The sequence below is a fragment of the Ptychodera flava genome, chromosome 13, assembly GCF_041260155.1.
Source record: "Ptychodera flava strain L36383 chromosome 13, AS_Pfla_20210202, whole genome shotgun sequence".
In the NCBI taxonomy this organism is placed as follows: domain Eukaryota; kingdom Metazoa; phylum Hemichordata; class Enteropneusta; family Ptychoderidae; genus Ptychodera; species Ptychodera flava.
In genome coordinates, this window is record NC_091940.1 from 20,649,327 (window position 1) to 20,705,015 (window position 55,689).

Below are 55,689 nucleotides of genomic sequence, written 5' to 3' on the forward strand. Positions count from 1 at the left end.
CGTCCCGCAAACATTTAATTAAGATCCTTCTGCAGCATCTTCCTATGGCAAACTATTCAAAATAAAGCAAGACAAAATTAAGCAGAAGCTGATGCATTTTTTACAACTTGCAAACTTATCGTTCATCAAGCTTCTTTAATGTTGTGAGTGCAGTCACTGCAATACATTTTTATGAGACATAGTTTATGTCACCTTATGCCTACGTCAGAGAAAAGTGGTTACAAAAGTTATTCTCTAATTTTTTGTATCCCTAATACCTTTTCAAAACAAGTTTTGAAACGCCAAAAACTATATATGTACTGTTTATACGGTATGTCATTGTTGGCAGATATACCTTCAACGAGTCCTCCGTTGACTGTATCACGTGCACGGTCACGTCGTTGGAGGCTAATAGATGGACCGGGTCATGGTCCATTGATTATTCTAGGACAATGAGACCAGCCACTTGTCCTGGTATGCTGACTAAACAAGCTGAGTCATTGACCGTCAGCATTGAGACGTGACTCAATCACAGGCCTGACTCAAGCACATGATACACTCAAGCACATGATACACTCGGGAGCAGATGTTCCTTCGGACTCATTTTTTTAACTATGCTTTTCAAGGCTACCACTTTTTGGGGCTCATTTTGAAGCCCTTGGTGTGAGTGAAGTTTTCGCTGTCTTAGTTTTGTGAAAATCGAAAATTTATATTTTCCCCACAGAGTTAACGCGGGAATGGCGGCCATTTTTAATTCCGAATATCGAAAAATGTCGGGTAAGTTGTGTATCTACTAAAACTTTGCTCGGTCACCCTGATTTTTATTCTTGATTTGGAATGAGAAAGTTTGAAAGTTTCCTTGAGGTGGGTTTGAGCACTGAAGAGTTCAATGAATGTATTTCATTTTCGAGGGGCTTACTACCTTAAGCCATCGAAGCATTCGAAATTTAACAATATACCTTAAAGCGGAGCTTGAATGCGTCGCCATCCACAACCGACCACTACTCAAAGATTTTCGATCGACATTGTACGCTTATTGAGTTATCGAAAAAAAAAACCAAATAAATGATTGTGTGTCTATTGTTGTTGATTATTTTCTTTTTGACTTCAGAACAGATACCATGTTGAAGCACGGTCAGAAGACGCGTACCGGTGAAGAGTTGACCCCTTCCTCTCCTTGGGCCACTCTTATCTATATCAACGTACTTCAACGTAGGTCATTGTCCGCCGAACCGATCGGGGCACGATTTCAGTTTTCCGAATTAAGATTTGAGGGCTAACGATGGTCCGTACAGTGTCAGCCTTTGACCTTGGTCGTGGAAGCTTGTGAAATTTTGATTGCTGCTCGTAATATTTTGCATGTTATGGTTTTATTTTTAAGTAATACTCTGAAGGTGTTTGACGTCACCTTGCGAACGTCATCGAAAACAGGATTTGTTTCAACGCATGACCTTTGAGGACTGATTAGCCCATGATTTTCATGCTTATTCTTGCTTTGAACCAAAAGTTGTTTGTTACCTTTCCTGATGTTGTAGGAAATGGAAGCAGGGTTTGACCGCGTTTTTTTAAATATAACTTGCTACTCCTTGTAACGTAGGCAGTTCAGAACATTCTGCAGTGTTCACAAGTGTTCTCAATAAATGGTTACGTGTTTCTTGTCAACTATTTAGGAGTCAAGTATTCATCTAATGCCGGATCTCTAAGAACACTTCTACAACAACTTTCAAATGCAATAAAAGGCTCTTGAAATAATATTATCTCAATTTTTTTTAAACACTCACGAAAGAATCCTTGTCGACTCGAAGGCTTCATTCACAGAATTAGGTCAAGTAGGACGTGTCGAATTTGGAGATCAATTGCTTGCTGTACTTAGGAACTTGGAAACATGCCGGATCAGCACATTTACTTCATGCGTCTGATGATTTTATCAATTGAAATCGTTTGGATGAACGGTAGACAATTTTTCACCGGCGGAAACCACAATTTTCCGGCCATAAATCATCTCCCTACTCCTTTGAATGCTGTATCGTGTTTTAAAGCAATATGAACTGCATAAACTACAGCTGAAACTAGAAGGTATTTCTATGTGAGATGTATCTCAAAAAGTAAAACGGAAAGAGTGCATTTTCTCCCCACTTTTTTGCCCACTCTCGGCCACCACTGCCATATCACTGCCAGCGTATGTAATTGTTGAGCCTGTGAAAAGACTTTGTTCTTACTACTACGTAGTCCTCCGCCATTAATCCTTCAATCTAACGCGAAGACTTTGTTTTGATTTATCATCCATAGCAGAGTTCTCACAGATATAGCAATACGAACAAGGTCATTTATAAGTGCATACGTACCTCAAACTACATCAACGCCAAATCTCACCATCCATGTATCTGTACTTCCTTATTTTTTCATTTGTATCAGTTGTATTAATGATAAAGCAGGACGATGTGAGTTTCAAAACATTGATCATTTTTTTTATTTTGAGGTGCGTTTTCAAGCGGCCAACCATGTCAGTGTACACTGTTCGTTGTACTGTTGTCCCGGTAGGTCTTGGTGATAGTGAGCGATAAAAGACGGTCCTTCCGTCTGTAAGACAATCAAACATTTCTTCTGGGGTTGTTTTTTAAAGAGAAACGAATAGTTAAACAAATGTGCCCAAATATATGTTTTATTTCGATGAACGATTACCATTACAGACATTATTGTGGTGAGGTGTTCTCATGTTTTTGATTAAATGCAGCATAGTGCACCGAGTGTGATTACAGTATTTGGTCAATGCACAAAGATGATATACTGAATATCTCATCAACCCTTGACAATTGTTGTGATGCTCGAGCAGCATTTCTGATGACGTATATGAAGATTTGGGTTCAAAAATTCAGCCTCAAGAGGTATCACTACCTTACATTTCGTTAAATTTGCTCATAAATGTCATTGTAACGTTGATTCCAAGACTTCTTTGCTTGAAAACGTGGTTATATCTTCTAAGATCAAGCCAAAGAGTCTTACAACTGCCGTTTCATACAGTGGGCGGCGGACATTGGTCATTGCAGGACGAATTTTAAGAATAGCGCAGAAAAAGATTGTCGGCGGCAAACTTGACAGTTCGGATCGATTTATTGTCATCCACCAGATGAAAAATCGTCCCTGGAAATATTGATTGTAAGAAGAAAGTATTACGTAATAGCTTTGGATCATAATTGTTTTCCGACTGGTCCGTTTCCTTAAGTGACTGCGCCACTTCAAGACACGGTCCCTCAAGTGTTAACCGATTTTTTTGAGTTGACATCGAGATATCACGTTCAGTACATACTTAAAATCGGCGGAACTGACGGATTACTGACAACCACACAGCAGAACAAACGACCAGTCCAATGCGTACTGTCGCGACTTCTCGCCTTAGGATGACCTCAGTCAACCATTGATCACGTCATCGCACGTTCCTGTAGCTGGGGTCACAGGGCTCGAAGTAAACAAGTCTAAAGGTACGCCATAAATAACGAGTATTACCGGGGAAAAGGGCACTCATTCTTGCGCCTTCGGACCGACAGATGAGGTGTTCAACTCGGCATTTCTCAGACTGACACTCAAGACCAGAGCCTCCATTTTAAATAAGAAATATCAAACACTGTTTTTATCTCAGAGGTTAAAGGACAAGTTTCACACAGTTGCCGGAAAGTGAGCACCAACTAGTACGCTGTTGTGCCATTCACATAACAGGTCAGTTTGGTTGTTATTTTCCACGCGTGAATGTATAATGTAATCGAACTCATGGCAGGTGGATAGGTAATATGAATTTTTCGATGGCCCAATGATATTATTGATTTGCAGCACTTGTCTTATTCTGACATATAAATACAAATTTCGCTGTACTATAGCTTGAGAATTTGAATTGTGGCACGCACATACAGTCTCTCTCTCTCTCTCTCTCTCTCTCTCTCTCTCTCTCTCTCTCTCTCTCTCTCTCTCTCTCTCTCTCTCTCTTGGTCTACTCGGTGCCACTGTACGGACTTACAGTCAAAGCAAACTAGGTAACAAGAAACTTAAACGGGCGTATATAGCAGCAGATTGTGAACACCCACCGCTCTATTCAGGGTCAAACTTGCTTTTCAGGCCAATTGTGTGAGCTCTATGGTCTAGATTTAATGGCGCGACACAAAATACTTCTATGAGCGCGAGTGAGACGCCGTGTTTCCTCTCTTTCTCCGTCAGAACACCTCCCTGTAGAGTCAGAACAGAGATATAGTTGGTCGTCCGCTTGTACCCTGTCCAAGCACGTAGTCAAGATTTGTGTCGTCGCGATCTCTTTTTCAGTGCAACAATAATTCACAAAACAATACAAATCATACCAGGTAAATGACTGGTGCAGTGTGTCGTATGTTTTTATTAATTCCCTGACCCAATTTCGCTTTGTTCAGAGGCCGCACGATCGCAATTGGGTCTACCTGACACTCAGAGGCGATAAGGGGGTGGTCATGAGGTAAACGCCTTAACATCAAGCCTTGTAACTGACTTGAAAACATGTAAACACATCGATCAGACACGGGTATTTTTGGCACAAAAGGCAAATTGTCAGGCATGAATTCAATGTCAAATCGTTACATGACAATGGCGTGACCTCAATTGAGGACGGGGAAGGGGAGGGGAATTCTGTGGCTTTAGGTATGATATACATGTTCCTCTTTATCGCTGTATGGTGACGCCAGTAGTGGGTTTGTGTGCTGTTTTATGGCACGAAATGTGGTCTGCGTTATGGAATCGAATTTTACTAAAACAACAGGGGATGCTTCAGCAAAGCACGGGTGAAAACTTTCAATGACATACCAATATGTTTACCATTGATTTAGCGACTGCTTTTTTTTGCAGTTCTCTTTGAGACGGGCCGTTAAACCTTAGGAGGTCAGAACCTCACATTACAGTAAGTTTGATCCAATGACCATGATTTGAGGTCTGCACTGCAGTCAATACTGCTGATAGTGCGAGAATGTCCGGTTTCGTGTTGTTGCATGCCGTTCGAGTTTGAATTTGCATAATTCTATAAAAGTGTATTTCGATTTTTTTTTTGGCAAGCTTTACTGGCCTGGCAGTTTCCTGGGTGACATTTACAATGGAATCACCCTCGATAGGATCACTAAAATTAACTGGTGATGGTAAATATGTTATCTCCAAGGCCGTTTGTTATCATAGCATCATCATGGGATTTTTATCAGTCGATGCTAATTACCAGCACTCTTCGACTGTTTGTCATCAAGGTTATCATTTATAGTCAGTAAATCAAAATTTTGCGAATGCCCGGATCAAACGCATGCCAGGCTGTATGTTCGGTGAAAAATCTGACTAAAGCTGTATGGCGTTTCATTCGTACTGCAAAAATATTACATCTCTAGGCAATCCAAAAATGTTACCAGCTATCCTTCATTGAACACTTCTGTGTCCTTGTTCGTGTGAGTCGGGCCTACCTGTCACGGGTTTCTTTTTTGAGTGTTTGTTTATTGCTGCTGCTGCTGCTGTTGTTGTTGTTTTGTGTGATAGTCCGACCATGATTTGTCGTAAATACAGTGTAAAGTAATCAAGCCTGTACTATTGCAACAAACAACCTTCAAAGACTAAGGTGTGGATAGAACAGAAGGTCACTGATCGCGCGCGCGATCACACACAAACAAACAAATTTTCAACCCTGCTAAGTTACATATGTATTTTCAATATATGCATAGCCTTATAGTTATTCATACGTCGAAGCAACGTACCGTTTCATCAGGAATACAAATCATACATATTTTCTGAATATCTAGTTTTTACCACAGACAAGCAAACGTAACAGCTTCCCGCCTATCTTCAACCACTATGACGTCTACAGAAGATCTGAATGCTATTATTTTAGCAGTACAGCGAAAATGGACTTCCCTTTACAATGTCGGCAACATAAGGATGCTCGTGGAGCTGTACTGTCCAGACGGCAAGGCAATGATGCCTGGTCAGGCAGCAAAACAAGGACGAGAAGGTGAGTGACCAATGGAAAGCTCAGCATGAAGGTACCAGTAGCTGTAATTTTTGATGATTTTTTTCCTCATTTGTGTTTTTGATGTCGCCTGCAGTTTCTTGTTCTACTCCCCGCAGCAGGTTGATTTACATAGTTCCGAGCTTGTTGATTCGGCCTCTGCATGTGTAGACTGCATTGTTATTGTTGACAAGTGAATTCTTGTCCGCAACAGAATTCATACGTGCAAATGTATAGACGCAGTGTTGACGTCCAAGATAGTTGTTACTTAACTTACTTTGGAAGTAGAGTAAGGAATTGCAAAATAGTACAAAAACAGCAACAGCTACTGGCCTTTTTATATTTTATGATGACCAACCAATAACTTCCACATACCAAAGCCTTTTGGAAGAATACGAATATCACGTTCCGTTCGTCTGTTACATCTGCTCAACATTATCAACCGATACCTGCAGTGTAGCTGACAATATTTAACGACTTTTCTCGGCCTTATCAAGTTTCCATTTTGTCACTAAAGCCTGTCGAGATACCCGGTAATTTGGCTGGTGAGCACAGCCAGTATATGCAAGCAGGTCGCGTGATGTGTTTGCGGACAATTGAATTTAATTCTGGCATAAATTATATTGGTTCGCCTGTGTAATCAGGACACCCATGGGTAAGAGCTCTTGAGCTGAAAGATGTCTGGAGAAGAGTTTGTTATTTTGAAATCAGCACGTCATCTGTAAAGTTGTTGATTGATATTTTCATAGTTCACATTTACTTTTGATGTACATGTTATCTAAAAGGAGATCATGTTCCTATCTTTAAGTTTAATGTATCAAACTTTTTGTATAAGCTTATCATCATGTATATGGCGCATTTGTTGCATTAGGTATTTATTTCTTGAGTAATTTGAATGTTGGCCATGAGGGTAATAAACATTCCTATTAGTAAAAATGCTCAAAACGTTGTTAGAATGTAAATAAACTAATGCGCAGTGGAGCAAGTGAAAGAAATAAACTGCAGCTACGCATCTTCACCGCCACAGTTTTCAATGATACATTTGAATATTACAGAACAAACAGCTGGCATTGTTATCTGGACTGAAATCACTTTACACCGAAAATCTTGTGTGTTTACGGTAACTCAGCGAAACCTAGGTCAAACTCCTCCCGACCCTACACTTTTTTACGCTGAAAAGCAGATCCTACTCGATTAAACTTTGTTGATTGCCGCGCGCAATGACGCATGCAATCCAACAAAAACACATTCGTCCTCCCTACCTACCCTATCTCTAAGGGGCATGTTGAAGAGAACACTCGCCATTTGCCACAGAACCAGTCCATGGAAAACGTTAAGGTAGTATGCACCTCGAATATGAATGACTTCAACTTTCCTAAATGAAACTGTCAACGATTCTCTTACCAAATCAAGAATAAAAATCAGGGATTACAGTGCAAAGTTTGGTGTTTGAGAAACACATTACCCAAGATTAATCAATAATTTGGAATCCAAAATGGCCGCCATCCCTGTGTCAACACTATAGGAACTTAAACAAGGTTTTCAATTTTTGAATAACTAAGACGATGAAAATGTTTCTTATGCAATCACCATTAAAAACGAGTCCTCACAAGTGGTAGATCGGAAAATCATTGTTAAAGGAGGCACTCCCATTTGGTAACATTTTTAAAACACATTTTTTTAATGCCAACGGTCGATATTTGATGTGGCGACTGCGTGCGGATCGCGAGATATCGATAAAAACATGTCATTTCCCGAGCGTATTTTTCACATCCCGAAGTTTTACGATCGTTTCTGATTATGACGCGAAATCCCCCGAAGGTTTGTTGTTGTGCTGATTGACGATATTCTAGGGAGTCCATAATAAGTTCGAACGACGTCGACGCAATTTTACCTCCCACTGCGAAGACTTTATATACAGCATTATGCCTTTACCACAGGTCAGTTTTTGAAAACTTCTTCTTAGCTTTTGTCGTTTTCATTATTCTAAATCAGTTGTATTATATTTTTAACCAATACCACATAAACATCAGTTTTTACGTGTTAAATATTAGCCGCCTCCGATGACTACATTTTGTCGTCTGCCACACAGTACGTGTGGTTCGCCGCGCGCGTGGCATGCCTCTATGCATACCACGCGGTGGCTGCTATGTATCAACCGCACCTATCTGTGCTAGTCACCTATGCGAATTCTGGTGGAATCAGCAAAAATTGTTTTTCGTTTTATCACCAAGTCAGTAAGACTCAGCTTTCTCCCACGGGGCATGACCGATCACCGAGGCAAGTGGTACTGTGGCGTACAGCAGCGTCAGCGTAGACTCGTACTCCATAGCTTTGTTGTCGGAGAACAAATGACACATCATTGAACATTATTAATAGGACTAAGCAGAGCCTATGTGTTATCCTTCTACCAATCAGACTCTTCGGTAACTTTCATCCAATGACTGTGGACTATAATCTCCCGCCAAAAAATGTTTATCCTTTGGTGTTCTATTACATTCGGTGCATGCGCTTTGGCGCCTTTACATGTAATTGCTACAGTTGTGTTCCGGTTGGCGCCTTTTTATCTCACGGCGTGTTCAGTAATAAAGCTTGTGTTCTTAGCATGAACTGGTGTCGTTCGCAGTTCTGTATAAGTCAGACAAGAACCTTGATCATAAAACCCCATCACGACATTGTTGACAATGGCCCTAGTGCCGAACGTTCGATGTTCGGAAGCTGAATTTAGGTGGGCCACCGGAATTCAAACTTTTACTTTTTTGAAGACATGTTTTTATCGATATCTCGCGATCCGCGCGCAGTCGTCACGTCAAATATCGACCGTTGGCACTAAAAGATGTGTTTTTAAAATGTTACCAAGTGGGAGTGCCACTTTAAACTTTGAGAATCCAAGTATCTGTTCCCGATGCCCATCTGCGCTGCTTACCTCTGACCACATGTTAATACAAATAATCCTCTATATTTTATTTAATTCCCATGGTACAACCGAATCTTTATATTGGAAAATTCTTCAGTTCGGAATTGTTTCTGCAGAAACCTTAAATATTATTCAGTTTTGTAAAGCCAAGGAGATAGGAAAGGTTGTTCCTGGCTTTTTGACCACACAAATCATTTGCCCTGACTCATACCGAAACTTCTTTGAACCGGCGGACTCGATCTGATTAAAATCCGATGTAGAGATGGGTCGGTCTTTTACGCTATTGCATTACAGTCTTTTTGTTAGAGGTGAGGACCGCATAAAAAAAGACCGTAATACGATAGCGTAAAGACCGACCCATCTCTACATCGGATTTTAAGGTGAAGTACTACGAATTACGTCAAAATTAAGTTGTGGTGTCATTTTCTTGAAACTTTGCACAAATATTCTTGGAAGTTGTGCAAGTGCAAAAATGAAATAAAAAATGGGGGTCACCACGCTTGTTTCCATGGAAACGGACGTTAAAATGGCGTCGTTAGAAATAAATAAATGATATAATTCATTTAAACTAAAGAAAGCAATTATAAAACGCTTAGCAAATGAGTTAATTTTAATAAATACCAAGACTTAAGATCCATATCTATCGAATGTATAGTTTTCATGATGTTTGTGAAGAAATTTTAACATAAGTATCGATTACAAAATGACGATATCGAAATTATATCACTACATAATTTTCGAACTTTCTTCCTGTCGCTTTGAATGGTGTCATTTTGACCAAACTTGGCGAATAAACTCCTGACATAATACCATTTAGTTTACACTTTTAATAAAAGGGTGTCACCACGCTACTTTTTACAATATCTCCAGGTGAATGGGTAATTTGCGCCATATAAATGGGAGAGAAATGTTAATTTTTCGCTCATATTGAATAAAAACCAGCTTCCTAGGGGGTCAAAATATGTCAAGGTCATAGGTCACATGTATTTCTAAGACACTGGGTCAAAAAATTCGTAAAAGCGCAATTTCAACAATGACAGGTGATGTTAAATACATGCGCTACAAAATAACCCATTTGCGGCAGGCTGGAGTTAAATCTGCGCAGAAACGTTCTAAAGCGTGTGCGCGTCCGAATTCGTCGCCCTTTACCTTAATCAGATTGCGTCGGACCACACTCATATACGTCTTTGCCTGATTGAGAATGTTCTCACGCAAATTACAGTGATCACGACCCGGAGGGACCGTGTCATGATAAAGCTAAAAAACCCGATCGTCCCGATAACCAGTCTTTACTAATGATAACTTAATGTTCAAAGGTGTGAAACCGTGCATGTGCATGTAGATGACAGGGACAGACGCACGTTAGCGATGTTAAATCCCTTTCGCGTAAACATGTTGAACCTTCCCCTTATATCTGTGCTGAAAGTCAAGACGTGCGTTTTCTCTGATGTTTAACATGGTTGAGTAATCAAAGGAAACATCGATTTCTAGGGCCGTTGAAAAAAAAATCATTCATAATAGTGATCCTGGTATTCTATTATCTGAGAAATGGCGTGATTTAGTTTGGCGTATTGAAATAAGATATAGAAAGACTGATGATTCTAGGGTATGACCTTTGACAGTGTTTTGTCTACTATCGTCTTTACATGGGTATTTGTTTTTTATTCTGCCGCGTGATCGACCGTCACCACTATGGTACCACCACCTTGCTTGCAGACGTCAAAAATAAGCATCTAAATGTTATTACAGTCGCTGTTTTGGAAATCTGTATAGCCTGGAATACCCAAACGTGCACGATACACTAGAATAGTCTAGTGGTGAGCTTGTTACAAGTATAGGCCTCTTCTACTATTTGAAGTCACTGTGCTTTCCAACTGTTTTATAAAAAATGGTATATCGTAAATTCTGCCATATACACTAGGAATTACCACTCATCAAATTTACCACCACTCATCGAATTTCAGAGTCATGGCGTGATGTAAATATTCTATCGCGTGAAACAAAATAACGTTACATGTATTTGACAAAGCAAAAGTGGTTAATGGCAATTTCAAACTCTTCTACGCGAGCAAAGATAACCGATAAATTTGTGAATAGAAAGGTTGCTTAATGATTTGTGTATTGCTAACATTTTATTTTCATCAGCATTTAGTTCAAAGTGTAATAACTATGTAAAGAATTGGTATTGAAGTTAGGTATGTTCTCAAAGCCCGTTTAGTTACCTTCTTAGTATACAGAATTTGCAAAAACTGTAAGCAGTCTTTCTTGTAACCTGCAGGAAACTTCAGCAAGCGCCTTATTTTACAGAAAGACCCAGGTAAAACCTTGGTCTGTTAAACGTCTTTCTATCACGTCGTCTTTAGATATTCCGTAACGACCAGTTTCTTGTTTCTTTTGTTGCTAGGCATCTCCGTGGCATTGTCCGAGATGCGGAAGAAGATAGCGTCATACCATCCACACGCGCCGGACGAAATCGGACGGATCGACGAGAACATGGTGTTTTTCTCATCAGGCTTCACGTGCTACAACCCTGACGGGGAACCCTTGTACCCGGGGAAAGGGTTGTTCCTCTTGAAGAAAGTCGATGGGGAGTATCTGCTGTATGCTGACTGTATCAATTATAACGTGTAAAAAACGGCCGAAGGTACAGCTATCACCACGAATATATTGACTTTGCATTTCCACGTGCAATCGTCATGGTAACGGACATAAACAAGAAGTCACCTATTGACTGAAATATTAGAAATGTCGATTTAACGCTTTACAGCGGAAATTCAATGATTAAATGAGAAAATCCGATACTAAGTCAATGTAGTCTCTTTTACAGTGTGTTTTCATCGGAAACCCTATGCAACCTTGCTCAGTCTGGTGCAAGATGAGTCGAGGTACCTGTAGTTTGGTGTTCAGTTAGTTCAGAAACTGGAATATTTGTGTGTATTGCATCGTGGACCATTTTTTGTAGGGGTTTAAAATTGCACGAAGGTGGAATGCGTCTCGGGACACATATTCGGACTCTCAATATTTTAGTCATTTTTTTCTGATCTAACACTTGTGGTGGTTAATCATAAAGCTCTTGGAACAATAGAAATTTCCACATTAATTTTTCGAAAATTTTATTGTTCCCCATAAAAGTTTTGAATTTCAAATATAGCTAAATCTTAAGTAATTTCTTTCTCAATCTCTAAATTTTGCATGGTGACCCCTGATTTTTATTCTTGATTTGGTAAGAGAATGGTTGAAAGTTTCATTGAGGAAAGTTTGAGCAAACGTTTATCAAGTCTTTCACTTTCGAGGGGCATACTAGCTGAATGTTTCAAATGTACAAAACTCAATTTTTATCAGCTTTGGCATAACTTTCCGAGAGTTTGTATGTTTCGGTTGTAACATACTGGCAGTTTTGGGGAGTGTTTTAGATTTTGAAACAGTCTGTGAGCTCGATTAAAACGAAACGTTATCTGTAATGTTTGAGTGTTTTTATGATCGGGGTACAATGCATCGGTTATGATGTGTTTATGAGTCCATCGTGTCAACACAGCTTATGTACGTATAAAACGAATGAAATATTATTTGCAAATGAATTTCACCTGGGAATTTGTGTAAAATTCAAAAACTGGGAAATCCGACTAAAATCGGCACTCGTAAGTTGTTTACCGGTGAAGAAATGCTGGTTTGCTTTTTCATGGGAAATGGAAAACATACTTCAAGGAATAACGTGGAATTTGAAGACGGCCATTTGTGATCCCAGCTTGCCATTCTTGCCATGGTGCATATTACAAAAAATAACAACCTTTGATGGTAATAGCAGTTGCAGCAGACTGTTGCCTCGAAAGTGTTCGTACAAAATTTGCCGTATTGGTTTTAGTTCTCGTATCAGGACTTGCAGTGCTCACTGACATGACCTTTTTAACCTGACCTTTGACATATGGCGTCTCACTGTTTGTCTTTCATACAGCGTGTGTAGGCTAGTTTTATGGGAAAGCCCAGCTCTACTCAATGTTGCAACGAAAGTGCAAAATCTTCTTGAATCGGAGAATTCAAGCTTCCTGATAAATAAATATTGCTAGAATGTTGACTTTGTTGCAGTTTTTATGTCTTTAGCTCTACCATTTCTGAGTTATACTATATTTGAAAAACAGTGTTTGCTAAATAAGGGATTTTTAAAATGTAAGTTTTGTAATGTTTAATATATGAATTTATATCACCTCTACGTAGTTATTGCAGAACATGTAGTGCAGAATTTAGGGTATTCCGTTGTATTGGTAAATAAACATCAGCCCTTGCTAACACGTATAAATGTTAACTTGTTTTACTCCCTGCGTCGAGGTATTCGCTAAAATGGTCGCTAGCTCATCATATATTTGCGTGTCCGCGCTTGCTTGTACATGTATGTTCTCCTATCAAAGTAGGACTTGTAGAGTATATATTGATTGGCGCCATATTGACTTGTCACATGTAGTCTGACCTATGACCTATTAGTCAGCGTTTGAATATACCCCTGTAGATAAAGCAGTCGTGCGGAAATTATTATATAAAATTTACCCTTTGTTCACCCATTAAGGGGAAATTCATCAACATCGATGCTGGATAATTAATCACAGCCACGTTGGTCAAACTACTTCTTTCCACGGGCGAAAAATGGAGTTCCGACAACTACTCGCGCAGTCGCGCGAGAAACTGTCGTCGGCCTATCGAGATGGAAATTTTGATATTATTCGCGAACTTTATCTTCCGGATGTTGTGTTAATGGCGCCGGGACAAGAAACCAAGCAGGGTATAGAAGGTATGGAACGATAACAATCTTGTTAATTATGTTAAAATACGAACACTGCTTTACTCTTAATTGACCAATAAAATTTACACGATTAACTGGAAACATTATGTTCTTTACACGACATGCCTTTGTTACTTATTAATAAGGCAGATCATGCTTACAATCAGACGTAGTTAATTAAATGCGGCAGTCCTAGTTGACCATTTATTCATTTTCACCGACTTCCGTTATACCCTGTATGTCTCTTACTACCTGTCTGTCCGCTTTCTTTCATTTCAGCTTTCTGTATTCAGTGTATATCACATGTCGTCTTTTGCTAGACTCGCTAATCGATTGGATGGATGTCTGACCCTCGCCTTTGTATACTGTCAGAACGCCAGACTATTCCGTGTCATCCCTTCTGACCTTCTGTGACCTTACAGCATAATGACCCCTTCTTCTCACCACGTTTTGATGTTGTGTAGACCACAAGTACCCCGCATGGGCTACCTACCGTTGAGCAATCAGTTGAACTTACTTTTGTGACACCATAGAATTTTGATGACCCCCGAGTTTCGACGACGTGTATGCCGTTAGCTAGCCAGACATCTTGGCAAGCAACTGTGGAACGATTTTGAATCACGGTGCATGGAAATGCGCAAAGCAAACCTTGGGTAGTTATGCTTTTTCTGGATAGCAACTCCAAAACCTCTGACAATTTTAAAATTAGTAGTAAAATTAGTAGAAGACGTTATAAAATATTACTGCATTGTCCCTGACTTGGTAAAGTAGTGGCGCTGCTCGAGCTATTAGCCCTACCGATAGTCTGATTGCACCACTGATCATATGGCATTGAAACAACAATTGCCAGTGTTAGCACATCTAAACACCCAAGTTTCCGTGAATTTGGCATTTCGGGTCAAAGGTCATTACATGACCCCTGGTCACGAGGTTATGCCCAACCTGCTGTTTCAAAGCACCACGAAACGATAAATGCGAGTACGTTGAAGGCAAAACTATACGGTGTGGTGAGCACTGAATTGGTTAAATATTACAAATATGAACAATTAAGTATGAACAAGTATGAACGACATACTGGACTATGTGCCTATGTAGCCCCCGCTATCTCCGTGTAATATTTGAAAAGAAGCCGTATGTCCCTCTCTGCATGCCTTAATGTCCTCCATCGATGTCAATTACCGAAGCAGGTTATCACCCTGGATACAAACCTCTAAGCTACAGTAAAGTTAGGATGCGCCTCGTGTACATGTATTCGGACTCAGATCTTTACAATTCTATTCTGATCTACCACTCACGGGGGGGGGGGGGCTCATTTTAAAGCTCTTGGAGAAGAAAAATTTTCACTGTCTAAGTTTTTCTGAGATCGAAAATTTTATTTTCCCTCCATAGAGTTAACACTGGGACCCGGCCATTTTAAATGTCAAATATAGATTAATTTCTTTCTTTGGTACCACACTTTGCACTGTGACCCCTGATTTTTACTTCATCTTAATTTTGTGATAGAATGGTTGAAAATTCCATTGGGGAAAGTTTGAGCAAGGTTAAAATCTTTCACTTTTGGAGGCGCATACTACCTTAAAGGGACATTAGCTGTAACTTTTGACTAATTTTTCGCTACTAAGTTTCAATGTATCAACTACAGAATTTTACTATAGTATAATCCGATCATCATGACCAATGCCCGGTGTCCTGCTTGCCAACGCAGCCTGTATACGTGAAATGACCATTGTTATTGTTGATAAATGTATTCAGTCCGGACCTGAATACAAAATTTAAGTAATAACAATGCAGATTATACTCATATAGGGTATATTTTTGAGCTATATATTAGGAATTTCTCCATGGTTCAGGAATTCAAACCAGAAACTGCAGATGATACACAGAGCAAACAAAGTTACAGCTAATCGAAAATGAAAGACTTAAACTTTTGCTCAAACTTTTCTCTAGGAATCTTTCACCCATTCTCTTTCAAAAGTAAGAATAAAAATCGGGGGTGCAAAATTGATACTAGAGAAACAAGCTACCCAAAATTTACCGATATTTGAAATCCAAAATGGCCGCCATCCCTCTGTAAACTCCATGGAGAAAAATAAAAATTTTCGATTTTCGAAAAACTGAGACGGTGAAAAGTTTTCTCACGTCAAGAGCTTTAAAATAAATCCCCTCAAGTGCTAGATCAGAAAAGAATTGTAAAAGTTAGTGTTATGTAGGTCATTTCCCCCCACACTCATCATGACCTGAGTTCAATTAGTCTAGAACATTCTCAAGGTCACTACCCTCAATGACCTCACAACCTTGAATTCAATTAGTCATGTTTGGAATGTTCTGGAAAGTTGATTAGTTGTGTAAGGGAGATAATTTTAGAACAGTAATTAGCATGTCAATAAAAGTTCTAGATTGTTCTTATATGCCTTTATAAAAGGGACGTGCTCAGCTTCCAGTCAGACTTTTGGGATCGTGTCTCTTGTGTGTTACTAAACTCCAGCAGTAGTCATTCTCAAGACTTTCCAAGACCTTCACTGCCAACGCTGGATTTATACTGTGGACTTTGTGCAGCTTCAAGCCTGCAAGCCAAAGGACTGTTCATTCATTCGACAGACTGTTACAACTCTGAGACTGGAGCTTTGCCGTCCCAGCTGAGATAAGTAGTCTGTACACTTTTAAAGCTTGTACTCTATCCCTAACTTAGCAATTAGTTTTATTTTTTGTAATAAATTTTGTTTAAACGTTAACTGCTGAGTTCACCCTTTTGTTCGTTTTCTCTGCACGTAACAAATTGGGGGCTCGTCCGGGATACGAATATTTTGAGCCGTTTGACAACATTTTGCCTACCTTTTCAAAACTACTTTACACTGTGAACTCAGCGAAATTTAATCATGGCGGAATTCAAGCCAGACGAATTTATGGAGGACCTTGATCAGGACACATTTAATTCCCTCAGAAAAGACAACCTCATAGCACTGGCAAATTTCCTTAATGTAGAAGTCAAAAGATCTATGCGCAAGCGAGAGATACAGTTCAAGATTGCAAAACATTTAGTTAATTCAGGCCATTTTGAGGAGTCTGCCCTAAAAGATTATGAACCTGAGTCTTCCTTTGAACTCAGAAAATTAGAGTTAGAAATACAGGCAGATTTGGCACGTGAAAAGTTAGCAATGGAAGAAAGACAGAAAGAAAAAGAATTACAAATGAAAGAAAAAGAATTGCAAATGAAAGAAAAAGAAAGGCAGGAAAGATTAGAAATGGAAGAAAGACAGAGAGAAAAAGAATTGCGATTAGAAGAACAGCGATTGCAGGTAGAAATAAAACGTTTAGAGCTTGGACAGTCAGGAAAATTCTTCCCTTCAGACAAGTTTGACATCACTAAGCATTTCAGGTTAGTTCCCCCTTTCCAAGAAAAGGATGTTGATAAATTTCCTTCATTTTGAGAAAATTGCTCAGAGTCTGAACTGGCCTAAGGAGTCCTGGTCTATGCTTTTGCAGAGTGCTTTGGTGGGTAAAGCCAGAGAAATTTACATTCAGTTGTCAGTAGAGCAGGCTTCAGATTATGATTCTGTGAAGGAATTAATTCTCAAGGGTTATGAGTTGGTGCCTGAAGCTTACCGTCAGAAATTTAGGGATTGTGAGAAGGTGAAAGATCAAACTTACGTTGAATTTGCTCGAACAAAAGAACAACTGTTTGATCGTTGGTGTTCTTCGGAAAAGGTCAGTCAGAATTATGACAAATTACGACAACTTGTTTTGATTGAAGAATTTAAAAGGTGCATCCGGAGTGACATCAAGACATTTATCAATGAACAAAAGGCAGATACATTAGAGGTTGCTGCACGTTTGGCCGATGATTATTCATTGACCCACAAATCTTCCTTTCTCAGCAAACCATCCCAGTCCTTTTCATACAGAAACAATGCAGGTAAATTTAACTCCTCTTTTCGTCCAAGAATTTTTCAAAGGACAGTAGAAAATCAAATGACAACAGTTCACAGAGTTCAAGTAACACTCCCACATCATCAGATCCCAAGTCTCAATCTCCTTCTGACAAACAGTTTGGTACACTTTCTTGTAATTATTGTAAGAAAGACGGCCATTTAATGTCAGAGTGTTTCAAATTGAAAAGAAAACGTGAAGGTCAAAGTGGTCAAAGTGGATCTAAGCCCACCGGCTTTATTTCTTCATCAACTCAATTAGAGTCTTATAATGTGTGCAACACATTTTCTGAGGTTAAACCCCTCTTATCCCCAATTAATGAGGTCAAGGTCAATTCTTCTCAAGATAGCATTATGGGTATTTTCGAACCATTTATTCATGATGGTTTTATATCACTTTCTAGTGATTTCTCTTCCGCTACCCCTGTCAAAATTTTAAGAGATACCGGGGCTTCCCAGTCTCTTTTGTTGGCAGATACCCTGCCGTTTTCTGAAAAGTCATTTTCAGGTTTTAAAGTTCTTATTAAGGGGGTAGATTGTAATGACTACATTCCTGTTCCTCTCCATAATGTCTATTTGTCTTCGACTTTGTTTCTGGACCTGTGACTTTAGGTATTAGGCCTTTTTTGCCTTTTGAAGGGATTCACCTTCTTCTCGGAAACGACCTTGCTGGGGACAAGGTCATTACTAATCCACTTGTGACTGATAATCCTAGTTTAGATCAAAATCCAGAGCCAATAGAGGAAGACATTCCCGGCCTTTTCCCATCATGTGCCATTACTCGAGCCATGTCAAAGAAAACTTCCGAGAATCAAAATACTCTCAAAAATAATGTCACAGATGTTGACTTAAATGACACCTTTCTCAGTCAGGTGTTTGACACGGATCATTCCGTTATCCCTCGTGGATTTGAAACTTCCAGTAAAACTTCTGCTGACCAATGTCAGACATTTTCTAGATCAAATCTCATTGCAGAACAACACAAAGACCCAGATATTTTGTGTTTGTTTGACAGAGTAGATGATGAAGGTAAAACTTCAGATAGCTCTGTTTCCTATTATACAAAATCTGGTATTCTCATGCGTAAATGGAGACCTCCAGATGTTTTGGTTGATGACGACTGGGCTATAAAACATCAAATTGTGGTTCCAAAGCCCTATCGTGCTGAAATATTGCGCCTGGCCCATGAAACGCCCTGGGCTGGTCACTTAGGAGTCAGGAAAACTTATCATAAAATTCTCAGTCACTTTTATTGGCCTAATCTCAGGCAGGATGTAGCACATTTCTGTAAAACTTGTCACACATGTCAAATGGTAGGAAAGCCGAATCAAACCATTCCAAAGGCCCCTTTACAGCCAATTCCTGCATTTCAAGAACCATTTAGTAGGATACTAATAGACTGTGTTGGGCCCCTACCAAAAACAAGATCAGGAAATGAGTACATGTTGACAATTATGTGTACATCAACTCGGTTCCCAGAAGCCATACCACTGAGAAAATAAAGACAAAGACTATAGTGAGAGCTTTAGTCAAATTTTTCACTTTATTTGGCCTCCCTAAATGTGTCCAGTCCGATCAAGGCTCCAACTTTATGTCTGGAATTTTCCAACAAGTAATGGATCAGCTAGGCATTAAACAGTATAGGTCATCCGCCTATCATCCAGAAAGTCAGGTGCTCTCGAGCGATTTCATCAAACTTTGAAAAATATGATCAGGACCCACTGTTTTGACACAGAGAAGCAGTGGGATGAAGGAATTCATTTTCTGCTCTTTGCTGTTAGAGAGTCAATTCAAGAGTCTCTTGGTTTTAGCCCATTTGAGCTTGTATTTGGACATACAGTCCGTGGCCCACTTAAGCTCGTTAAAGAGAAATTCCTATCAGACGATGATGATTGTCTGAATATTTTGCAATATGTGTCAGATTTTCGTACAAAACTCTCTAAAGCATGTGAATTAGCCAGAGAAAATCTTGAGTCATCTCAGCAGTCAATGAAAACCAAATATGATAAAAACACCTCAAAACGGAAGTTTGAACCAGGTCAAAAAGTTCTTGTTCTACTTCCAATTCCTGGCAAACCACTCCATGCTCGTTACTTTGGGCCATACCTAATTGATAAGAAATTGAGTGATTTAAATTACATCATAATAACACCTGACAGGCGAAAACAAAAACAGCTATGTCACATAAATATGCTTAAGCCATATTTGGATAGGGATAATCCTACTAAACAAAGCCTGTCAGTACAGTCAGTTCTGGCCATTATGAAGATAGTGATACTGAAACTGACTTGAGTGAAAATACTCTAAACTCAAAGCTGGGCTCGGTCAAGCTTCAGAACTCAGAAATCCTGGAGAAGCTGGAGTCTACAAAGTTGGCACACCTCCAGCCAGAACAACAACAACAGGTGAAAGAACTGCTCCACGAATATAAACACCTGTTTCAAGATGTTCCAACGAGGACAAACGTCATCTATCACGACGTTGATGTTGGGGACAGTAAGCCTGTAAAACAACATCCATACAGACTGAATCCAACAAAAGCAAATATCTCCAGGAAGAAGTCAAATACCTGCTGGACAATGACTTTATTGAACCCAGTAAAAGTAACTGGAGTTCGCCGTGCATACTTGTTCCCAAATCAGACCACAGTTATCGTATGTGCACGGACTTTAGGAAGGTCAACACTTTAACAAAGACAGACACTTTCCAATCCCGAGGATTGATGACTGCATCGACCAGTGGGAAAAGCCAAGTATGTGACGAAATTTGACCTACTGAAGGGATTTTGGCAAGTCCCTCTGACGGATCGTGCTCGTGAAATATCCGCCTTTGTTACACCAGACGGATTGTTCCAGTACAAGGTGATGCCATTCGGAATGAAGAACTCTCCGGCAACGTTCCAACGGATGATCAACGACGTCATATCCGGGCTAGACGGGTGTGCAGCCTACGTTGACGACGTCGTCCTGTATAGTGACACCTGGGAGGAACACATCAAGCTCATGCGGAAGTTCTTTGAGAGACTGAGTAAAGCAATGTTGACTGTCAACCTTGCCAAATCTGAGTTTGGTTGGGCGAGGGTAACTTACCTCGGACATACTGTAGGACAGGGTGAGGTAAAACCTGTTGATGCTAAAATCAGTGCCATTTCAAGTTTTCCCATACCAAACTGCAAACGACAACTGATGCGCTTTCTCGGTATGGCTGGTTACTACAGAAAATTCTGTCCAAATTTCTCCACAATTACTGAGCCGTTGACTAACTTACTTAAAAAGAAAGTAAAGTTTGTTTGGTCAGAGCAATGCCAACATGCATTTGATACACTTAAAGCCATACTGCAAAGTGCTCCAGTGTTGTCTGCACCAGATTTCACTTTGCCATTCAAATTAGCTGTGGATGCTAGTGATACGGCTGCTGGTGCTGTTTTATTGCAAGAGGATAGTCATGGTGTAGATCATCCTGTTTGCTATTTTTCACGCAAATTTAACAAATCCCAGAGAAACTACTCTACAATTGAAAAAGAGTGTTTATCTTTGATATTAGCTTTACAGCATTTTGAAGTTTATGTTACTTCTTCAAATCAGCCAATAGTGGTTTATATTGATCACAACCCTCTTGTTTTTCTGCAGAAATTCAAAGGCAAAAATCAGAGATTGCTAAGATGGAGTTTAATGTTACAGGAGTTTAATCTTGACATTAGACATATCAAAGGCAGAGACAATTTAATTGCAGACTGTCTCTCTCGTATTTAGAGTTTATTGTTGTTCACTTTCAAGAAATTTTACTTTAGAGTACAACAAAATTTGAGTACTTAAATCCTTTTCAAGATTACATTTGTAAAAGAAAGATTTTTCTTTGAAAAATTTTCTTTTTTTGAAGAGGGGGTGTGTTATGTAGGTCATTTCCCCCCACACTCATCATGACCTGAGTTCAATTAGTCTAGAACATTCTCAAGGTCACTACCCTCAATGACCTCACAACCTTGAATTCAATTAGTCATGTTTGGAATGTTCTGGAAAGTTGATTAGTTGTGTAAGGGAGATAATTTTAGAACAGTAATTAGCATGTCAATAAAAGTTCTAGATTGTTCTTATATGCCTTTATAAAAGGGACGTGCTCAGCTTCCAGTCAGACTTTTGGGATCGTGTCTCTTGTGTGTTACTAAACTCCAGCAGTAGTCATTCTCAAGACTTTCCAAGACCTTCACTGCCAACGCTGGATTTATACTGTGGACTTTGTGCAGCTTCAAGCCTGCAAGCCAAAGGACTGTTCATTCATTCGACAGACTGTTACAACTCTGAGACTGGAGCTTTGCCGTCCCAGCTGAGATAAGTAGTCTGTACACTTTTAAAGCTTGTACTCTATCCCTAACTTAGCAATTAGTTTTATTTTCTGTAATAAATTTTGTTTAAACGTTAACTGCTGAGTTCACCCTTTTGTTCGTTTTCTCTGCACGTAACAGTTAGATAGTCAAAATATCTGTCCCCGAGGCGTATTCTACCTTAACAAAGCAGTAACGAGCCTTTCCGTTGTATTTGGCAAAACAAAATGAATGCCCAAGTCGTCGTCGAACGTTTAGACACTCAGAAACTCACATGCGCTACTTGTTTCGCACGTACCATCGTTTCTCATTCTTGTCAGGCAGTGTCTCTCCCAATTTCACTCTCCGAGACTCGGTAGCCAACAGATCAACCGCGAACTTCTCACAAATCTACAGCCATTTCCAATTGTTTAATTATTAATTTGACAAATTCATCTATGTCATTTTCCCCCATGATATATATATTGCAGCACGGCTGTTTAATTGGAGCAATGACTTCTGTGTTTCCCGAGGTACCGACTCCTGTTTCTATTAGACTAGTATCGGTAACCCGGCAGCAAACCTTACCAGTAATGGTTTTCAGCGCGTCTTCGTGGGGCAACTGATAGTTATATGGCCTTCGCTGCCGTGTTTACGGGTCAATATTTAAAATCTTGAAATCGCCTCGGAGACAGATATTCGAACTCGCGAAATTTTGCAACTCTCTTCTCGTCTACCACTACCGGGAACTCATTTTGAAGGTCATGGAGTAACTAAAGTTTGCACTTTTAGTTTTGTGAAAATCAAAAATGTTTTTCCTCCTAAAAGTTAACACAGGGATGGAGGCCATTTTGAATTTCAAATATCGGTAAAAGTTTGGTAGTTGTGCGTATAGTATCACAACTTTGCACGATGAAGATTCAAGTCGTCGAGAAAGATTGAGCAAATGTTTTGGTCGTCCAATTTCCAGGCACCTACTACTTTAGGGCTAGCATTTGCCTTTCACTTTCGTTTCCTTTCTTTCAGAAATACTCAAGGCGGGGAAGGAAATGTTGGATGATGGGATAACAGAAGTGCAATATCAGTCCGACGAGACAATCGGCCCTGTTGGGAGTGAGTTCATCGTCGACAGGGGGCGCTTCACGTTCAGGACGAATGATGGGACGGCAACTGACAGGGGCAAATATCTGATGGTGTGGCGATTGACGGAGGGCGAATATCGCGTTTACATAGATTCTTTCAGCAGCGATACACCGGACCAATAGACTTGGAGTGAATCAAACAAAAATTCGTCTTTATCGTGAAAGTATGGACAAAAACGTCGTGTGCGCTGAAAATGGGAAAACGTCTCATTTTACCTAGCACACTCTTATTTCTGACGGTATGCCACGGCGACATACCCAACATGTAACAAAGGTTCTATCGTTGGTGTACAGTTGTTTAAATTTTAGTACATGTTGGCTTATCTTGTCTTGAACGTTGTGAACGGACGTTTTCATTGCCTCGCTATGATGAAACGAATTTTCTTTTACCGACGTATAAAACTGGTATCTTTCGAGTTCACGTGTTAATTACTTTAATTTGTTCGACCGTAAATTTGATTATATCATTTAACCTTTATGTAATTACATTATCCTTTCGTGTAACATTATATTTTACCCAATATTTGACCAAAATTAATTGACTGCATTGATAATGTATGTCGTATTTGTTCAGACATGTTCCAGCATTCAGGTCACCTCGATTGTCTCTCTGTTATCATGACGCCAAACTGTTACAGAGGAAAGCAGGGCGATAATCGTGTCAGCTACGCCAATGCCTCATTTCGAACGGACGAGAACGTACTGAGCAGACTGCGTTGAAATAGTAATATGTGCTAAAACGAGCTCTTCGATTACCAGACGAACCACATCTTGGTCTTGCTCATTTCCACGGAAGTTGGTCCGCCGACAGGGAAGAAACCCTCTTACGTATTTTTCGCCCAGATGTAAGTTGTTAGGTAGTTTCAAAGGTTGTTGACAGCTCACGGTCCCGGTCACGGACCTCACACCTAATTACAATTTATTTCTCTATTATTTTTGGTCATAAAAAGAAAATGTTGAGTTGATGTCTAGTCACCGATTTGCTCCCATTACACCTCATAATATGTCACGTGAGTGATGCTGCATATCATCAAGCCGAAAGATATCAAAAGCTGTCATTCGAAGGCGTTACTTTGTGTTCAATAGTATAGTAATCACCTCATTAAACGGCGACTACCACGCCAGTATTGCCATAAGCCTGCACAACATCAGACGTGCCGAGGTTTCAAAATAGTTAATCGCGTTTAAGAAGACTCAAGGGATAACATCTGTATAGCGCCAACAACCTGCGTAGATGTGTGGACCAGACTCTCAGTCGTCCATTGTGTGTATGACGTGATATCCATGTCTCGCCATATCCCGCCTACACTCGATCGTGATAACACTGAAGGAGAATTATTGGAGGCTTAATTACGAAATTATTTGTCCATTCTGTGTGCATAACTAGGCGATCTCTTATACGTATCTCTTGTCTGTCGTTACTTTTCGTGCGTGACGATAAAATTCGCCGATGTTAAAAGGAATATATGCACTGACTGACTTTTTCAAACGATGGATGTCCTGACGCGCAGAACACGCATGCGCACAGGTTGGACGCAAATGGAAACTCAAACGTTACTGTGTGTTTCGAATGCGTCACGTTTTTGAGCGATATTATACATCCATTCAATTGGCATACCTTGTTGCGGAAAGTCTTTAATCGTTTGTAGTTTATCTCAGTAGCAAGGAAAGAACAAAGATTTCACAAAGGGAACTAGAATTTTCTCAGTTTTAGTAAAGAAAGTGATGTCTTCATTGACGCTAGAAAACAGAAAAGGGTATCATTTCTCCGTCAACCTTGCCGTTGTCGACTTACTTAAGACAGTACGCGACCCCGAAAGTAAAAGACTTAAACTTTCGCTAAAAATTTCCTCGATGAAACTTTCTACCATACTCTTACCAAATCACGCATAACACTCGGTGAACTTGCAAAGGTTGGAGTTAATCAGGGACTGACATTGACCGATATTTGAAATTCAAAATGGTTGGTATCGCTGAGTTAACTACTAGTATATAGGGAAAACAAAATTTTCGATTTTCGAAAACCTGAAAATTTCTCTTTCTCCAAGAGCATTAAAATGGACCCCCACGAGAGGTAGATAAGAGGTAAATTGTAAAAACTATAGAGTCCGAATATCGGCGGGGCGCATTCTACCTTCAAGCATGGATGTAAAAAATAGCACCAGCTCTCAACACTAAACTTTGGAATGCGACGATGTCTGAAGCTGTCGGACCATACACACGTACACTCACTGTACAGTTCTCGACACACAAACAAACCGTCGACATATTGCTGTGCCTCAAAATTAACGTTGCATTCAAATTGTGAAGAAATATGATTGTTGAATTTTTCAATTTATATTTGCATGCGTAGTTTATATGTATATGTCTGTTTTTAGACGCTTTTCATCGTTATTTTGGTATCATTTTCGATACAGGACGTCATGATAGAGCATAGATCACCATTGTGTGGGAAATGAATGACCTATCCTTAAAAGTACAATACGTAAATAAATAAAACAATAGTCAAGTTGTTTTCATGTCGGCAGTTGGATCTTGTGAACTGAAAGACCTAAGACCACAGATATCAAATAACTTGCAAGCAGTTCATAGGGTAACGAGTTATTTGATCAGCGCACAGTTCCTCCACCCACGTGGGTGGAGGGGACTGTGATCAGGGCGATAAGTTCCCGCGTTGGTGATCGGCACAACAAATTAATGAAGGGGGGAGGGCAATTAACAGATATGGACTGTTTTCTTTGAAATACTATACGGAGATAACGAGGGTAAAGTAATAGGCATACACACGACATAGGTAAGGCTTGTATATAATGAAAAAAGTTTAATACATGTCATTTATTGATCATATTCATAACTTCTAGACGAATAATGCTTGCAATACCCGGTGGTCAGACAAACTGATGTAGCTTTCGATCCCTTCTATCCACAGTCTATTTCCCTGCCCCCTTTCTACCGCTGTCTACGCTGTGCTAACGAATCCTAGCACAGCGCTGCCAGCGGTAGAAAGGGGGCAGGGGACAAGACTATTCTGTCCAATGTTGGAGTTCCAAGCGCTCACGCAAGCGCATTCACATGTACACGCTCAGTAAACATCGTTTGACTGTTCCTGGATATTCTGTATTGAAAACGACGGTGTTTTATTGAGTTGCTTTGTTCCAAAGAAAACATAGCGTTGTGCAGTCTTAGTCTTAGTCTTCAGGCGGTTTGTTGTTCAGGTCTTATTCTGTTATAATGTGCTATAATGCGTAATAATGTGCCTAGCAGACTACGTCCAATCTTCACAACGCGGGGAGGGTATTGTTGCAGCAGCTTACTTTAGTTAATTCATTGAATTTTTTTCGCGCATATAAATGAGTCGTGATGAAAACCCTTTGTTTTCCGTAACATTACATTTCGGTAGAATCGTAACATGGTATTGTGTATTCTATGTAACAAACATGTGGATAGCTGGACAGTTACCATAGGGACACACTTCATACCTCACAGTGCAGTGTTAGATTGAGTGTCCTAATGGTAGTTGCCCGGGGGGGGCGACTGCCTATTTATTGATTAATAACGAGATGTATAACAATAATTAATCAGAATAAACAATTAATAATTACTTTCCCCTGTAGCAAATATTGAATGCCGTCTGGTGCGTGCGCCTGTTCAATAAAAATAGCTGAAGAGACTGTGGCTATGGCAATTGTTAATCTATTGCCTTGGCGTCTGTGTGTCACTTCATCATATCAGTGCTTGAATACACAATGAAGAAGACACATGGTGATCTGTCGCTCTCCGTCCTTTTTTTGATGCATCTGATGCAACTGATGCGTGGGGAGTGAGACTTATTGAAAGAAGAAATTATCTGAGTCTTAGCGTGTTGTCCCATATCTGCCTCAAACAAACTCTTCAGAATCGTGGCAACGCACAAGTGGTTAGGTCGAACGAACGCGAGATTCGCCGAGATATTGCGAGAAATCTACAGGTGTCAGATGTTCCCCTTCGAAATTTAACAAATTCGAGGCATAGCAATAACATGTTCAAAATCATTATCTAATGTACTCTAGGGAGAGGGACTTGTCAGATGATGTATCACTTTAAATTTACCATGAAGGCAGGGTTTTCTCTCGACTGCGCGATTGCGCAAACTGCGCATTTCGAGCCATTTTCTGCCCTTTAAAAGTTACTGACTACGCGAAAATCGCGCTCAAAACACAGCAAGCAAATACGCCCATATGGTGGTGACTCATACGCATAGTGTAGTGAACTGTGAATTTGCTGTTATTTCTATTCAGAATATTCACCCGGAAAAGACAAAATATCGCCTGTCGTTCAATTTTGGTGACGTGCATAACATGGAGAGGACGCACCGATAAGAAAACACAGTAAAGGACATAGTTGTGCTTCAGTCTCCATGGATACAAGTGCCATTTTATGTTCATGTTTTGATAGGATATGTTGTTTAATGTCATTAGTAAGCATTAAATAATACTGCCCCCTCAAATGTCAAGTTTGCCCCTTAATTTTGATTAATGGGGCAGAAATTGCCCACTTCACTGAACATGCAGAGAAAACACTGATGAAGGTCAAACAGAAACTAACCCCGACGTCTGTCCATACAAGCAAGGTAACATCGAAAGATGATCGCTATTTTAGGTTCGTCACTTAATATAAAAGCGCGCTCACGATCTTTGCTGCTGCCGACAGAAAATTGTCATTTGGCGTCTGTTTTTTTATTGGTTGCTTTAGCTTGCGATCGGACACCTTGACATGCGATCATATTTAGTTTCAATCATGATGTCGATGGTTAAAAAATGCCGATTTCAATGTTACTTGAAAATTGATTTTCGAAAGCGTAAAAAAATTCGGACACATGTCGAAAATTGCTCAAGGTGATTGAAGCGTGACGTTCTCAACTACATTCGCTTAATCGACCCAACCATAGACCCTCGAGAAAAACTCGAGGGTTTATGACCCAACCGAGGCATATGACAATCACAAACGTGTGTATATATAGAAGCAACCAGCAATTCCAAGCGACACACTCTACAAATATTGTCTTTACTGTCACACAGTTCCACAGATAATGCGGCATTATCATATCACGTGTTTATGTTTCTAAGGAACAGATGCGTCACGTAGATAATGTATTTCATTTCATAAATAGGACGCAGTGATAAATGTTTGCATGCAGTAGCACTTACTCCGATGTCGCGTTGCGCGGTGGCCATACTTGGGAAGAATGCAAAGTCAGGGTTCGACCAAGGACAGCCTGTCGCTGAGCCAGTCCACGACGCTTACGGCGACAACGAGATCGGACGTTGACATGGGAACGGAAAGTCCATACAACGACGTTCAGACTATCGTTATAGGCACGGTGCTAGCAGTTATCATCGTAGTTACCGTGGCCGGAAACTTCATTGTGTTGATAACCTTCGCCATTGACAAATCGACACGATCGAAAGTGAGCAACCTCTACATTCTGAACCTCGCGACTGCAGACCTGTGCGTCGGCGCGATTTCGCTGCCCCTTAAGGTAGTACGCTACCATTCTATATAGGAGAGCGCCCTCTTTTGTCCAGAAGATGTACATGTTTCTTTTAGACTACCTAACCTTGTGAGCGTGAATAACAGGACAAAATGGCAAAAAATCATGCTAGTGACCTTATAATATTTCTTTCAGAAATTTTTATGAATCAAAACAACCGAAATTATATTTTTGCACTGAAAAATCGACAGTTATTTTTATTTTTAAAGATCAGTAGAGAATAATTAACAATTATAGCTCTGACATAATACCAGTAAGCTAGAGGGTCAGATCTCAGGTCTAACAAAATTCACCTTTTTTCGTCACTTTTTGCTGTTTACTAAGAAAATTTGCGCGGTGACCCCAACTTTTTTTGCTTCTAAATCAAAGAACACTGTCTGTTTGATAAATATTGCTGTACTTTTTAACATTTTGAAAATTATTTTGTGCATTTATATGAAGTTTATATTTTAAAAAAAGACTAATTTTACAGTTAAATGATAAATTTAGGGCTAATATTTTAATTTTTAAGACAAGACATCACAAATTTTAGTTGATTGTCCTAATTCAGCTGTCCTGGCAATGCAAAAATGTGGTATGCACACTAGCATCTGTTAATAGTTTGCGATAAAATAAAGATTCTGCTGGTAAGTGCAAATTTCGCAAAATGGGAGATTTAGTGGTTTTCTGTCAATTTTGGCATGCGTTTTTTCAAAAAATTTGCATGGGTACCCCATGTTTTTTTCATAGCTTTGCAATGTACACATAAAGATTATTTCAGAAAAGTCAACTTCAAGAATGTCCCAACATTTTTTGGAATGGTAGCGTACCTCCTTAACACGGTTTGGTTGTTGAAAGGCTACTGGCCGTTCGGGGAGGCCACCTGCAAGTTCTGGCTGTTGGTTGATTACGTCACCTGTCTTGCCTCGGTGATGGGTATAATTCTCATCACACTAGATCGCTACCTACTGATGGCCTTCGAGATGAAGTACGTCCTATTCCAGACGCCAAAACGGGCGTTGTTGGTCATCCTCTTCTCGTGGGTTCTGGCGTTCTTCTATGCTCCGGCCGTTCTCTTTGGGAAATACTTCGCCGGGGAGTCGACAATCGACCACAACGTAAATTGTGAGATAGAAGGTTTGGACAATTTCGTCTACGGCGTCGTCACGATGTGCGTTGAGTTCTTCATCCCGTTGCTGGTCATCTCCTACTTAAACTGCAGGGTGTACTTGTACATACGGAAGATGGCCAAGAGAAAAATAGGAACAGATATAACCATTGGTGGCGTTCAACAAGTGTCCAACGAAACTGAAGTCTCGGGGGACGTTTCTCTGTCCGTCAATCTTGGACAAGAAAGGAAGTCAGTCTCGACAGCGGATCCGGGTTCGGTGACGGCTGGGCCGAGCGGTCATACGAACCCCGCAAAGCACAGGAAGGCGGCAAAGACACTCTCTATACTTGTTGCGGTTTTCATATGCTGCTGGACTCCTTACAACATAACTGTTTTGGTGACAACACTGTGCGATGCGTGCTGGAATGAGGTACTCTGGGAAGTGACCAACTACCTGCTGTGGTGCAACTCCACCCTGAATCCTTTCCTGTACGCGCTCACCAACCAGCAGTTTCGGAGGAACTTCATTTTTATTCTTACGTTTGGGCGGGTAAAACGCAAAATCGTTCCGGCGTTCTGATTTGAAAATGAGCAATAGATATGGCCTCGGCCCCGTTAGCTGTAACTTTTGATATTGAAAGACTTAAGGTTGTATGCACCTCGAAAGTGACAGACTTTATCTTTTGCTCAGACTTTCCTTAAGGAATCTTTCAACCACTCTCTTTAAAAATCAGGGATAAAAATCGGGAGCCACCGTGCAAATTTTGGTACTAGAGAAACAAATAACCAAAAATTTACCGATATTTAAGTTTCAAATTGGCCCGAATCCCTGTGTTAACTTTAAAAGAAAAATTAAATTTTCGAATTTCGAAATACTAAGCCGGTGAACGGTTTTCTTACACCAAGAGCTTTACAGTGAACCCCCACGAGAGGTATATCAGAAAAGAATTGTAAAAGTTTGAGCGCCCAAATATCTGTCCCCGAGGCGCGTTCCACCTTAAACTTATGCTCAAACTTTCCTCAAGGAACTTTTAACTATTCCTTATCGAAATCAAGATTAAAAATCAGGGTTGTCTGTGCAAAATTGTGTACAAGAGAAAAAGAAGGTAACAAATGTTTACGGACACTTGAAGTTCAAATTGAGCTTTAATCCCTGTGTTAACGATATTGGGAAATTAAATTTTCGATTTTCACAAAAATAGGACGCTGAAAACCATAATGACTCCACGAGCTTCAAAATGAGCCGACACAAGCATTTGACCGGGAAAGTACATATCGTAAAAAAAATTTGAGAGTCCGAATTTGTGTCCCCGAGGTCCATTTTGTGGAGGGACCGTGGGTTTTTGCTCTGTCTGTAGATTACACTTTCTTGTGCAACTCAGAGAAATCATGTCACATTGCCATGTGTTGAAGTCGTCGACACACCTTGCCTGTGCACGATGTATTGTTAACAGCTGATTTCTATTCCTCACTAGAATTCATTTGTGAGCGATAATAAATTTTGCATTTTGTACACTACGCGTCGAGTTTGAAAATGCAATGCAGCTGTGTATTTTGACGAACATGTAGAAAGTGCACATGGTTTCTATTCAAGGAACAAAACTTATGATTCGGTATCAGCAAAACGTATAGCTTTTCCCCATTAACGGTGTCAGCTGTACACTTGTATATCATCCAGGGGCGAAACGGCTTTCGCGACGTTTAAGCATGACCGTCGTTTCAGAAACCTGACAGGAATGTTCACCCTCTGCCTGTATGGCTTTTTCAAAATTAAGTATGCTTCGCCATAGCATGCGAAAATTAAAACATTAAATATCAGGAAAAATATATCATTAGTCAAGTGTGACTAACGCTACGCTTGCATGCTGTTATGTTCAACCACTGATGTGTAACGAGGCTACTTGCATACATGGTAACATCTTCTTGTTTTCAAAACGAGAGTGAAATCCTGTGAACTATTGATGAACCTGGAGCAAGAGATGAAAATAAATGTTACCGGCGCGGTTGCATATTAGACCTACAGATGATAACTGCTTGCCTGTTGAAGCTGTCGATTAACAGTACGAGGAAGGTTCCCATGAGAAATATCATTCTAACAGTCTGCACATCATGTCTAACGAAAGATACCCGCGAGCAAATTAAGGTTTAATGAATAATATGACAACGTGTTCATATAGATAACGTGTACGATAGGACCCTTCTTACCATTTACTAAAACCAAGTATAGTGTCATATTTGACTGTTTCGATTTAAAAAGTCATTTTGCTTACACTAGCTATTGCGCCATTTTACACTAGGTTAAAGTTTCTTGTACTACTCCTGAAATCATGCTGGAATGCTTACTTTTCGGTTCGTCCTCACGGTCGGTGTACTGTAATGTCCAGCTTAATTCCGAATAACTGAATTTCACCTGGACCAGAATTCACTCGTCCGCAATAGCACTACACATTGCACACAATGAATACTTGTATTTCATAAAGCAGAATGCCCCTCAGGAACAGATATTTCTGACTCAAGCTCACGGATGTTTTCCGCTGGCTTAGTTTTTTTAAAAATCGAAACTCATATTTTCCCCCATAGAGTTAACACAAAGATGGCGGCCATTTTGGATTTCAAACCTCGGTAAATTTTAAGGCAATTTGTTTTTAATTTGCACGGTGATCCAAATTTTTATTCTTAATTTTGAAAGAGAATGATTGAAAGCTTCCATGCGGAAAGTTTGAGCATATGTTTATGTCTTTAGGAGAAGAACAATGGAGTTTGTTTCATAGCACAAAAAATATTGAAAATTTAAAATATTGTCCGCTTGCACTTTGGTTTACTTTCTGACACTCGAGTTAACGTTTGAACATCTCAGAATCTTTTTGTGGAACCCTTCACCGTAACATATGCATTCCACTTTCAAAGGTGTACGAACTTGCCGAGTGCGAGGTTTTCAGCCATTCGTTATTCGTGCATGTTATATTTAAACTTGTCAAAAATTTACACATCATACATATCAGTATGTACCAGATTTATGAACATTCATATCATGATTTTTATTTGCACATATTCATAACTATGTTTTTTGATGTTACGCAAGTCGCAAACCGGTTTTACCGATACAAGTGCATCTGCAATGTGGCCCAAAAAGGTTACATGAATGGCTTATCGGAAACGCAAATAAGTAAACGTTGCAATTATATAGTTGGCATATTCATTCATGTTACTACCGAGTGCACACATAAGAATAATTTTACATATAACCACAGAGAAACACAGACGGAGTGGCAACGCTTGCATGCCTTTTGTTCCATGGTCGTCTCGGTAGACTATTGGCTTTTCATATTAAAATGAGCTTCAAAGATGTTAAACTTTTTGGAGGCTTTGTTTGTGGTTGATAATTACACGAGATTGTGCGAAAAATACGACGAGATGGCATCGTACTGCCAGTCGCGTAGCAACCATAGTTACTTTGTGAGCTCTCAGGCCAGAAACACTGCTTCACGCCAATCAAAACATAACACGCCAGCAGTTTCATAAACATGTCCTTCCTTGATGCACGTGTAAAAGACGGTATGACTGACCGTAAACCATTGAGTAAAACCAGACAGTATCGATAAAAAGACTTTCAAATTTGGTTCAAACACACTCATTATATATTCATAAAAATATGAGAGGAATTTTTAAAACGGTAAAACTCACTTTCCTGAAGCTCAAAACACTCCCGTTTTCGCCAGCACGTCAATTCCGCTCAGCACCACACGACGACAACAACACAAACTTTGCCGAACATACTTTCGCTTATCAATTGGCGAAAATCCGAAAATTACCGAAGGATGCATGGTCGGCACTCTTCGGAAAAGAGAGGCGAGAGCAACCTGAGGCGAGGCGAACATGGATGGGTTACGTAACCGCTTCACGCCTTAAACAATACCCGTTGCCACTCTGCCTATGTTCCTCTGTGATACAACGTACAATAAACCTTTATCGTATACACCAAATGTCAGTGTCTATTGGACCCAGGGGGATGGGATACTCCCATGGAACTTGAAAGGTGCGTAGCCTAGTATATGCCGCTCGAATGGGTGACTTTTTCAGGAAAAAATACCTAAACTTGGGTCACTTTTCATCCAAAAGACCTAAATATGGGTCAGTAACTAAGGAAATGTCCCTATACTTCAGGAAAACCTTCACATTCAGTAGAATAACGTTAAAATTTTCCTTAATTTGTCAAGAAAACCCCCAAACGATGGCTCACATTTTTCGAATATTCACGGGTAGTTATTTTCAACTCGGGCGGCACAACCCCGTATGGAAATATTGATAATGACTCCCAGGGCTTGTGTATGTGCATATCGAATATGTTGGTAATATCATACAAACGGCTGGGTAGACAAACGTCGAGTCTAGGGGAGAACTTCGTAAATTCTCAAACATGCCAATGATACTAACTTGATAATTATCGATACTGGTTGTATATCTCAATGCAATCCTAATTCATCTGCATTCTTCAGGTACTGTTGTGATATCCATTGCCGCTGTAGCATTGAATATGTTTGCCGCGAGCTTCAATGTGTTATAAATATCTAAATAAGCGACGAGAACACACAAGATGCATCTGATGAAGAGGTCGCTCTACATTGTCGACATGGTGATAAGAGCAACTGCCACGAAACAACGGACTTAACCCTTTGATCAGTCAGTCACACCAATAGTGAGCAGGCGAAAGTTGCATGTTCCGATAGACCATGTTTTCAGAGTATGCACCTGGGATATGAAAGACTATTCAACTATTCTCCTTATAGATGAAAAAATTAAAATCAGGGGTCACCTGGCAAAATCTGGTATCAGAGAAACAAAATGCGTGACATTTACCGATATTTGAAATTCAAAATGGCCGCCGTCCCTGTGTTATATAGGGAAAACACAATTTTCAATTTTCGGAAAGCCAAGACTGTTAAATTGTTTCTTGTTAGGCGTATTCTATAGTAACTTTTCGCACTACATAACATTAAATAGACTCTAAAAAGGTGATTCGACGGAAGGACGAGGAGACGTGTACATGTGATTGCATAATAAATAAGTACTTGTACATGTGATGGTGTAACGATCGAGATTAAATCACTTTCTGCTTGGTTTGCCTAAACGCAATATTGTACTGTATTCAGTGAATAAATATTTACTCTGTGCCTCTGACAGGGTAATTGTGAGTTTTATTATTCTGGTAGACACAAAGAGCCTATAATACCAAGTACAAAATGCTTGCTATCTATCACTCGTTATGACACCTTTTGTTCACAAGGGCTTGTATATATTTCATTGCCTTAATTACTTAGAAAGTGCCGCGCGGCGAAGCCAGTAATATGTGCATACGTACTCTACTTGTATGAGACATGGTGCCGTGTTAGTGAATGCGGAAAGGAGCAAAAGTTAAAGGGAAAATAAATATTCATCAGGGGAAATAGAGATATGTTGGCAACTATGTAAGATTACTTGGCCAACTGGACTTGCCAAGCAGCAATGCGTTGTTTTGTTCTGTCGTTACATCCTGTCGCGTGTGTGCATACTATATAATATAGCATTGACAAGGGACAATGTGACTCGGAGGGTAGGTGACCATTTGCCCTCCTGACGTCGAGCAAATGGCAAATGTTTTTGAGCTATAATGTTTTATTACGTGCCTCTCTTACATAATTTTTACAAAAATTTTGGGTTTTTTTTAGTCATAGTCATTACTTGACTCAAAGTGAACCGGATCTATTTTCAACTTGACAACTTTTGGATGTAAAAATGTTGAAATTTCATGTTTTGCATAGGAAATCCGGTTTTTGGAAATTTTGCATAAAAAATTGATAACCGCATAACAGTAGTTTAAATATATCAATGCGCCATTCGTTGATGAAAATCGTTCCACTTTTAACGGATTTTGTCAAAGATGGAAATAAAGCATTTTGATTATCATTTGCCGATAAACGTAAATGTTCTGAGTGAAAAAATATGTAAGAGAGGCATGTAATAAAAGGAGGGCAATTGGTCACCTACATAGTCCCATGTTTGAGCTATATTGTAAAATAGTTCCGGTTCACTTTCAGTCAAATGATGACTATGTTGCCCGTAATATCATCAAATAATTACTATTAAATCCTATGTCGCGAAAGTAGTTTAATCTTACACAAAGTTTAACGCACATAACGGTCATCGATACCGGTAAAATTGCAAATTAAACAGCAAGATCTCAATTACTTAAGTCGACATAATTACAAACCATATTTGCGGCAAATGTACAAAGAAGTTAATTTCGTTTTACAAGGATTTTACGAGGTCTGGACGAAAACAAGAATGTATTTGAATTATATTAAAAGGATGATGAAGGTAGTCAACACTTAATGAAGGAACATGAGAATTTCTCGTGATGGGTTTGCAACGTGTCACAGTGACGTTTAAATATTGATTGTGACATGTAAATTTAAGATCAAAACCTGCACTGATGTTTATGGTTGAATGTATCATTTTCATATCTATTGTATGATCAAAGCCACGCCTTAAAGATGTTTAAAATCCCATTCTAAAACATTACAAGGACAGAGAAAGACAGGGAACAAGGAGACAGGAATACAACAAAGATGACGGCAGGACAGAACGACCAACGATTACACCAAGACATTTAGACAACGGGAGAAGCGTATTGGCGATGGCACCTGTCAAGCTTGTCTACCGAAAAATAAAGTCTATGTTGCACCAACGAAATCTGAACGTCTTGTGTACGTCTCAGCAGGCCAAGATGAGCCAACGAGATAAATCAACCACGAGAAGAAAACGAATAGTAACAACGTTCGATATGCGAGGCATGTAAAAACGTTTGTTCTGACGAGAGTGAGATTTAATAGACACCCGCAACTCTTTACATTGATCACAAGAATTCCAAGGAGTCGTCAAATTAAAGGGTGGGGATAAAGTACAAAGTTAGCTTCCAAACAGGAAAACCCACGGACTCTCATTTTGTACCCGGGTGTCTACACAAATTTCCACCCGTTGCTTCGCTTAAGGCAGAATGCACCTAGGCATATATATTTGAACTATTTCCTACTTCCTACGGAGTTCAAACAAAATTCCTTTACAAATGAATGTTAGATCATAGACCCTCGAGAAAAACGAGAAAAACATAGACCCTCGGGTTTTTCTCGAGGGTCTCTGTTTTTCTTGAGGGTCTATGGTTAGATTGTATGAGGAAAAATGCATGAGAGATGCTTGCATATTAGTCAAGTTATACAATGATCTTTATCATGGAGCTATAATTTTAGCTGCGTGTGTTTATCAAATCAAACGCACTAAGAAAAACTGTCGACTCAGCATTTTTTGCAGGTTCTTTTGTACCGAAAGAATAATCTTGGCACTTTATCTTGAAATGTATTACGGTGACACCACTTTTTTAATGGAATTTGCAAAATAAATTCTTATTCTAGGTACTTTGTGAAAGCTTCAAGAAAATGACGATATTGCAAGGAATTTTCCTGCATGGCTTCATGCAAACCAATATAACGGTGGACTGGATTGATACTACACTATCCATGGGCAGATAGTAACCGAAGCCACGAGTGAGGATTTGTATATAGTGAACAATGCTTATGATACGTTACAACATTATTGTTCTGCACCGATAATTGCAAATGCTATTAGATACACAGAAACGGGCGTTTAAATTATTAATTCTTTGCTCGTACACTGCAGTTTAATTTTGCTTATGTGGTTGTAAACCTATGCATGGTGAATATCTGCAGAAGTAAGTTTGAGGAGGCCGCTACTGATGTTGCAGGACTCAAGCCTCATTCACACTGTCAGCTAGACTTGGTACAAGTCTGTGATTTGTTAATGTTTGAGTGGAGTGAACGCAATAATATTTTGCTTTCATGTGAAAGGCTCGCGAGAGTGGAGTGGACGCGATGAGTCGGGTGAACGCTATACAGGGGAGTTTCACCCGGAATCCGGCAGAAACTAACTCACTATACTGCGCCGACTCAAAGGTAACGCATTCAATCGCTGGGAAAACATGGCCTTGGCTACCAAATTCCGAATAGGTTTGTACGAAATAGGAGAGACACAAGAGAAACTATTATAAATGATTTTATTTTTTTTAAATTCACCGACTTGAACCAAGTCTAACTGTCAGCAGGTCTTGGCGGGAAACCGAAAGCTTGAATTGTGATGTACCGCGCCATTGGTTCATTGCCACGTAGCGACTGAACAATATGCGACACACGTGACAAAAATTTCATCGAAAGTAAATTCACTCAGCTTTAATATTGACTTTGTTCATGCAGTGCAAATGTCTCACTTCCCACTGTGTTGAATTAGTCGCATTTATAATCGGAAGTCGAAGATGCTAAAAGCTTAGGTAATGTGATTGACTGTGACATTGCGTTAAGTAAGCTTATTTTATATCGCTGAAAAGATGACTGGCAATGTTTTTATAGTCATGACAAGTCTACATAATTGTTACATAGTGAAATGTTTTGGTGGGAAACAAATTCTTTGTGACTGAAATGTTGTAACACCAACATATTTCACACTTACGGACGACAAACTAAATCTGAAATTCTGGTATGGGTCTTGCGAGTGATCTGTTCACAGGGATTTTCTTACAATGGGGAAAAAAGCTAATTCTTCGACCTTTTCGGTGCGGTGAACACCGAAGTCAATTTTGTGATCAGCTGATCGACAATCTTTTCGTCAGGTGACGGCTGATGATTGTGCCTGACATTCAACAGGGCTTCGATAATTAGCGCGATGAATAAATTAATGATGAAGAAGAGGGTCAAAATCACAAAGGTGATAACCAGGAAAGCTGAAAAAAGCGGATTGAACTTTCGTGTCTCCTCGTCAACGTATCCCAACATAAGGCTGAAGAGAGACTCGTACGCTAACAGTAAGTTTTGAAAGCCCCGCACGCCGGCACCGAGTAATACGTAGGCAGTACAGGCGAAGGCCGTGAACGTAACGGCCAGCATGGCGAAAAAGCCGCCTAGCTCTTTGCTGGCCGACTTCAAAGCCGAAGTCAGGAGGTAGATTCTCGGGTTGATCCTGAGCAAGTGAAGGAGTTTTAGAGTGCCCAACAACACAAGCAAGGCAATGACGTATTCCAGTGTCTGGGCGAGCATTGCAGCTGTGTGAAAGCTTATGAATTGGTCCGGTGTGTCACTGTGCTCCTGTAACGTCCTGTCGGCAATGACTTGTCGCATTATGTAAATCGCTATAGCACTCCAAGAGGCCAAAATGATAAGGAGCTCCAACCAATTCCACACATTTTTAAAATACTCCCTCCCCAACAGATACATCTGCTTCCCTTCAACGAACATGAAAAACAAAATGAAGAGTATATAAACAATCTCGCAGGTCATCACGAAGAGCATAAAGTCAGCACTGTAGCGATAAAACTTCATTGTCAGAATTTCGTACTTCTTGAGCAGTCCCCCGATTCCTGGACGCTCGATCAGCAACGTCACCATACCGAAGAGGTTTGCATTCGCATTGTAGAGCGTAAATTCGACGAAGAGGGCTCGCGTCTGGTCATCAAGCCACACTCTGTCTCTAAGGTAGTTGATGGTTTCAACCGATTTAACCCTGTCGGTCGCCAGGTCAGCCACATAGCCACCGCCACTGTATATTGCGGCCTGGCCCCAGTATGGGATGCTGACCGACTTCTGATACGACCAAGGACTGGCGGGATCTTTGATAGCGCTCCGGTTACCTGGCGATGGTTGCCATGACGCGAGGTAAGAACTGGTATCTTCATCACTCCGGGAGTATTCCCCGTGGCATTGGCTAATAGTCATGCTTGCACTTTCGACCATTGAACAAGAACCTATACGAAGACAAAAAATATTTAACGACACATGCTTAGGGAAGAAAGCACCTGGGGGACAGAAATTCGGACTCTCAAATTCTTACAATACTTGTTTGGACAATTCTTACAATACTTGTTTGGACTACCACTTGTGGGGACTCATTTTGAAGCTCATGGAGTAAATAACGTTTTCACTGGCTTATTTTTGGTAAAATCGAAAATCTAATTTTGCCTATATACAAGTGAATGCGACACAGGGATGGCGACCATTGTGAACTTTAAGTGTAGAGGAATATTATGTTATTCGTTTCTTTCGAACAAAATTTTACACAGTGATCCCTAACTATATCTATTTTCGAAAGAGAATGGTTTAAAGCCCCCTTACGGAAGGGTTTTTCAATTCCGAGTCGCGTATTACCTTGAGCATTTTCAGGCCGAAAGAAACGAGATAGCACGAGAAACTATTTCATGCCTAGCGTGCATTAAGTTAGAAACTATGTCGTGAGCGCGGAAAATAAACGTTTTTCGTGCTCACGCAATATTTGCTTGCTTTTTAAAATATTCCTCAACTGACTTTCATACTTTTTGATCCAATTTCACAAACGCTTTCGTCCTTGTGGGTCCTACTAGTTATATCACACACCAGGGTCAATGAATGATTTTATGTTTTCAGTAAATCAAATGATGAATCTTACTGGTCACAGCAATAGTAAAGTGACTGGGACATATTTGAAGACCTGAGGTAAGTTTAATATTTATTTGCACATTATCTTGATTATTGCGTCGTAGCTTGTTCTTGTTTCTGAAACTGAGTAATAACCCCAGGTAATCCGAGCCGTGTGAGGGCGTACATCTAAGGGAGAAGTTATTACCTGTAGCCGCGGCATACAAAATTGAATTTTATTTTATTCCAGTATTGTTAGACGTTAAAATTTGTTGATATCGTTGATCAACGTTGACAGAAATGAATCAAATCCTCAAAACTTAAATTTCGCAAAGATGAGGGAACAATCAACTTGCTTCCTGTTTTGCAATAGAGTATAGCTGTGCAAACGCAGCTATCTGTTGGTAGCGTGCGTCGCTATGCGCGTCATCAAAAAGTCATATCCGCCACGGATATGGCGGGGTTGACCTTTTGATGACCTGCATAGCGACGCACGCTACCCCGCCAACAGATTGCTGCGTTTCCACGGTGAGCAATAGAGTACCCACCGTGATACGTATCAGCCTATCTCAAAAAGCTAATGCCGCAAGGCACAAATTTTGCACGTTACATGAGAATGTTGCAAAGGCGGTAAAGAGAATTACTTGTATCATACACGAATATTGATGGCGCAAATACTGCGATCTAGTCGGTCGAGATGTGAAAATAACCGTGTTATATTCCCAATATTGCACGGTTCGAACGGGCACGAGCTTTCAGCAAGCGAAAATTCCCTTTTGACGATTCAAAGCAGGATTTAAATTGAATATTATGATATAATAGCAATAAACCACCTAAGCAACGGGCATACAACTCGATTTTGACAAATTCACTATCGCTCGTGCACATATGTCGTGAACTGTTAAGTCTCGTGGTATACCGTCGCTGGGTATGGTTTATTGCTTAATTATTAAATTATTTATATTCATACTGCACTAGGGTTAAAATTAAATCAAGGCGGGACGTTCATGTAAGATATGTTGGTCTGTGAAGAGAACCTGCTGGGTTTGGACAAATGTTGGGAATTTATGACTTACCCTTCTTGTTTCGAATTTGCCGAAGTCTCGCTACGCCCACGAGCTTTGACGCCTGGTCGGATATAAAACCAGGTTCGTCGCCGTGCAGACCCGGCAATAACCTCTCGTAGGTCCAGTTAAAGAACGTGGAATATTCGTGAAGCTGGCAAATAAAAACAGCATATACGTAACAGAGGACGATTTTTTAACACCTTGCACAGATTTCAGCACTAGCAGGACTATCATGATTGGGGAAAGTTTAATTTAAAGTCGGTGAATGCATGCAAGAAAAATTGTTGCGGCGACCTGAGCTGATCTGCAGATAGTTACAATTTAAAGGAATTCAGTCACTTGTGTCTATAGTAGCTAATCACTACTTTTCACTAGGATGGCTACGCGTATAAAAAGTGGGCCATTGTATTGAATCTGGCGTATACGCCCCTTTTACCATATATGGATATGTGCAAACTTGCGTCGACCGTGTAACTTTAACTCGCGGGAAGAAACACTCCACCGATATTACTGGTATAGTATATTCCGATATTTCAGTTTTCATTACGAAAAAAGCGTCACTGAAATGACAAAATCCAGTGACTTAACTGCTTAAAGTTTGCAAACCTGCATAAAGATATCAAAAATGCATTATTTTCAGAAAAACAGCTTAATCGGAATCTATAGTACCAATAGAGGCAGAAAGACGCGAATGAGAGTCTCGATTAATCTGGTCAACTCACCCAAATTTTAAAATTCTTGTTATTGAAAAAGATGTTCTCCACGTTTCTGGACATGTAATATGCCTGTTTATCCCTCTGCCCATGTGCTATCACCAGTAGCAACCAGATGAAGATGAGATACCCGAAGATTTCGCGTAGCAAGGCATATATTTTCTTAGTTATTTCTTTTCTCTGCCTGTATATATCTACCGTCTCCTGCTCAGGAGGTGAGTATATCTTTTCATGGAGGCGATGTTGGAGGATATCTTCATGGCGCCTCTCCAGACTGTTTAGATTGTCTAGATACGGATGAACAACATAATTAAACGATTAAAGGCTGTCTGTACGGTCGCCATATTGAATCTGTCACGGGATCGAGAAAGTCAAGCCGTTGTCTTTGTTTACTGTCCCCTACATATTGTTGGTGATACAAAAGTTGAAAAATTGTTCTTAAAACCACACTTAACGTGTGTAAAGACTACTTTGTGTGACGTTTCGGGCACGATTTTTATGTAGGGAGAACGATGATACAGGACGCCGTCAACAGACTGAATTTACATTCTGTTGAAAGTGTGTGAGAGGCCTCTCGACTGATTTTGACCCTGAGTCAAGTAATGTAAACCGCTCAAGCAGGACTAGACCGTGCCTAATATACTGCATCGGACTCACCAACAGACAAGGGTATCTCTTCGATATGTTGGCTGCCGTCGTCTTCTTCGTCCATAGTCTTAAAAACGAAAGCTGTAAATGCCGCCACCAAAATCACCTTGGGATATAAAATCGTGATAATATGGGTCTATGAATGCCAATATATTGTCCCTCGAAGTTAAACGCAGCGGCATTGATCGCTACCTTGACGAGATGAAATTGTCGTTCTTTGACTTTCTTGACATTCTTTCGATTTTTTGTATTGAAATCTACCTATATTAATTTTGCGACCGAACATATGACTGAACCCTTCGGTTGTCTATAAAGTACTCAAGCTCTGTCGACACGACACGTGTAGGTACTTCGATGATTTGACATGTCTGTTATCTACCAGAAAATAAATCAATTTTCTTATGCGTAACAAAGAATATAAGGTCAGAGCAGAAATCTAAAGGAAGAACAATGCGAAGCTTCGCGTATGGCACAGGGAAAAGCGTCAAAACAGAGAATTTGTCGGAATCACTTTTAGGATAAAATGAAAAGTTATGTGCTGACAAGACAAAATGGCTAAATCCTTTGTGTACTGCTATGTTGAGGGAAACTGGGAATCTCAATTGGCAGCCACAAACTGATGACGTAAAATCGCCGTACAGAAAACACAGACGCCTTGTAATTATGGCACTGTGTATCGTATACGGCGATTTGACGTCATCAGTTTGTGGCCATACCACTTGTAAAATGTTGTCTCTCAAGTTTAATGTTCCACAGATCCTACATCATGAAATTATTTTAGGCCTGCACGGTTAAATAAGACGTCCCGCTTCTCGAAACAACTCACCGTTATTGGCTGTTCAACGAAAACGCTGTCTAATATCGACACAAACATTGACACCAGCCAATCAATGGATCTCTTCTTGCCATACTTGAGTCCGTAGAGCATTACGTAATAAGCAGAAACTAGTGACGTAGCTGCTACAAGCAGCCACCCAACGTAGACAAACCACCAGGGCAACCTGCTGCTGACATGACACCGACAGGAAGTCTCCCTTGTATCTTGCGATATTTCACTCGACATGATTTGAAGTGAAGAGAAGTTGACGACACTGTCTTCTGACACGGCACTAGGTAATGTATGGCCAGATTCTAAGACCATGGATTTGTCCTCAATTTTCAGTTCTTCGGATATTGTTTCATCAGAACGTGTATCATCTGGAACTCCTAACTGTCTATTTTCGGATGAAATTATACTATTCTGTAGCATCTGAGACACCGAGTCCAATTCGGTGAGCTCGTCAGTCTCAAGGCAACTTAATGGAGAAGATTCGTCTTCTTCCACCTCAGTCAAGCTACATATCTCCAAAGACAGACTCTCGAAGGATTGATACCGTCCCACGGAAATGCCACTTTTGGACAAGTCACAGTCCTCCACCGATTCAACCCTCGTTTCCTGCGGCCTGGGCTCAGTATATCGGAAGATCTGGACGATGAGCAGGTTGACAGGGAACACCACTATGCTACTCTCTATGCCGATGATCAACTGCTGCCAGGTAAAGCTGAACACGCCGAAGTCCATCTTCTGGTCATGGGGGTCGGTAGGAACTCCGTAAAACATAATGCTCGCCAGCATGGAACACAGCAATAGAGAGAGGGCGCACGACAAACGTTGCAGACGTGTGAAGTTGCTCCTTGCCGGTCGACCCAGAATTGAGAACCAAAGATGGCGGTCCCGCAGGTCCTTGGCAGTCTTGGTGATGAACAGGTGTTTAAACTTTCTAAGGTCATCTTCACAAGCAACTCTGAAGTATCTGTCAATCAAGCCCTGCCCGACGTCGACGGCCAACCACGAATTGCACAGAAAATACCAACGCTGGTCAGTCTCCAGATCGTGTACTATCACGTGACCGACAAACCTGTCGTAAAACAAGGATTTAAAACTTCTAATGGACTTAGGTCAGATATGCATGGGTAAACGTTGTGATTTTAAGCCATATTTTGGTGAAATACGTGGTACGCATCTCCAACAAAAAGGTGACTTTGAAGAGACTACGAGCCTTGGTACACAAACACGACAAACTATACAACTAATGAACAAATTCCTTTATACATACCACTCTGGATAGTCTCCTGAGTTGTCGTGCCAAAGCCTGATAGCCTCCACGTCACCCATCGATCGGCTTGTGGTCACGAGGAAAGAGTCGGTCTCTCCTCGTTGCAACACCTGCCTCGTTTTATCTCGCAGCACGTGAGGTTCGCTTTGGCTCTCCGTTCCGTACAGAGTTATCGTCACGGTAGCTGATGTTCCAGCTCCTCTGCGGTATCCAGTGTGAATTGTGACGTCATAACGGTAAAGGGCAAACGGGTCGTTGTCGTCCAAAATACTAACCGTAGCCTATGTATTAGAAAAAATCATTTGTATATTCATACGCAAGTTCTTTAATGTGCGGTGAAATAAGTGTATACTTTTTATTTGCAGGGTAAATATTTGTATCCTTTTCTATCTTTTCCACCGCTTTTTTCCAATGAAACAAGTATTTATTGATCTCCTTCTCCCTAAAGTATGTTGAATACCAATATTAGTTTTTCAAGGACAAGGCATTGTGGTATAATATGCAAGAATATTAATTATAGCCCAAACAAGGGACTATGTCCTCGAGGGTAGGTGACCATTTGCCTGACGTCAGGAGGGGAATTGTCTCCTGCCTTGAGGGTACACAGTCCCTTGTTTTGGCTACAATATTATTAAATGACTCTCATATATAGTTTTCACTCCAAAGTTTTGGTTAACATGCAAAGGACAATCATGTATTCTTTATTTCCACGTTTACGAAAATCCGTTGAAAAAAATAGAACGATTTTTATCATCGTACTGCGCATTAAAGCCCCAGTATTTGTAACTTTAACCTTTTTTTATGTTCGAATTACATGTTATTCTCTTACATCCATCGTGAAATGTTGTTCAGTGAAGAAATAAGCCAAATTTGTGCTCCTGTAGTGACATACAAACGCTAAATATTGCCCGATGAGTCGGATTGCCGCGCGGGTTTGTTGACAACTTGTAAGCTGTGCACGTGACCTAGAACGCCGATACTGATGACATCATCGAGCCTGCAACATTCCTGGGGCCTTGCCATGCCATGCCACGCCACACTGCCTGGGTAATCGCCCGTGGTCGCCGGCTGAATGACCTGCGAATGGTTTTATTTTGTTCTTCTCTGTTCAAATACGTACTGCTACTGTGTTTCAGAGGATACAGAACTTTGGCAGAGGAGGCTGACATTCTATTCTGGTACAGTGTGCGTTATATACGGATTATTCAAACTGCAGTCGGCAGTGCACCGATGCGCACCCTGCAGTTGGTCACTCAGAACTCCGGGTACCGATGTAAAATCAAGACGACACTATATACACTTGGCTCACTTCTGTAGGCAAATAGCTATCAAAATTGAGTAACTTGAAGTAATAAATTTCAGCTGATTGTTGCTTTAGCGGCAAGGTGATTGCGAAATCGAAGCAACATAGTTTGGCAATGTATGGTAGACTGTCGAATGCTGTGAACGCGATGGCCTTTGGCGGGAAGTAAGGGAACCGTCAGTATTTACGACCTGGGGGTCATTCAAAAATTGAAAGCAAATACGGGGGTGCTCAAAATGTTTTTTCTTCGTCTTACTCTGTCCTCAATGACATAATGATTAATTGATAATGTATATTTTACTCTGATACATATTAAATAAAAAGAAAATAAATATATTAACAGAACAAATAAATATCAACTAGATGAAGCACGGCAAAAAACTACAAGTAGCTGCTACTACTAGCAATACTTATTATGAAAGAGAAGATAGTGACGATGAGAATGATATCGTTGTTCATGTACTCAATGGCACCAGTGACAGTAAAGATGAGGATGTCACACAGTAGTTTTCTACAGTCGTTACCAGAGGTGAAAGGAGAGGCTGGGTCATGGAAAAATGTTCTCGATAGATATTACTATAAGTGCACAGGATCTAGGACAAAACTGAACTGTTGTGAATTCATCCTTTATATTATCATAGTAATGTATATTTTAATTGACTTGTGTTCAACAACCATTTGAACATTTAATCATACCATAATGACATGCTACCCATCCAAATTTAACAATACTAGGCCTATATGGTCATAGAATGGTTATTAGGTGAGCTTTTATATCTACATATTGTTACATGGGCTCAGGTAAGCCAAACTTTCTGTTAGAGGGGGTTACTCAAAGTCATCATGGTTGGCTGGGTGTGACTCAAAATTTCGGAGTTTCTAATGTAATTACTCCGACCCCCAGGTCGTAATAATGACGTCTACCTAAACAGCTGTGAACGCCTGAGTCAGAACGATCGGGACCAGTATACGCACGGCTGTATCTCAGCGAAAATTTAGAAAAAACAATGGACCTACTGCTAAGAAATTTACAGACTCTTGGCTCTTGATGCATCAGTTTTTGAGCTTTTATACTGGTAAAAAGGCATTCTGAATACAGCGGTAAATTTCCTCCCAAACGCGAAAGGATAATACGCGGGCATTCTGCAATGGACGCTGTCAACTTTACCTTGCTGCAGGCCCCACACCAATCTCGGCCCGGGCCCGCTGCACTTGTACAGTCTACTACCTCCATGTAGTACAGCCTTACAGGACTAGCAGTCGGCCAAACACAAAAAAAAAACAGCGCCACAGTGTAAATCCATAGGTCAGAACCATTGATCATAAATTTTCAGAACCAGTGATGTTTAAAAGTTTTGTATTGATCACTTCATTTAGGTTTATGTGAATGACTTTCTCATCTGCGTGTATAATTGTCCCGGGCATTGTCCATGCAAATTTGGGGCCTGCCTTAGCTCCCTCCGATCGTCTGTAGACTACAGCCAAAATCACAGTCCTAAGCAAATTGTACAGTTGTGAAAGTCAGATATATGTATCATGAATTTTATACAAAAATATGTAAACAACAGAATCAAACCAAGAGGTTAGTTTGCTGTCGGGCCGGGCGCGGGTGCGCAGGGGACGACTTTGCAGTGAGGCCGGGATCTCTCTTGTGTTCGAACTTCTACCATGCCTGGAGCTCCATCGCATCGCAGCTAGCCGATAATTGTACTACTGTAGTCCTTGTGAGGATTAGATACCCGTTACGTTCGATATTATTTGGAAATACTTTTAAATTTAATGAGTAAGACTTTTTTACTGCATTCAAGATATAATTTTTCCTTTCTCAGCATTATCAATTACGGCAACAATATGCGAAGTTGATAGGCTGTGTTGCATGCAGCGTAGCCTGGCCGTACACAAAACTTCGTTTGAGTAGACGGAGCAGAATCAGTCCCGTCATTTATTTTCAACGAAATTTTCATTATACTCCATAATGGAAGAAACGACTAGTTCAATGATTACAATGGTGAAGTGTTGAATTTTTATTCATATATGTTTTTCTCTCTCAATTCATTCAGCACCCAACTTGATCTCCCGTACCGTCGGTCAAAACGTGCAATGCAGTGCATGAAGCCTATAATCGACTGCCTCCGTCGTTAGTTTAGCTGTTCAAGACGTTTGTTTGCACGGCTCATTATAGTCGGAACAATCTGTGAACACTTACATATTTATATCTTTACGGTATTTCACCCAACTTTCGCGCGTTTTTAGCTGAGTCTCCAGTTTCGATGGACCAGACCTTTTCGAAGAGCGTATAGTTTCTACGGACGCCACAGTAAAACTTGCGTAGATGTGGTTGAGCATGCGCGGTGGTGTGATTACGTTTCGTTTCGTGTGTCAACAAAGCTGACTTCTGGTCCGGACAAGAAGTCATTTTTCACTCATTTTACTGTTAATCGTGAGGCGGGCTGGGCATGCATACCATGCGATTCAGTATTAATTATGGTCTACTTTCACATACTGAGGATGTCATTTTAATCAAAAATATGAAAAAAATTGTTAAAAGTTACAAATACTGGGGCATTAATATATTTAAACCACTGTTATGCGGTTTGTCTTATTTTTATTCATAAGTTTTTAAAAAGAGTATTTCCCATGTGAAACATGTATTGGAATCATTTTGAAATCATGAAGTTGTTAAGTTGAAAATAGTATCTGTTCACTTTAAGTCAAATGATGAATGTGCGACCCGTGACGTCATCAACAAGTTGCCATTAAATTGTAGCGCGCGACGTTCGATATAAAGGGAATTGTAGCCCAAACTAAAATTCATTTATCGACAGTAAGCTACTCATACATGCCATCTAGGCGGGCTGAACACAATACATGATTCGGTGAAAAAAATGCCATGTATAGTGATGATCGGGATAAAATTTTTTGAATTATGGAAAGTTGTACACGCGAACAACACGCTTCAACTCCTGCAGAGACGCTGAAAATGTGGCCTGCTAGCCGTAGTAATTTCACAAATAAAATACTTATATGTAGTCCGTTCTAGTACTTACCAGTGCACGGTCTTTCTCATCTTTCTTCCTGGCAAAGACGGCCAGCACAAGATAAACTAGAAATACCGCGCCCACAGTTGACACCACGACGGGATTGTCAACAAAGGTGAGGAAGAGTTTGGCATCTTTTACGAAATCGACCGTGTTCGGCATGACAAACATAGACATGCCAAACACGGTTAGGTGGTTACAGAGGCAGTGCGTGTACGAAAGAGCGGTGAGACGACCGACCTGAAATATGCCAAACAGATAAGATACTCGATACCCGACCACAAGAACATCGCATGTCGTTAAAATTTCAAGTTAGCGATGAGCCTTTTTGGTCGTCATAATTTCAATTTTCTTTATCGTAGTGCTTGCACAGGGAAGTCTATTTGACGGACGTCGAAGCGAAGGTGCGACCTTACTGCCTTGATGTTGCAACGAGTATACTACCACAAGAACTGCTCGATAGTCATTGTACAGTTTGAATGTTCAAAAAGTATCCAAACTTCACTTCAGTGCATTACTATTTATTTGTGCTACAATCCAAGCTTTTCCCTTACTCACCCTACACCCGTCTCCGCTCCACAACTCTCGTGTTCCATCCCAATATAAGCATGCTGACGTTACCGTGAAGATATCCAAGGAAATATTCTGCCCATCAGCAGCGCCATCTATCCTGACGAGGATGTAGTAGGTCCCAGCCTCCTGCAAATAATCAGGCGATACTGACCACACGTGTTGACCATCGTTGCCGCCCGACGCCGTTCCATTGTCGCCCTTTTCCAGCGATAGATGGACGGTTTCAAGAAAGTCAGCCAAACTGGGTTTTGAATTATATCGCAAGTATAATCCAAACTTGAGATTCGTTTCGCCAGTTTCTATGCCAACCAACACTGACGCTCCCGCCACCGAGATGTTGAAGTGGGTAACAATCCTGGTGTCGTTTGAATATTCCACTGTGAATGTGTTCTTTTCTGTTTTCTGTGGACTCTGTGGCAGAAAGAACTCTATTTCTTCTGATGCATTTGAGACTGGGCAATAGCGAGACGGAAAAAAACAAAAGCAAAGTTAAGCAGATGGCGCCTAATATCATATTAAATAATAAGGTTTAAATGTGACAAAGTGATTTTAATGTCACTATGAAAACCAAAGAGAAACAATAAATTTCAGAATCGGAAAGTTTATACGAAAAAGCTGTATTACTTTTCTCGCTAAGAGCGAGATTAGGTAATCGGCGAGATTTAGATTTCAGATATGCACGTCTTCGATTAATGATTTCCGTTTCAGCTTCAGGTGCACGTGATTTCGTCAAGAGAGGGAAACCCCCCCCCCCTCGCTTCAAACCAACTGAGAGACATGTAACATTACGATTACAGTGATGAAAATCGATGGCGTCGCAAAACTGGAATCAATCCACATGTTGAAAAACTTGACGATAAAGAACATTTTCGGGATATCGCTTTACGTGTTAAAAGTGGAATGATATGGTTTAATTGGTGATCCCAAGATTCAAATACCAGCGCAGTTTTGAAAGGACAGTGATCGGTACAGCTTGATGTGAATATGTAAAGGTTTCCTAAGACTTCAATTAGTTTAACCAATGTAATTACATGTATGTCTGAAGGAAACTCACCTTGGATTGCTTGGTCGCCAGTCGACATCTGCAGACCGATGATGGCGTCCTTCACATCAGTACTGCTGCTGTCCCAGTTAAACGGATTCTGCGGCATATGCAATAGCTGAAATGACACAGGACTAAAATTATCACTGCCAAGCTATGACTCGAAGAATGTGAAATTTAAAACTTATGATGGAACAGTCTTCGGTCACCTTTGCTCACTGTAGTACGTCCAGTTCTGTGAAGAATTGCGTCACTTCAATGCTAATGTGTAATTTACTCATTCGCCATAAAGCAAAACGGTTAAAATATAATCTTTGTTGTTTGACTATTAGTGGCACATTTGTTTTTTGAAAAACAAGAAAAATAACATCGCGTTCTTACCTGTAAGTTAACGTCAGTGTAATTCCCTTTGAATGACCGCAAGAGGGAGCTGTTTCCAGGAAGCCGATATCCTACATCTGATTCGGCATCTTTGTACGCTGCTCCGTCAAGGCTTGCAGCCTCCATTTTGTCCAAGGTAAGGGCCAATGCAGGAGTTCTCAACACAGTTGGAGGCTCACCTACCACTTTGTTCACCAAAATGGCCGACTGGACATCTTCCAACGCGGTGAACGTCGACAGCGTAACGTTCCGACCCTGTCCAATAACGAAAAAGACCTCATTTTCAGAGGATTCGTACTCCATTCGCAACAAAGAAACCTTCACTTGAAAAGGCACATCGCTGGATCAGCAATCGTCATCGCGATTCCACAAGTCCCAGTTTGAATGGTCCGTACTCTAAATTTGTGATTAGACTAGCTTGCATCTACCTCTCATAATCAATCGAAGTCAACGGATGTGGCAGGTATATGTCAATTACCTACAATCTATCGCACGCCTAAAATCACCCGTGCAACTTGCGAACAATCGCGCAGCTAAGGGACTGGACATAAATTACAGGTGGGGGTGGGGCGGTGTTTTCCGAAACACCGCTGCGTCAAAAATAATGACCCTTCAAAAGTTCATGCACAAAATTAGTGACCCTCCCCCTTATCCGTGCATGAAAATTAGTGACCCTCCCCTGTTACTCAATACCCCCCAACAAACCCGCAATGCGTTCAAGACCTCCTTCTGACTTGCTATACTTTTGAAGTCCCCTCCCAAAAGGAAGGCAAAATGCAGCCGATATAACGCTTTGTCCAAAAAATATCAAATCATATGTGTGTGATAATTCATGTACTTTGCTTGAAGTGGCAGATAAAAAGTGCATGCATGTACAAAAAATGTAATATTTAGATTTCATCGATAATGTCGATTCACTATGCATGGCAGCCTATGATGAAACTATGAATATTTTTTTCCCAATACAAAACTAAGTAAATCTGTGCATTTATGTACACCTAATTATAAGTATTAATGTTCATGATTAGACTACAGTGGTTTCAAGTCAATGGTTGTGCAAGAAATTTGATTTTGGAATTTCAGTGAATGTCCATTCACTATGCATGGCAGCCTATGATGAAACTATGAATATTTTTTTCCCAATACAAAACTAGGTAAATCTGTGCATTTATGTACACCTAATTATTAGTATTAATGTTCATGACTAGACTACAGTGGGTTCAAGTCTATGGTTGTGCAAAAAATTTGTTTTGGAATTTCACTGAAATGTCCATTCACTATGCATGGCAGCCTACGATGAAACTATGAATATTTTTTTTTGAAATACAAAACTAGATAAATCTGTGCATTTATGTACACCTAATTATTAGTATTAATGTTCATGACTAGACTACAGTGGTTTCAAGTCAATGGTTGGGCAAGAAATTAATTTTTTTGATTTTCACTGAAATGTCCATTCACTCTGCATGGCAGCCTATGATGAAACTATGAATATTTTTTTTCCAATACAAAACTAGGTAAATCTGTGCATTTATGTACACCTAATTATTAGTACTTTGTGCCCTGTGGGCACAAGGTACTAATTGATGGCGCGGCCCAATACGGCCAACATAGTGGGCCGTATGCTGTGGACGCAGGTATCTCAGAAACGCTTCAGTAACTTTTTCTAAATTTGGTCTGGTGGTCACTTGGGCATGTATCTCAAACGGTCTTTTTTCTTTTTTGATTGAATCATTTTAAAGTCACTTTTTTAGCTTTTTTCTGAAAACCACTATTTTCACTTTTTCCTCAAAACCACTGATTTGATTATTGTGATGTTTGGCATGGGTGTTACGTATAGTTGAAAACCGTCAGAAATGTTCAAAATTTGGTGATACATGCCTTACATTATTTTTAAACAATATTTTTATCCATTTTATTTTATATTTACTTGATTTTGCCTCACTTTCGCTAAAGCTACCGTCTGCGCATGCGCACAACTCTAGGACAAAATCTGAGTTGAAGAATCGAAACGGACGCCATCTTGTTTCTCGGTATGGGCACATTTTTTTACACACGGTCCCCCACTGGAGGGACCGTTTTTACATTGTGAACGTTTCACTGTGTATTTCAACATGTTCTATAGTTATGAAGTTGACAGTGATGCACTTTTGCAGCTGTCGTGTATTTTTTGGTACGAAAGGCGCCTTTGATCGACTGAAGAATGATGGCCTCCGTAGGCGATAAACACTGGTACTGGCAGGCATATCAGTTCTACTGAGGAAGTAATCCACTGGCCCGTATAGGTCAGGGCTCACTTAGGGGAGAACCACTTGATTTCTGGGGGGGTATGGAGGATTTCGAGGAAAAAAAATTGTCACCAGGTGAAATAAAAGAAAAAATTAAGCCTGTAATGGCTTGAGAAAAAAATATTCTCATAATAGACAGAAATAAAAAAGGAATTGTCACAATGCTGTTGAAATGAGCAAAATTTTGGAAACTTCATTCTCATGTATTCTTTGCTGGCATGCTGCCAAAGGCACGCAAATGTTTTTACCACAAGTAATTCTTATGTGTTTTTTTTTCCAGCACTTATGATATAAGCATTCACTACTGTACACCTCGGTGCACTTGATGTTTTCCTTCCCTTTTCTGACCCAAGAAATCATGTTTCAGGATTTCTGTTGCAATATCTCAATGGTATAGGCAATATCTAGATGGGACTATTTGACTTCTCTAAATCGTGAAAATTTAAAACACAAGATAGGAGTCAATAAACTAGTGTTAAAACCAATACATTATTCTCTCAATATAAATATGTTAGAAAGATTACAAGTTGACAATGAAAATTGAGGAACAACAAATATAATGAAATACAATGTGTGAGCCTTGTTTCTCTGACCACAAAAGATAACATCTCCCCTGAGAACTTAAAAGGAATTGACTGTTTTAAAGAAAAGCAGGTATAGTACTGATCACAGTTGATTTGCCAAAAAAGTGTTCTATAATTTAAAGTTGTATATATAATAGACTTTCCATTTTGTTTGTCATTTGTTGGAATGTAAATGAATAAATAACACATCCTGTGATATGTGAAACACTGGCTTAAATTTGAAAAATTGCACTGCTACTCCATTTGAAAAAAAAATTGATGCAGGTCTGACTGTAGAAATAAAAAATGCTGTCTCTCTACACAAAAAAAGTTCCCATACCCACTTCCTGCATACCCCCCCCCCCGAAATCAAGGGTCTCCCCTTAATATGCGCATGCGCACATAACAAGTTAGCGTTATTTTTCAAGACTGCCATCATGTTTGTCGGTCAGTTGCGGATTTTGACGTTTTGAAGGTTTTAGCGTATATTTGATTGCTGTCATGTATTTTTTGGCACGAACCTCTCCTTCGATAGACTGAAGAATGATGGCCTCCGTACTCGATAGAGGCAGTTCCCGAGATAAGGAGACAGGCCGTTTTCATTGGTCGCAAAGATAATGCCCAGGGCTAAAGCGTTGCAGGGCGCATGCGCAGATTATTGCCATGCTGCCTTACGTTTTGAGAGGACGTATATGTAGTAGGCGACGCTCCCTGCGTTTGATTGATTCTTCAGGAATCCTGTCGAATCACGTTATGTTACAATTTTTCAGTGTACGAAATGTTACCCAAGCAGCCGCACGTTATGAAATCGAAAAACTGTATACGATCTTTAACACCGGACCGCAAGTGTAATGTAAAGCTAGCAAAACCCACAGGTATAAAGTGGAGTTGCCGTGTACGCTTAGAGACACGCTTACGGTCCCCACATTTGTGGAGGGACCGTGATAGAGAAACTACTACACGGCAACTCCACGTACCTGAGGTATAACCAGGGTCCCTCCTCAAATGCCATGAGACCTTGCTATAACGTTGTGCTACATCGATTCTCAGAGTGCTGTTCTGCGCGGTAGGGGGAGAGAAGCAGTAACATTTGATAATTTTAACATAATGACCGTAGGTCATCAAGTTATTGTGATGGGGTTGAGTGGATGTCGGAGAGTGAAAATTGTCCGTAAACGACAAGAAGTCAAACACTGCTGAACAGACTGTGTTGATATTTGGTACAGATGTTAGGACCATATTCAGGTTCCGATTCCTCAAAATGGTGCCAAACGAATCAGCGGTTAGATAGATATGGGAAATTGTTGACCCTCTTTTTCTACTAATTTATTTTAGGGGCCTTCCATATGTGTATTTTTGGAAGGTACACCAATACTGCACTTTGGACTGTTTTATGAATTATGGAATAGAAATGAGTGTTAGATGAATGCTAGAAACATGCAGGATGCACTGAATGGAAGTATCAGAGATTTCCATGCTCTTTTAGGCATCAAAAGCGATAAAAATAACATATTTCATATTTTAGATTCTCACATTTGAGACGACCCTAGGCATTTGTCATATTATCTCATATCTGCTCACTTCAATCTTCAGTAAACATCCTTGAGTCAATATACAGACTTTGACATTCACATTCTAGAGATTAGCCTGTTCACCCACAGTTCCCTGGAAACAGGTCCAAGATCACCATTCTGATAAAAATTAGAGGAATGTTGACAAAGGTTAACTTCGGAGACTGATTTTATTGTTTTTGAGAGAATGGGCGATTCTATTTGGATTTTCTTCAATATATTCTTACTTCGAACACTCTATTGAACTTGTCTATACGATACAAATGAATGTT

The 55,689-nt window shown here is 40.2% G+C and overlaps 4 protein-coding genes across 7 annotated transcripts; 3 read left to right on the forward strand and 1 right to left on the reverse strand.

Moving 5' to 3' along the window:
- The first annotated feature begins 3,259 nt into the window (after positions 1 to 3,259).
- Positions 3,260 to 13,182, forward strand: LOC139147774 (uncharacterized). 4 transcript variants are annotated; one of them, XM_070718971.1, is made up of 4 exons: positions 3,465 to 3,693; positions 4,840 to 4,891; positions 5,766 to 5,974; positions 11,293 to 13,182. In XM_070718971.1, the coding sequence occupies exons 3-4, from the start codon at positions 5,818 to 5,820 to the stop codon at positions 11,517 to 11,519; spliced, it is 384 nt and encodes a 127-aa protein (XP_070575072.1). In that variant the 5' UTR covers positions 3,465 to 3,693; positions 4,840 to 4,891; positions 5,766 to 5,817; the 3' UTR covers positions 11,520 to 13,182. The 4 variants fall into 4 exon arrangements, with proteins under 4 accessions (XP_070575070.1, XP_070575073.1, XP_070575074.1 ...); XM_070718969.1 differs by lacking the exon at positions 4,840 to 4,891 and having other exon boundaries at positions 3,260 to 3,693; XM_070718972.1 differs by lacking the exons at positions 3,465 to 3,693; positions 4,840 to 4,891 and adding an exon at positions 3,273 to 3,458.
- Positions 13,183 to 13,523: 341 nt separating this feature from the next.
- Positions 13,524 to 23,150, forward strand: LOC139147046 (uncharacterized). The gene is made up of 2 exons (XM_070717898.1): positions 13,524 to 13,668; positions 22,912 to 23,150. The coding sequence occupies exons 1-2, from the start codon at positions 13,524 to 13,526 to the stop codon at positions 23,148 to 23,150; spliced, it is 384 nt and encodes a 127-aa protein (XP_070573999.1).
- Positions 23,151 to 29,354: 6,204 nt separating this feature from the next.
- Positions 29,355 to 30,227, forward strand: LOC139147047 (muscarinic acetylcholine receptor M1-like). Its single transcript, XM_070717899.1, has one exon. The coding sequence runs from the start codon at positions 29,355 to 29,357 to the stop codon at positions 30,225 to 30,227; it is 873 nt and encodes a 290-aa protein (XP_070574000.1).
- Positions 30,228 to 37,970: 7,743 nt separating this feature from the next.
- LOC139147048 (polycystin-1-like protein 2) lies at positions 37,971 to 51,298 on the reverse strand. Its single transcript, XM_070717900.1, has 10 exons — positions 50,996 to 51,298; positions 50,627 to 50,732; positions 49,558 to 50,024; positions 49,009 to 49,239; positions 44,659 to 44,939; positions 43,389 to 44,460; positions 42,572 to 42,668; positions 41,924 to 42,201; positions 41,211 to 41,352; positions 37,971 to 39,488 (listed from the first exon to the last, which is right to left on the reverse strand). Exons 1-10 carry the CDS (start codon positions 51,296 to 51,298, stop codon positions 38,284 to 38,286), a joined length of 4,182 nt encoding a protein of 1,393 aa, XP_070574001.1. The 3' UTR covers positions 37,971 to 38,283.
- Positions 51,299 to 55,689: the final 4,391 nt, after the last annotated feature.

Coding starts and splice junctions, on each gene's coding strand:
- LOC139147774 (XM_070718969.1), top strand. CDS start 5,818: ATGACGTCTACAGAAGATCTGAATGCTATTATTTTAGCAGTACAGCGA. Junction 5,975..11,292: donor AGCAAAACAAGGACGAGAAG/GTGAGTGACCAA, acceptor TTTTGTTGCTAG/GCATCTCCGTGGCATTGTCC.
- LOC139147046 (XM_070717898.1), top strand. CDS start 13,524: ATGGAGTTCCGACAACTACTCGCGCAGTCGCGCGAGAAACTGTCGTCG. Junction 13,669..22,911: donor AACCAAGCAGGGTATAGAAG/GTATGGAACGAT, acceptor CCTTTCTTTCAG/AAATACTCAAGGCGGGGAAG.
- LOC139147047 (XM_070717899.1), top strand. CDS start 29,355: ATGGTAGCGTACCTCCTTAACACGGTTTGGTTGTTGAAAGGCTACTGG.
- LOC139147048 (XM_070717900.1), bottom strand. CDS start 51,298: ATGGAGTACGAATCCTCTGAAAATGAGGTCTTTTTCGTTATTGGACAG. Junction 50,025..50,626: donor TGGCGACCAAGCAATCCAAG/GTGAGTTTCCTT, acceptor GCTATTGCCCAG/TCTCAAATGCATCAGAAGAA. Junction 49,240..49,557: donor GGAGCGGAGACGGGTGTAGG/GTGAGTAAGGGA, acceptor GGCATATTTCAG/GTCGGTCGTCTCACCGCTCT.